Source organism: Sphaeramia orbicularis, chromosome 21 (assembly GCF_902148855.1).
Source record: "Sphaeramia orbicularis chromosome 21, fSphaOr1.1, whole genome shotgun sequence".
NCBI classification, from domain to species: domain Eukaryota; kingdom Metazoa; phylum Chordata; class Actinopteri; order Kurtiformes; family Apogonidae; genus Sphaeramia; species Sphaeramia orbicularis.
The window spans coordinates 42,122,823-42,194,911 of NC_043977.1; the positions used below are offsets into that span (position 1 = coordinate 42,122,823).

Consider the following 72,089-nt stretch of genomic DNA (forward strand, 5'->3'; position numbering starts at 1 on the left):
GGAATATTCCAACCACTGGTCCAAGTGTCCAAACATAATGACGGTGATCCAGTTCACCACTGGCTTCGGTATCCAAAACACAGTGATCCATGGGTTCAGTGTCCGTGTTTGCGCTCCTCTTCCACCCACTCTATGGCCCGATCTGCCCAAGGGCAACAGGCCGCTCTGGTCCCAGACTGGAAGGAAAACAGGCAGATAGAGAAGAAATGGTGGACATACCCTGAGTGGATCTGTCTGGACATTCTTACAGGATATGTCATCACAACCCATCCACGACTTGTGCTCTGGACACCTGGTGTTTTACACAGAATAGTCTAATATTATCATTTTTATAACAGCCAGACTGGACCCTTTGGTGGGCTGGATTTGGTCCCCAGGCCACATGTCTGACACCTCTGGTCTAATGTTCAAAAACAGGGGTGTCAAAGTCATTTTAGCTCAGGGGCCACGTTCAGCCTAATATGATCTAAAGTGGGCCGAACCAGTGAAATAATAGAAATACCAGGATAAGGACTGATAGATTACACTGGGTTACAAAAAAATGTTTTTTGCAAGTTGTCTAGGTTTTTTCAAGTGAATTAGGACCATTTTGCACCGCTAAATCCAAAAATGACATCTGTTTTTCTCAATCAGGTCAGAGTTTTTTTTTTGCTAATTTGATTTTGAAAAATTTGATCTTCTCACAAAATTGATTACATTTTTGTAAACTTTATCTTGGTCACCAAGTTTAATACCAAAATAAAATTGGTAAGCACACTTTATGATACTTGTGATTTGATTCCTGTTAGGTACAATGGTGTATTCACTGCAGATGTAGCAGAATACGTCAGGCTTATTTTTGCAAGATCTTCTAGTCGAAGCCATTTCATTCACCTGTAATATTAAAAAAAAACATTAATCATAAATTGGCAAAAGTAAAATCTTCAGAACTCGTTTATTGCAAGAAATATGAAAGAATTTTGTAAAATATGATGTGAAAATGCCCATAAATGTAAGCAAAAATGTTAAAAAGCCAATATGTAGCATAGTTCAGAAAGTTGACCTGAGCAAAATTACTGTGATTTTTGGATTCAGCACACCAAAATTATCCTAAATCAGCTCAAAAAACTTTAACAATAAATTTGTTGTTGACCAGTGTTATGTCAACTCCAAAGTTTTCTCTGTGTTTTTGAGTGAAAAAAGTCAAATTCTGTAACGTAAATGTTTACATCTACAAACTGTACTTGAACATAACATGAACAAATATGAACCTGGAGATTCTTAAGAAAAAAAAGTGCAATTTGAACAATATTACTCCTTAGTTTATCATTTCTACATGTGCATCACAACTCAAAGATCACAGTGGATCTACAAATACACAAAACATTTAATAACAGACAGAATATTGGTACAGTTCCACATTCTTCTATTAAGACATTTGAGGTTATTCATATTTGTTCAGGTTATTCATATTTTTTTTTTGTAAAAAGCTAGTCCGTAAATGTAAACATTTTTGTGTAATTTCCCTTTTTTTTTTTTTTTTTTTTTTTTTTTTGCAGTTTTCATTATTTATAGGTTATTATGGTAGTATTTTACTAGTCTGACCCACTTTAGGTTGAACTGACCTAAAATTATTCAAACATCCTTGACTGTTAATATCTTTAGTGTAATTTTTGCATCTCACAAATTCATCCTGGGGTCCAGACTGGACCCTTTGGGGGGCTGGATTTGGCCCCCGGGCCAGATGTTTGACACTTTGTGTTCTGAAATATATGTTCACTTTCACCTTACATGTGTTTTTCTCGTATTTTTAAAAAAATATTTATGTCATGGATTTTTTATTTATTTTTACTTATGGGTAAGGAACCAAATACGGTAACTTTGTTGACCCTGATTTTCTACATAACAATAAAAACTTTTGAAACATTTCACAACAGTAATAAAGTCTTGTTATGTCCTCATTTCACAGTATGGTTGAAATTTAGAATTTCAGAGTATTTCTATGAGCGCCCTGTAAAGGGTGAAGCTGTAACTGCTTATTTTTTCCTTTGTTTTTTACAGACTGGAGAACAGCGAATGAGTGTCATCGTTCAGTGAAATACCAAGGATTTAACTAGAATGTCAGCATCATCTCCTTTTCCTTTTCCAGCTTTGGTCACTTGTTTCAGTTCCTTTTTCATGTGAAAACCAAGTTTCTCTGAATGTGCGGATTTTACTTGTTTGTTATAAAGTGAAAAATCACATTTCATTATCCCCCCCCCCCCTTAGGCTGAATAAACTCTTTCACTTTCATTTCCTGTCACAAAGCTGAAAACTGGCCTGTTTTTCTGTCAACTTCTCTGAGATTCGTGGTTCTCACAGGACAGCGATACTACAAACATTATGTTCTTATAGAATATGACACACTTTTAAGAACACAACCAAATTTATGCAAAATTATTTGTATATTTTTAAATTACAGCTAAAATGTGCTTAGAGGTCTTATTTATGTCTTTGTGCATAAGAAATCAAATAAGTGAATCCCCAGAAGAACTATGTGTTGGTAAATGCAAATTATGCAAATTTACAGGATTTCAGTTCTGTTCAACATGTTGATGGTCATATGAACTATGTTTTCAGCTCAAAAATGTCCAATTTCATCACAATTAATGCTATATTTTCATGTCACAAATGGCCAAGTTATATTTGAACTGAATTGACCCGAAAAACAAATATTCTATTCTTTTAGATTCCCCAATTTTTCTTCACTACATATCACATGTTTTATTTTTACAGGTTCAATATGGAGTATGGTGCTGATCCATCCTGCTTATGTTACGCCAATACATACATTAAGAATGTCACAAGTCACTTTTTAAATCAACAGTTTTCTAATAATAAGCATTTTTATAAAGAAATAACAATTCTATATTGTTATTTACTCTTTAGTATGATGATGAACTATACAATAAATAATTCTGATACTAGTTTTTGCACAGGGATCATTTGTGGAAACGGTGACATGGCTGCAGAGCATCAGTATGATGGGATCTGTAACAACCATGTCACATCCGTCCACTGCCACATTTTGTGTTTTTGTGTCAGCTGTTATTGTTTTAGATCCACAATACTAACATTTATGAATGAGAGGAGAATTAGCAATAGTAAGTATATAAGTTTATTACTAATAAAGTACTGGTACTGACCAGAGCATCATGGGTAATGTCACGTCCGTCCACCAGTTATTTATGCTCTTTCTAATGCTATTTTAAGAATTCTATTCTAATTTATTTTCTTCTATTCTGTTATTATTTTATATTCTATGCTATATTCTGTTCTATACTGAATTTATTAATTTCAATGCCTCCCCCCCCACCACCACCAGGTGTTAGGGTTATTATACCATATTAAAAATCCAATATTTCTGAAAATATAGCTTCCACTGTCAAATAATATCAGTAGTCTGTGCACAGATGTATTAGCATCATTTCAACACAGTTCTATGCATTTCTTACAACTTTTTTTTTTTTTGACAAAAATGGCCACTCATTTGACTCCTTAAGTAAATTTTAGCCAATTATCATATTAATAATATATTGTCTAGTACATATTGTATAAATTGCTGTTCTAATTGTGTCTTAATAGAGTGTTTTAATATGTATATTTGGCAGTGGTGGGCTGTCAGGGCCTGCAAGGCCTTCTCTACTGGCCTAAAAAAATATCTGAATCACAAAACTGATGTTAATTATATTTTGTCCATGAATACTTATTAAATAATTCCAAATGGTCTGTCCACTTCCTGTCATAGCTTTCCCCTGGTTGTGCTGCTTCCACACATGTATTTTCATATTAAAACATTTAACCAATCACATTTCAGCCATCATTTGTTGCCAGGCAGGGTCAAAGTCAAAGAAATCTGCCTGGAAGCCTTCACAACCAGTTCTGCCGACCCTCTAGCAAAACATAAGTCTAGATGAAACTGTTGACTCATTTTGCTCCTAATATTTACACTTTTACTCAGTTTTAAGGGAAGAACTTTCATCTTTAATGGAGTTCACTGCTGTGTGACAGACGAAGGGGAAATCCAAGTTGCATCAAGAAATTAAGGGGCAAAAAACAGAGAAAACATTTTAAATATTGTTTTTATTTTGTCCAAGATCACACATTGCAAAGACAAAGATGGATAAAGCCTGAGTGTAGGGGCCTGGACCATGGAGTCAGATCAGCTGATCCAGGATCTGTTTCTGTTATCTGGTTTGACAAATCCACACAAGTCCTGTTAAATGTTGTCAGGAGTTCAAATCATTATCAGTATCGTACCATTAAGGCATGAGTGGATGTGACTGTAATTAGTATGAGTTCTTCTGTTAAATGAACGTGTATGTTTGCCTGTGTATGTTCTTATGATCAGCTGCTGCACTGTTTATCTCACTCACATGAATAAGAATATGAATAATAACAGGTCATCACCTTCATAAAATAACGGCCTATAGGTCAGCGATTTTCAACCTTGGGGTCGGGACCCCATGTGGGGTCGCCTGGAATTTCTAGTAATTGATAAAAAATTAAAACTTACTAATAAAAATTTACATTATATAGCCTAAATGTTGCCTAAAATTAATGTTTATTTGCAACATATTATAGCAAACTATTACATGATCAAAAACAAATTAATTTTAGCCAAAAAAAAAAAAAGTCTGTTTTGAATGTCTGGGGTCACCAGAAATTTGTGATGTTAAAATGGGGTCATGAGCCACAAAAGGTTGGGAACCACTGCTATAGGTCATTTTTAAAATTTTATTTGTTTTAACAAAATTGCCCACTTTCTCAGTTGAACAGATTATAGGATTCTACCCTGTAAGATCATTGTTCATGTCAAGAGTGGGACTGGTTAAGTTTTTTAAGGCAATTATTTTAGGACGGTAATAATATTCATATTCATTCACGTTGAACAATTCAGTGAATGAGCCTTTAAATGCAGAGGATGACAGTGAACGCCGGCTCAAACATCAGTTTTCTGAGCCTACTGTGAATTATATTGGCTTTTGGGGATATTTTCTGGAACATTTGGAGATAATGACAACATTCTGTGTTAATAGACAGACAGACAGACAGACGGACAGACGGACAGATATCTGGTCTATTGTACATTTTTCAACAGCGGAAAGTACAGACATTATGGAAATAGACCCTGATACAAAATAAACCACATTTGAGACGCTGAAAATCCAGGGTTGAACCAAATGTGATCTCGCTAACCCCTAAATTCTGCTCCATGATACAGGACCCCGGTCTGTTGTGTGTAAATGACAACATTTGTAAGTCATGTTGACAAGTGTGTTGTTTTACACTGTATTTAAAAGCATGAAAAATGAAAGAACGCAAATGGGAACTGATGAGCAACTGTCAAATCTCAAAAAGATATTCATTTTTGTTGTGGATTTCATTGACCAAGTTCCTGGATATTACATTATCAGAGTGGAACTGATATATATTTTCCAAATATTCTTCTTTTTATAGTTAAAACTGTGTCGTTAAAACCTAAAAACGTCTCTACAGCCAATTCCTGAATGACCCCCTTCTGTAGGTTGAATAAAATATGAAACAATCTGATGAAGGACCTGCACTCACATATTTATTTATTACTTAGAATTTATTTAACTGCATTTTGTACACAGATACGTCTGTGTAGTATTTGTCACTGGAATGTTCTGTTCAGTTTCCACAACATGTTCTCATTTATGTTGTACATCCAGCAGCTTCCAATAGTTTCAAAGAGGTGTTTCCTCTAAATTAGAGGTGTCAAACTCATTTTAGTTCAGGGGTCACACACAGCCTTGTATGATATAAAGTGGGCCGGACCAGTAAAATAATATAAATAATAGGACAATAACTTTTGTGTAGAAAAAGTAAAATTCTGTGATGAAAATATTTACATCTACGAGTTATACTTGAACATAACATGAACAAATATGAACAACCTGAAAATTCTTCAGTAAAATAAGTGCAATGTTAACAATATTACGCCTTAGTTTATCATTTATACATGTGAATCACAACTTAAGAGATCACAGTGGATCTACAAATACACAAAACATTTAATAACAGGCAGAATATTATTAAAATTCCACACACTTCTCTTAAGACATTTTAGATATTCACATTTTCTGTAAAAGGCTAGTCTGTAAATGTAGACATTTTTGTGTAATTGTACCTTTTTTACACTAAAACAAAGAGAAAAATGTGCTGTTTTCATTATTTATAGGTTATTATGATAGTATTTTACTGGTCTGATCCACTTTAAATCGAACTGACCTAAAATGATTTTAACATCCTTGACTGTCAATAACTTCAGTGTCATTTTTGCATTTCACAAATTCATCTCAGGGGCCAGATTGAACCCACTGGTGAGCCAGATTTGGCCCCCAGGCTGCATGTTTGACACCTGTGCTCTAAATGAATGATCTAAAACTGATTTTTCATTCCTAATTCATTTAATACTTGGTCCCCCGTGTGTTTCTGTGTTTTTTTATATGAATTTACACTAAAGGTGCTGATAGGCTTAAGGAAAGTGAGGGAAGTCCTTCAGTTTTAAAGGGGTCGTATTTTTCTAAACCCACTTTTATTAGTCTTTGGTTCATTTATTTGTGTATTTGGGGACCGTAAGAGTTCATAAAGTTTGAATTTGAACCCTCCAGGTGCTGAACAGCTATCTTTATATTAATTTTTACAAAAAATCGAGTGGATTTCTACAACCCGTTTTAATTCCTGCTTAATTTGTTATGTTTTATAACTAGTTACATTACAACATTTGCACATATAAGGTAAAAATTTCCGACGAACATTTCTCCGAGTACGACATAATTGTTTGTCAGCAGCAGCGGTTGTAGTCCAAACTGAAAATATGTCCAAACTTCGAGCCAATTACCTAAAATGTTGAGTTGTTGGTTGAATGGGACAGAGCAGCACAGCCAACAACCTGGAGGGGGTGGGGCATGAAGTGGCTCATTTGCATTTAAAGGGCCAGCGCTCAAAACCACCTTTCTGGTGTCATTACTCAGAAATAGGATTGAAGATGGACCTGTGGAGTTGAATTAATGAAGAATTCAGACCCAAGCAGAGCATTTACAGTTTATGTAGACCACAGGGAAATGTTTGAAAATGCATAATTCCATTTAAAAAAAGCTAAATATCCCTCCTTTAACACTCCTGATCACAGTAGCAGATGAATATGAACTTAAGGCACCAGTTACTCTGTTAACTGTACAACACATACATATAAGCTGTACTTCTCTGCTGTTAATAACTGACAGTGCTACTTCCTATATGTTTACATCTGGGTCTAGAGAGCAGCAGTACTTTCAGAAAAAGCAGACTGTCAAGGAGTTGTATTTTCCAGAGGCTGTGGTTTATGATTTAGTTTGCCTGTTTATACAAAAATGTGCACAAGGCCTCAGATGTGAAGCTTAAACTGAATATGTTTACTTCATGAACTGATGGTTGAAACTTTGAAAACATTATCTTTGGATACAACAAGTAATTTTTCACAGAAGAGACAGCTGATTAATCATCAAAATAACCTGCAAGTTGATCTACAATGAAAATAAAAATCCTTACCTGTAGCCCTACTCTGATTATAAAATATCTATCATAATACATTTAACCCTATAACACCAAACATATCAGATTTGATACATGAGTTTTGCAGCCCTCTACATGATCAGTGTGATATTTTTGTTCTCGAAAAACCTGATGTATACAATTAGATACATGCAATACACAGATAATCCACCACGGGGAGGGATTCGTTCCCCAGAGGCCTTTCCAGTGACACTCCAAAGATTGTCTTTACCGAGGAAGGAGGCAGAACTTTGGCAATTTTGAAAGGGAATTACCAATTTGTTAGGCATGTTTGTGTTATATTATGTTTTTGTTTGTTCAAAAATAACAATATTTGAGCACTGAGACCCAATGTATCAAATATGATACAAAATTGAAACTCATACATGGAAATTGATATTGGAATTTTTTTTTTGGTTGTTCAGACGGACAAATAAAGGCTCCAGTTTCGATGAACTGGAATTTTTCCGTCAGTGATGTAATAGTTCAGGATTTACAGGGTTAAAAATCAGGAGACTGCAAAGCCAACGGTATATAGCAGAGGTGTCAAACTCATTTTCTTCCAGGGGCCACGTTCAGCCCAATTTAACCTGATGTGGGCTGAACCAGTAAAATACTAGCATGATAACCAATAAATAATGACAACTACAAATTATTTTAGCGCAAAAAATACCATTCAATTATGCCAATACTTACAGTTACAAACTATCCAAACAAAAGGGTGTGAATAACCTGAAAAAATGAAATTTGTTAAGAAATGTGATTACAGTTATAACAATATTCTGCCTCGACTTATCATTTATACATATGCATTACAGATCTGATCTACAAAGACACCAAACATTCAGTAACAGACAAAATATTGTTAAAATTGCACTTAATTTACTTCAGACATTTTAGGTTACTCACATTTTATTGTTAAAGGATAGTTTGTTAATGTAAACATCTTCATAATTTAATGTTTTTTGCACTAAATCAAAGAGAAAAATTGGTGTTGTCATTATTTATAGGTTATTTATGGTATTATTTTTGAGTTTGATGCCCTAACTTGCACTTTGCAAATTCATCCCACGGGCCGGATTGGAACCTTTAGTGGGCCGGTTTTGGTCCCCGGGCCGCATGTTTGACACCTGTGGTATATAGTAAGCAAAATAAGTGTAAGCATACTCAAAGTACTTTAGACAAGGCAAAAATGTGTGCATATGTTAAAATACAGATAAAAAAGTAAAGTCAAAATCTGACAGAGGCTCATCATCATCATCATCATCATCATCATCATCATCATCATCATCATCATCATTCATTCATTTCAAGCTAAATGTCTGCTACATGTCATTATCTGTAATGTCTTTGTTTTTTAATGGAAGGCACTGTAAGTTAATATTTATGGTGAATTTCTCCCTGTGCAGTTTTTCTGTACAAACCCTTAAAGACATGTCTTTTGTTTGGATGTTTTCCAGTATTCAACACCTTCGTCTTCTTTAGGTTTACTGTATGTGTGGTTGGACTCGGTCTAAGTGCTCTGTCAGAGTAAGGCCGTCGCACAGTGACAGGATCATCATTCTAATTCCTTCTGTTATCTGTTTGTTATTACTTTGAAAATCCCCCGATCAACACCCGCAGCAATGACACCTTGAAACTGGCTTTTTTTTTTCGCAGACATATCTTTTTTTGTGTCATTTTTATGGATTTATTCCTATTAATACCACAATGTGCTCCTTCAGGTGCACATGTTCCACCAAAACTATTTTGTAAATGCACTGTTACAGTATCCAGCGTTCAGTACCATCCAAAAAATAACCAAACAACCAAGAAAACTATTACCTATTACCTATTATTACGTATTATTACTATTACCTCTACTACAGAATGACAGTGAGATATTACCAGACCATTAGCTAACACAGTCCTACTGCACGACTGTTGTATGTGTATAATAAAAGCATTGTTAGCCTACAGTGGCATAAGAGGAACAGAAAATCTGACACCCATAAAGGCAAAAATGTAGATATTTTAAAAAAGTTTTTCCCCCCTCTGTTGTTTGTTGGTGCTCTTTGAGTTTCACTGGCCTGCTCAGCGGACCAGCAGAGGGATGGGGCTGATCTGCAGGTTCAGACCACTGAGAGAGGAGAAGTGAGGGATGGGTTCGAAGCCCAGCAGCTGACGGGTGCACGACTCCCAGCTCCAGCCCAGCTCCAGTCGACTGTACACACACGGGTACTGCCTGTCAGCCCAGCAAACCCACTTCACTGCACGGTCCACCTTCTCCCAGCGTTCAGGCCTGGGATAAGATAAGGTTAGGTAAGGTAAGGTATGGTAAGGTAAGGTAAGGTAAGGTAAGGTAAGGTAAGGTAAGGTAAGGTAAGGTAAGGTAAGGTAAGGTAAGCTAAGATAAGATAAGATAAGATAAGATAAGATAAGATAAGATAAGATAAGATCAGATAAGATAAGATAAGATAAGATAAGATAAGATAAGATAAGATAAGATGAGATGAGATGAGATGAGATGAGGTGAGGTGAGGTGAGGTGAGGTGAGGTAAGATAAGATAAGATAAGATAAGTTAAGGTAAGATAAGATAAGATAAGATAAGATAAGATAAGTTAAGGTAAGATAAGATAAGATAAGATAAGATAAGTTAAGGTAAGATAAGATAAGTTAAAGCTATACCGTATGATGTGGCATTTTTACACTTTTCTTTTGTCATCTTAAAATGCTCCTAATAAGTGTGTGTCAAACTAAAATGTAAAAGAAATCCACCAGGTATTGAAACTCAAAATATTTAATTCTCATATATTTCTAATAACAGTCTGACCAATCATTTTAGTCGGTCCGAATGAAATAATTGGCCGAACCTGACTGAGCCTCCTGTCAATCATCCATTAGTGCCGTTCAGCATCCGATCCATTATCACCGTCTCACATCCGATATGTGTTCCTCTGAATCTGACGCTTCACTGGCGCTGCTTCTCCTGTCACTGACCACAGTCTACTGTCTAGGATGTGTTTGGATAGAACTGACATGCACATGTGGAAGGGATTAAACGGATTTATGAACAGAAACAACAACTGAGGGGCACAAACGGGAGTCTGATGAATGAAGGATGGAGATTAAAGTCTGGAAGTCACCTGTACTGGACTGAACAGGTCTGCATAAAGCTCAGCTTTTCTGACGGTGGGACTCATACAGGTACATGTACATGGTGTCACACATGTAAGATGATGTAGGATGATAATTGTATGGACTATGAAACTTCAAATGTCCACGGAAAATTCGTGGAGGCCGTGTGTTCACAGTGCGCGCGCCCATCCCCTGGGCACTGCAGTGAAGACACTGACCCAGTACTGCACAGACCAGGTCTACTGATGGAACAGGAGCCGCGGGCCCGCGGCAGGTGGATGATGCATCTGATTACTGAGGGAGGGGTCCGCGGACACGCCAAAACAGACCGGACCTCCACCTCTGCTTCCTCCTCCGTTTCCATCGCGCATCAGATGAGAGTAGGAGGAGCCTCAGAGCTCAGGCAGAGGGAAGGGGGCGGGGCTTTGGAGGGAGGCGGGTTGTTCATGTTCAAACTTTCACTAAGTGCTGTGAGAAATGCCACATCGGTAGGTATAGCTTTAAGGTAAGATAAAATAAGTTAAGGTAAGATAAGATAAGTTAAGGTAAGATAAGATAAGTTAAGGTAAGGTAAGATAAGATAAGATAAGTTAAGGTAAGATAAGATGAGATACGATAAGGTAAGATAATATAAGATAATATAGATAAGATAAGTTAAGGTAAGATAAGATAAGTTAAGGTAAGATAAGATAAGATAAGATAAGATAAGATAAGATAAGGTAAGATAAGATAAGATAAGATAAGATAAGATAAGATAAGATAAGATAAGGTAAGGTAAGATAAGTTAAGGTAAGATAAGGTAAGGTAGGATAAGATATGATAAGGCAAGGTAAGATAAGATAAGGTAAGATAAGATATGATAAGTTAAGTTAAGTTAAGGTAAAGTAAGATAAGATAAAGTAAGGTAAGGTAAGGTAAGATAAGGTAAGATAAGATACGATAAGGCAAGGTAAGATAAGATAAGATATGACAAGTTAAGGTAAGGTAAAGTAAGATAAGATAAAGTAAGATGAGAAAAGGTAAGATAAGATACGATAAGTTAAGATAAGTTAAGTTAAGGTAAAGTAAGATAAGATAAAGTAAGGTAAGGTAAGATGAGATACAAATACGATAAGTTAAGTTAAGGTAAAGTAAAATAAGATAAAGTAAGGTAAGGAAAGTTAAGTTAAGGTAAAGTAAGACAAGGTAAGGAAAGGTAAGTTAAGGTAAAGTAAAATAAGATAAAGTAAGGTAAGGAAAGTTAAGTTAAGGTAAAGTAAGACAAGGTAAGGAAAGGTAAGTTAAGGTAAAGTAAGATAAGATAAGGTAAGGAAAGGTAAGTTAAGTTAAGGCAAGGTAAGTTAAGATAAGGTAAGGAAAGTTAAGGTAAGGTAAAGTAAGATAAGATAAGATTAGTTAAGTTAAGGTAAGATAAGATAGATTGGCGGACCAAAGGGTCGGTGGTTCGAATCCTGGCTCCGACTGTCCACATGTCGAAGTGTCCTTGGGCAAGACACTGAACCCTGAATTGCTCCCAGTAGGCCCGCTGGTGTATGAGTGTGTGTGTGAATGGGTGAATGTGAGGAATTGTGAAGCGCTTTGGGCACCATGAAGGTATAAGTTCAGTCTATTTACCATTAGATAAGGAGAGGTAAGATAAGATAAGATAAGATAAGATAAGATAAGATAAGATAAGATAAGATAAGATAAGATAAGGAGAGGTAAGATAAGACTATTGCTCCCACCATGGGGAAATTGCAGCAAATGCAAAAATAAAGTGCAGGGAGGACAGAAAACAGAAAATATACAGTTGTAAAACATGCAATATAAAAAGAAGACAGAAAAATCTTCGGTTTCTGTGAGTATTTATATACATTTCAATTTCAATTTAAATATTATATACATTTTACATTGTGAATATATCAATAGTTATTTAAGGTTTTGGTAGGCTGTATTTTATTGGCGTTACTGTGCAAAATATCCATAATACTCTTTAAACATACTGTAATGAATAAGCTCTGACTCATCTGAATCTGATCTTCCACGGTGAACTGTTTGGATTATCAGCTAATGCCAGAAAAACAGAAAAAAATACTTTCTTATTGGCCTTAAAATTGCTTTTACTAAGTACCTTAAGTTGTTTGTGGGAAAACTCCTGTTTTAAAAATTTTTTCTAAAAATGACAAATATGTGACGGCACTTTGATGGGAAGTGCTTTGTAAATAAACTGTTGTTCTGTTGTGTGGTTGTGGACAGACCTGGGGCTGGACTCTTCCAGACAGAAGAGGCTGTGGAGGAGTTTTCCTTCTTCCAGCTTCTTCAGCCTCATCAGCTGCAAAACCAGAAGAGTGCCCAGCAGCTTCAGGATGTCTGCGTGGGCCTTCACACCTACAACACACACACACACACACACACACACACACACACACACACACACACACACACTTCAGAGCTAAATAAAACTAAGTTATGGTTTAACAAAAATAAGTTGTCAATAAATCTGTGTCAAACGAAATTCTTGATTTTTGGTGAATGTAAAATAAGCAATGAGGTAAAGGTACAAATAGAGGGTGTAGATATAGAAAGGGTGAATCAAAACAAGTTGCTTGGAGTGATAATTGATGATAAAATTTGCCGGAAACCTCACATAAAACATGTACAAAACAAACTATCCAGAAGCATCACAGTCCTGGCCAGAGCAAAGGGGATTTTAGACTGAAAATCACTTCAGATTTTGTATAATTCATTGATCTTACCCTATTTAAGTTACAGTTTGGAGGTATGGGGAAATACATATACAAGTTCATTACAAAGACTTTTTATACAGCAAAAAAGAGCAATAAGAATCGTTCACAATGTTGGTTTTCGGGAACACACAAATCCACTATTTTTACAACCTCAAACTTTAAAACTCATTGACCTTGTGGAATTCAAAACTATTCAAATAATGTATAAAGCAAAAAATAACTTATTGCCGGGCAATATCCAAGAAATGTTTTGTGAAAGAGAGGGAGGCTATGATTTAAGGGGAAAGTTAAATTTAAAGATTCACAAAGTACGCACTATGTTAAAAAGTTTCTGTATCACCATCTGTGGAGGAAAACTATGGAACAAATTGTGTGTGGAGATAAAACAAATATCAAACATAATTCAGTTTAAAAAAAGATATAAAGAAATGATTCTTGAGAGGTCCAGTATTTAATAATGACAATGAGGCCTGTTTGTTTATGGATGTTGTACTGATAAATCTGCTGTAATTATTGAAGAAAATGGTTGAATTGTTGAGTCTTTATGACTGTACTGCCATGATCATATTGCTGTGTGTAATTCAGTTACCGCATTACGTATTTGTTGTGGTTCGATGCTAAAATTAGGAAAATTGTATTGTTTGATTCTTGTATCAAGTTAGTGATAAAGGTGTAAAAGCACTGAGGGGTTGTATTACATAAGTTTATACTTCTTCCTACTCCTTTTCAACCATGCACTATTCAGACTTGTATGTGCTTGAAGATAGATTCTTTTCATTTAAATGTTTTATTTTGTTTTATTTTGTTTTGTTTTATTTTGTTTCTTTGCATGTTAAAAGTAAATAAATAAATCAAATCACATGCACGCACGCACGCATGCACACACACACACACACACACACACACACACACACACACACACACTTCTCATTGTCAAATACTCTGACAGGTGATGTCTGAGATAATCACATGCTCCCTTATTTGAAGAATGTTGTGTATTTTCCCTCCTGGGGCATACGTTTGTTTTTCCACGTCTACTATGTTAATCCAACGTCCAACTGTAAGAATCTCAGCCTCAGCTCTCTAATACAGTTGCAGCAGTGTTTGCCCTGATGTCAGCATGAAGTATCCCAAAATTTGTCCATTCTCAACTCAAAAACTATATAACTGAGAGCGTGTTGATAATATCACAAAAGCTTTGTTCAATGTTTTTGACAGATCTAACGCCAGTGAAATCATGTACCTACTTCTGGACAATATTCATTCATTCATTCATTTTCTGAACCCGCTTTATCCTCACTAGGGTCACGGGGACTTCTGGACAATATGTTCAATATAAATCAGTATAATTATTATCAAAGCAATGTAGGCCATTGCATATTGTATGCATGCACGTCCCATTTAAAATACAATAATTAAACCTATTGACTTTATGTGTGTCCTTGTGCAAACTTTGAACATGGAGACACTTAAAAAATTGTGCTTTAACCCTTAGGGGTCCACAGTCATAGCCCTGTGACTGAATCACATGACATTTTCAACCCGTCGTAGCGTCGGAAGACGGTCATGTAGACCACCGGGGACAAATGCATTCAAAAGTGTGGACGTGATTTGATGTTGATAGAGCAAATACAACTGGAGATATGATGTTTTGAAACTAGAGCAAACAAACATGAGTAAAAGTATGAAAATGAGGTGAGGGCGGGCGTTATATTCCTTAACATATCTTTGTCATTTTTTGTCCTTTTTCAAAATGGAAAAAACTGTCCGAATCTGCGGCTTCTGACCCACAGACTGCATTAGCATTACAGGTAAGGGTGAGAATGACCCCACCTGAACCAGACGCGGGGGGGGGGACGCTATGTAAAGATATGCTTTAATGTTTTAATGTTTTAATTTATTACAATTTTGATTTTATATACCTAATATTTGGAACCAATATTCATTTATAAAGTTTTTGTAATGGTTCGTTAAGCATCTTTGTGTTATTTATGCAATAAATTATATAAATTGTTCAAATCGGATTTTATATTTTTTGTGTGTTTCTTGGGCTTTTGTGTTGATATAGTAGGTTAAAGTGACAAAATAATACAGATGAGATAGATGAAGTTGTGCCGAAAAAAAAAAGATACCAAACATGGGTATAGTAAACATTTCTTTATATAGTATATAACGGCAAAATCAAAAGTACTCAAAAATGGACCCCTCAGGGTTAATAATTTCTGTCACATTTTACTTTACTTTGTTTTATCACTAAATTACTGCCTGTTTTTTAATTTCTTGCTGTCATTGATCTTTTAACCTGTTTTTCATTGTGGTGTGTGCTGCAGACCTCTTAGCCAATTCGCTTTTATAAAAGACATCTCGATTTCAATGCGACTTTATCTGGTTAAATAAAGGCTAAAAGAAAAAAAACACAAAACAAAAACTTTCACAGATTTCTACATCTAAGCTGCTAAACACAGATCTATTATTGATTGAGGATTTTTCAGATATATCTACACCCACTTAGATAAGCGATAAGAGATACCTATCCCTGACCCCCATGATCACCTGTCACTATTTTCTTTCTCAACTAGTGCAGATGATTCCCATAAAAAAAGCAACAAAGACTTATTTTTCTGAAGTGACTGCTTGAAACAGTAAAAACATGAGAACATGTAATGCTATGGAACCGTAAAAGATTATGGTATTTTACTTGTTTTACAGGAGTGATATTTTGCTTTTTTAAATGGAAATATGCATTTTAAATCATTTCCCTTTGGTCTACATAAACTTTAAATGCTGTGCTTGGGTCTGAATTCTTCATTAACCTCCTAAGACCCAGCTATGGGTTTTCTGTCCACATTTGTGGACAAGAGTTTCACAACTTTATACAAAAAAAAAGAAAAGAAAAGAAAACTGTCCACCACAAAGGACATTCCATAAAAAATTTAAAAACTGCATCTGAAAAAACTGTTGTATCATGATGTTTCCAATATAGGCACTTATTTAATTTAAAAAAAAAAAAAAAAAGCTTGTACTTTGCTGACATTTCCTGGGTGTCAGGAGGTTAATTAAACTCCACAGGTCCATCTTCAACCCTATTTCTGAGTAATGACACCAGAAAGGTCGTTTTGAGCGCTGGCCCTTTAAATGCACATGAGCCAATTCAGGCCCCACCCCCTCCAGGTTTTTGACTGTGCTGCTCTGTCCTGTTCAACTAACTGAATATTTTAGGTAATCGGCTCCAAGTTTGGACATATTTTCAGTATGGACTACAACCGCTGCTGCTCATAAACAATTATGGCGTACTCGGAGAAATGTTCGTCAGAAGTCTTGACCTCATATGTGCAAATGTCATGACGTAACCAGTTATATACTAGGGTTTCTGCAGGTATCAGCAAATCTAATTTAATGCTTTTTAATGCCACTTTAAACAAATGTAATGCCCATGTCCAACTGCAGATACAGTTTTATATATAATTTTATATGACGGTTTACTGTCGACAAGCTTTAACCAGGTTCTGAATAGTTCCTCCTCCAATCACTTTGACTAAAACTTGCATCTTCCAATTTTTCCAACATTTGCTAATATTCCCTCCTCTCTTTCGCCACAGCATGAGCATGCTCACAGCACGTTGCATTCCAAGCATCCGGTGTTGTGACTTTGTGTATTGGCCATAAACAATAGATAATTAAAGGGTTCTGCCTGTCAATCATCACACTATACTTCCAATCAAAATTATTAAATGTTTACATAATCAAAATAAATTGTGAATAACAATGATTTTTTTTCCCATTAAGTGTATTTAGTTTTTTAATGCCTCTGGACATCAAATTTAATACTTTTTAATGCCATTTAAGGCCTAAAATTTCACAAATTCTATTTAAAGTCTTTTAATGCTTCTTAATGACCCACAGAAACCCTGTGTTCCTAACAAATTAAGCAGGAATTAAAACAGGTTGTAGAAATCCACTTAATTTTTTGCCAAAATGAATATAAAGATAGCTTTGCAGCACCTGGAGGATTCAAATTCAAACTTTTGGAACTATCAGGGTCCAAATACACAAATAAATGTACCAAAGACTAATAAAAGTGGGTTTAGCAAAATATGACCCCTTTAACTTTTGTAATCCTCATCCTTCTCGACCCAGACATATCTCAGAACTAGTCATCTTCATCCTCTACCAAATCTGTGGGCTTAAAATAGTTTTAAGAGCACTTACCTAGGGAATGGATGCCTTTGCTTTTCAGGAACACATTGACAAAGAGCGACACATCCAAATTCAAGAGTCCACCCAGTTCTGGGGTTAACTCCCAGTATCCCTCCTGCAACACAATAACATCCAATAGAAAGTTTTACTTAATTATAACATAATAATAAACACACCGATAAATGCAGTTATTTTAACCTGAGTTGAATAAAAGCATCTGCTAAATAGATCAGTGATAGACTGAAGATTATGAGTCATGTTGAGATAAATCCCATCTGCTGAATACACAGACACACAACACAGACAGAAGAGTGCTGAATTAATGGTTGTCAAATGCAGCCATTTTGTGTCTCATTTGTCACTACGATTCAATTTTGGTACTTATCCTACTGAGACCCAGCAATGCATTTCTGTCCTCTGTAGTGGACAAGAGTTTCACAGCTGTATTAAAAAACAAACAAAAAAAAAACTGCAAAGGAAAATTTTATTAAATAAAAATTTTTAAAATGTATCTTAAAAACTGTGGCATCACATGGTTTCCAATCAAGGCAATTATTTATGTAAAAAAAACCAAACAAAACTTTTACTTACTGGGTCTCAGGAGGTTAAACAACATCAAATGAGCATTAGCATATGTCAGTCATCTGTTGCTGGGCTCTTGGGGATGGTCGTTGAAAAACCTGGCTGATGACTAAACTCAATATAATGTGATATACAGTGTAATACTGTGCAATATGTTTTCCAGTATATGAAATTCAGCATATTCAGTATATGAAACAGCTATCAAAAAAAAAAAAAGCTTTAAGGTGTGGCATTTTCCAAAATTAAAAAATAAAAAATACTTGTAACCCAAAGTGTCTAGACTTGCAAACACAGTCACCCTAAATGAGCTCCCTTTCCATTCTCCCCTTTCTCCTAAGAAATCTTAACAGTATTTTCAACTGATGTAAACAGCCTTCTCTGACATTTATGGAGTTACAAATATCAGAAAGATAAGTGCACTTGACAAATAGTCAATATTTCAACTCCGTTTCACCAGGGTATAGAAATGCTATCACTGAGTAAAACACACTTGCTTGAATTATTCTTGGTCTAAACTGTGCTGAAAACAAAAATCGCCAATAAGTTTATGGGCAGAGCCAATGAAATGTCCATATTTCTTACTGAATGCTGCTTCTCAAAGATGTCGGCCCATTTAGGCTCAAGATCTGTTGTTGATCTCCTGAAACAAGATGATCAAGCACAACAATTCAATGACAAGAACAGGCCAATTGTAGGTTGAATACATAGATAAACGCGCATTAATGCGTGTCTGATGTTGTTCCAGTCACTTCCAATATATTACTGATTCAGTTTTGTCGAACAATCCTTAGATAACACTAGACAACACTTCTTTGCAACATTTTTTTTCTCAATTAGAGCAATTTTGAGAAAGATAAATAACTGTTCTGAGACTCACCGAGAGTGTAGAGACCGAAAAGAACCACAAACAGGTCGAGGCCGGGGCTTGGTTCTCTCCCTTTCTTCTATGTCCTGGGTTAAATCGACAAACTGTGGAGCTTCCAACTTTCTTCTAATGGCCCTGGGTTTCTGAGATAATGCTTTGTGTTTGGGAGACTGAATAACACCACCAAATGACATAGGTACATTATGAGCTCTGAATCTTTCAAGTTCTGTGGTTACTTGTTTTGCAGCGCCACGGATGGGAGGAGGAGCTGAGCTACCAAACGAGAAGCCACACGGCGGTTCAACCACAGCAGAAGCAGCTTTAACCAGAGCAGTACTGAGGCCTGAAGAGAATACAGACTTGCTTGGAAGAGCTTGTTGTTGTTGTTGCTGTTTGCCAAGCATGAGTTTATGTCTTACAGCGCTGAGGCTGTTTGCTGGTTGTTCAGATGGAGCACCTGCACGAGCTAAAGGAGCAGGTTGAGAAAAACCACAACCTTGAACACCTAAAGTGTTTTCAACCAGCTCCCCAAAAGGCACATCCCCAAAAGATAAAGCCCCTAAATGATGACGCAAAGGAGGAGGTGGCGGAGGGCAAGATGAGTTTCTACAGTAGTAGTAAGAATCATCAGTTGGTGGAGCTGAACACAGTCGAGCTAGAGCTGAAGATGTTGGAGATAGAGATGGAGGTGGTGGAGCTAGAGATGGAGGTGGTGGAGCTAGAGATGGAGGTGGTGGAGCTAGAGCTGAAGTTGGTGCAGCTAGAACTGAAGGTAGCAGAGCTGCAGCTGAACGTGGTGGAGCTACAGCTGAATGTGGTGGAGCTGGAGCTGAACATGGTGGAGCTACAGCTGAACGTGGTGGAGCTGGAGCTAAACGTAGTGGAGCTGGAGCTGAACGTGGTGGAGCTACAGCTGAACGTGGTGGAGCTGGAGCTGGGTCTGAACCAAATAAGTACCCATCACAGATTGCAGATAATGGAACTAAATCCATCTCCAAGTTTCTTCCATAATCCTGTGCAGAAACAAACAAAAAATACAAATCATTAACAAAGAAATATTCTTTCTATCCGTGACAAAAAAAAATAGAGTCACTGTGCGGTAAATTTCATATGTGTTTCTTGAACCATTTACGGGTCACGGTTAAAGACTAATTGACATATGTGATCATTTTTACACCAACTGGCCGATTCCAGATTCATTTTTTTTTTCCTCCAGTGTTTAGATTCTGGATGATTACAATTTCCTTTCTTTCCTAAACTATAAATGACTATAAATGACTACATAAGCAAATATTTTTTAACTTTTATTCAATAGAAAATTCAAATTTTTGGTACATGCGGTGGTAATGGGACTCACTGAAAACATGGAAAACAATCAAACATGATGAGAACTGGTAGGATTATTGTAAACCAATGCTCATTGAATTCAGGGAACAATTACTCCAAATATATACTTTAACATGAATTAAAACAATGTCTCCAGTAACAGATTTTGGACCTCTATACCACGCGTAATGTGAACTATCAAGTGACATGTATAAAATTGACTGTTTCAAGATGCAATGGTGTAGTTACATGTCAAACTTAATCTATTACTGGGCGAGGTCAAGGGCGTCACGGATGGACAGCCCACTACTTTTTGATTCATAACTTTTGAACCAGACAAGTTTAAGTCAAATATTACACATATTTGGAAAGGTCAAAATTCCATCTTAAACATACTCCAAGGGCAAACTTGAGTTTCAAATATTTTTAAATGAAAAATATCAGCAACTACTGCATCACGGACGGACAAAAAATTAACGTCTGTTTTTTGCGAGAATTACAAAGTTCTCAAAAGTTAAGTTCCTATGACATTTTCATCTAAAATGTATTCAGTGTATACCTTAAATCATCTATTTTACAACCTAATAATTGGTTAGAGGAAAAAAATATTTGATCATACCTAAATAGCAAGAGTTTTGAAAAATGGCAGCGTCACGCATGGACAACAAAAGCAAATATCAAATTAAACATTTTTAATTTCAATTATCAATATCATATACATTTTTTTTTTTTACAATATTTACAACACACGAATAATATTAACATTATAGTCAAATGTATTTTGCATAGATCTAAGCATTTATTAATTTTAAACACTGTGGGCCGGATCTACTAAGATCTCAATTTGCATGCACTAATTTGCATGCACTAATTTGCATGTGCAATCTAGAATTTTGCATGTGGGGTGTAACCGCGGTTTGCGGGTGATTTACTAAGATTGCTTGTGCAAATTACAACAGGTGCAAAGTCTTGCAGACCTCCCTATTTAAATGAGGATTTTGCGTGTGCTAAACTACTCTGGGATACACCAGCACTAATGGGAACAGTGACTAAATGATCCAGATGCAAGGAAATGTAATGTTGGAGGAGTTTTGTCATAGAAGGTATTGTATGACTCATTCTCTCATTTATTTTTCATTTTAGAGGTGGGGGGGGCAAGGGGGCTGTTGCATAGAATTGACTGTCAGGCGCACATAATTTTGTCACACTGTAGCTTACTGTCGGTGTGTATTTTTAATCACAATCATCAGGAGTGGAAAAGAGTCCCGTAAATTGTGTGTGTGTGTGTGTGTGTGTGTGTGTGTGTGTGTGGGTGTGTCTGGGGGGGTGGCATATGTCTCAATTATTTTTTCTTCCGTCACTCCAAAAATGTTCATATGAGGGTGAAAAATGCGTTCTCTGCATCTCGTTTCATCATTTCGATGTCTCCTAACCACTTCCATGTGTGCACAATTACGCATCCAACCCGTTTGCACCTCCTTTTGAGACGTGTTAAATATAGACACAGTTTCTATGAGCAACATTGCTTTCGGGTTTGATAAATCACTTTCTAAATTGCTGAATTGGTGCTAAATTAGTATAGTTACATTTTCTCCTCCCAGCACACGCACAACTACGTGTAAACGCCCCATATTACATATTCATTGTGGCAAATGTACTAACTGGATGCAGATGCGCCATTTTGCACCTTTGAAAGACGCAACCCTTAGTGCACACTGTTAGTAAATCAGTTTGAACATTTTTTTTACGTGTGCAATGAGTTTGAACACATTTTAATCCACGCAAACCTTTAGTAGATCTGGCCCTGTGTTTAAAATATGACATAATTAATATAATAGTCAAATATCAATGTACAGTATATGGAATAACTTTTGTTTATTTATGGGAGTTTATAAAATCAACCCAGAATGACGGCAGAAAACTTTGTAAATTTCCAAACATTCACACTCATAAATCTCCTCAAAATTCTTTTTCACAATTTTTTTCTCATTTCAAAATACATTTTCCTGAAAATATAATTACCTACCCAAAAATAAAAGTTTGGTGTAGATTATTGCAATTTTATTTTTTTGATCATATGTTAACCTTCCCTTGACTTCACCCTACTGTACTTTCAATTTACTGTAGCAGAACTTCACTGCATCACTAACTTATGATCCCTCAGTCTGTTATCTTTTTACACGCTTCTTCATTGGACTAAGATACTTAAGATACTTACTTGTAGTTCATGTGTGAAGGAACGAACCTCATATTTTTCTGCAAAACTTGAGGCTCGATAGGGTCGGCTAATCGCCTCGCTCATACAGATGGCGTCCGCTAAGATGGAGCCCTACAAAAGACAAACAAATACAGGCCATAAAAATGTAAATTAAAAAATCCCTTAAAAAGTAAAAGCATCCTTAGCTTGCGATTGTTACCACGTCCTCCGTCTCATCAGCGCACATAGTTTCATAATAGTCCTCTTCATATTGTATTTCACCGTCCTGTGATGAAATCCAGCAAGACAAACAAATACAGGCCATGAAAATGCAAATTAAAAAATCCCTTAAAAAGTAAAAGCACCCTTAACTTTTTCCAAATTACACTTAACTTACACTTGTTTCCATGAAATCTGCACACTCAGTCGCATAATATCCCTCTTCTTCATCTTGTATGTCACTGTCCTGTGATGAAATCCAGCTCATGTAGGGTAAGAAGTCCACGTCTTCCTCTGCAATCACCTTGGGAATATCTGTGAAACCCTTCTCTGGTTGTTCTGAGTCCTAAAATAAGTCACAATATATTGTGATGAGGTTTTCGAATCTAACAGATAACATGACTAAGGTTGCAGATTTGCATCTGTAACTTTGTGTAGCTTAAAGCTTTTTCCACAATTGCAAAGAAATCTTAGGGCTTTTTTCTCAGGGTTCCTACAGGTTTCGACAAGTTAAATTTAAGACTTTTTAAGACACTTTTAAAGGTGCCCTGCCACACAAAACCATTTTTACTTGTATTTTTTTTTTTTTTTGTTAGGTGCATAGGTGTTTGTGATATGTAGTGAATTTGAAAATGAACCACTAACTCCACTAACAGGTTAGAAGCTGTGAAAATGGGCTCCAAGACTAAATTTTATACAATGTGGACCCCTTTTCTTTCATATGCTAGAGCTCTAAAATTCCCCGCTATCCTTGATTGATCAGCTGTTCTCCCACTGGACTGGATTGAGCTGAACCTAATTTACTCCTGAACATACAGGAGCCTGAGATTATGTGCATAATGAGGCACCTTAAATGCTGAGATGGACCATGTTTACACAGATTGACTTACATAGGAGCGTATAATTGTATTCTTTAATGTCAAGGTACTGTTTGTTTTTTGTCTGTTTTGTTTGACCATATTGTAAGTGAAGTGGCCTAAGAGCACACAGGAGTTCTACGCTTCCTGTTGATGCAGGATTCAGTCTATGAATGGGTGTTTCAATTACCAGTCACTGTTAGCGCTCCAGATGCATCTCTGTTGATTTACTCAGAACCAGAAGCAGCTTTGAAGCCTTGTTCTAGATCAGTGAATTTTTAAGGATATGTGGAAACTCTTACAGGTTTGACAACACTGTGTCCTTTTAGTGTTTTACATCTTTTAACTTGTAGAGGGAAGTAATATTGTAGCTGAATTAAACAAAATAATGAATACTGCCGCTAAAGCTCAGTTGTATTATTAGTGACATTGTTTATGCAATATAGTGTAATGTAAACTCAGAGAATGTAAACATAGCTTGTGATGCCAATTTCCAAGAGAAGAAACCATGAATATCTGCATCTCTGACTGTTATCCCGTTTCTCACTTGGTCATGCGCCACTTTTACTGCTTGATGCATTCTAAATGATATTGACATTTCTCAACTATTAGGTAGGTTTGCAAATGAAGCGAAGGAAATCTGAATGACAAACCCTTTCTTCAATGGCCACAAAGCTGGTGAACTGAGACAGAATGGAGAACTCTTTGCTCAAATCGATGATGAAGGATTTCAGCTGTGCTTTCTTCCCCTAGAAAAGTACACCAGTCAACATGTTCAATCAGTGCTGGAAATCTAACCTGAAGCAGACTGTTCTAGTGTTCGTCTACGAAGCACACCCACTTACACACCTCATGTTCAGCTTCATTGGCATCCAGGATTCCGTCTTCGTAATCCCTGATGATGGCTCTCGCTGTGAGCTTGTGAAGAAACTGAAATCCACAAACACAATGTCATCATTGTTTTCATGCAATGATTTAAGACTTGGTTTAAGAGCAATAAAGATAAAAATAAAGATCTATATAATCTGAGACTAGTTCTAATCAGAGGAAGTTTAAAATGAATACATGTAAATTGAGGCTAAATCCATAATGATGCATACTCATTTCAAAATGCAGAATGAAAACTAAAACAGTGTCCATTCATGGGTATTTCTATGAAACTGGTCCCTAAAAACAGGACATGGGGCTAAAAAGTCAAACCTGATGTAGACTAATGTTATGAAGCAAGTTGGGAAGTGCTTTGGGTGTATTTTAAAAATAAATACTTACTGAGATAAAGGGAAACTATTTTTCAGATAAAACACATTTTTATATTATTTTACAAAATATTCCATACAAAAATCTGCATGTAACACACAAAGAACATGAAAATTACGTGCTACTATTTCTTTGAATATCTTTTTATTCTCTCACAGGTACATTTTAGAAATTGAAATAATTATGCAAGGCAGAGTGTTTCACAAAAATGACAGCTATTGTAAAATCATTTGCGATTTATATGCGTTTAACTGGGCAGGTTCTGCATGTAACGCAAGTGGACACAATGGGTTACATACAAAACATGGAATAAGACTGAGATTCATGAAAAACCCACATGTCTGGATTAGAAAAACCACAAGGATTGACAAGTTTAACACAGTATCTTTATTTATAGCGCTATATAAGACCATTTCAAGGGATGTTTTCAAAATAAAATGCACTGACACCTAGGTAGTCCCAATTGTGGTCATATTTTTGGCCCCAATATTTTATTAATTTTGGGATGGCTCAGGGTAAGAGTATAATTTTTTTTGCATTTATCTGAGGTCATCATTAGGTACATCCTGGGGGGAAATATGTCTACGTTTCTTTTTTTATTATTGGGTCTAAAAAGCTGGCAAAGTGCCAGGTACCAAAATGTACCCAGTTTCATAGAAGCACCCTAATACTAGTGTTCTAGCAAACTGTCAGAAATAATCTTTGTACATTGTAACATGCCTGCACATCACATCAGGACATGTCAGAGATCTCAAATGACTTCAACAACAGTCTGCCTGCTGTGACTGTCAGTAGTATGATAATAAAAAATGGAAGTCAGTGATGACATCCTGTGAGAGTATGTGCACATACACTGTCCACAGTTATTTCACAAGTGAGTATTTTGACCATATTATCCTTTTTTGTGCATATTTTCCATCTGCAAACTATATAAATTAAAATTCTTATTGGAATTTTCAGGTGACATGTATCATAAGAAAGGGTGGGCCTAAAATGATTGAACACCCAGAATTTGGTGTAGAATAATAAGGCAGCTTCTCCACTTCAGGTAACATGGGTCAAACAAGTGAAAAAGTAGGCAGAGCTTATTAATACCCCCACCTAGTCACACAACACCTTGCCCCTCCTGCTCACTGATACCCTGCCTACTCAGGAATTCATTTTGAGTCATAACGTTCTTTTCAAAATCTTTTCAAAAATTTGTGAAAAAAAAAAAAAACGCAAAAATTGAGAAAAATGCATATGTAAATAACGTGTGTCAGATTTGAAAAGAATCAGGTGAATAGTGTCCAAGAAATCAGTTGGACAATTGGTTGGAGTGTCCAAAAGTACCAGGTGTTCAGTGCTCAGAGATATGGTCAAGGTGAGAAATACGACCACCACTGAACAAGATGCACAAGCTGAAACATTGGGACTGGGCCAAGACATGTCTGGGGACATACAGTTCAAAGGTTTAATGGACGGATGAGGGCAGAGTAAGTCTGGGCAGATGAGCCCATGGCTGCATCAGTAACAGGTACAGAGGCCCACTTTGACTCAGATGTGGAGGTGGGGTACTGGGATGGGCTGGTATTATTAAAGATAAACTAGTTGGCAATTATTAGGTCCAACTAGCTCAAGATATACTCAAAATAAATTCCCAAACCTACTGCCAGTTTATGTAAGAGGGTTGCCGATACCAATAGACTCAATAAGCTGATCCACAAGACCAGTAATGTTATGAGTTGGAGCTGGACTCTCTGTCAGAGAGGAGAATATTGTCCAAGATCAGGACAATACTGGACACTCATCCACTCCATGAGAGTGGGAGATTGTTTCTACACTTATTTATGTATATTTCATTTACTTATCATATTGATAATATTTGTCAAGTACATATTGTACAAATTGTTGTTGTAATTGTGTTCCAATAGAGTGATTTTAATATGTATATTTGGTATATATATATATTTGGAGATTTACATATTTATATATGGCAGCCTTCCTCACTTGACCTAAACCCTTTGGAGAATTTGTGGTCCCTTCTTACATGGAGATTTATGGTGAGAGAAAACAGTCCTCCTCTTTGAACAGTGTCTAGGAGGCTGTGGTTGATGCACAAAAAGCTGATCGTCAACACATCAAGAAACTGACAGAGTCCATGAATAGAAGGCTTATGACTCCTATTAAAAAGACAAGCAGGTATATTGGTCTGGTCGTTATTGTGCACACATACATATTGTCCTAAAAAAGCCAAAAACCTCACTTTTACTTTCCTAAATATTCAGGTTGGAGGTTTATTCATATTTTGAACTGACCGAGAGCTTTGTATTGTGGTTGTTTAATTATACAATTCATCATTAAAAACACTACTTGTCTAATAATTGTACACATAGGGCCGGATCTACTAAGATCCCAATTTGCGTGCACTAATTTGTTTCAACAATCTAGAATTTTGCGTGTGGGGTGGAACCGCGGTTTGCCGGTGATTTACAAAGATTGCTTGTGCAAATTACAACACATGCAAAGTCTTGCAGACTGCCCTGTTTAAATGAAGGTTTTGTGTGCGCTACTGGTGACAATACGCTGTAAAAACTGCTCTGAGATATGCCAGCACTAATGGTAACAGTGACAGAATGATCCAGACGCAAGGAAATGTGACGTTGGAGGAGTTTTGTCATAGAAGGCATTACATGACTCATTCATTCATTTATTTTTCATTTTAGAGGTGTGTGTGCGTGTGTGTGTGGGGGTAGTTGGATTGAATGACTGTCAGGCGCACATGATTTTGTCACCCTGTAGCCTAATGTCAGTGCGTATGTTTAATCGCAATCATCAGGAGTGGAAAAGAGTCCTGTAAAGTGTGTGTGTGTTTGTTTGTGTGTGTGTTTGTTTGTGTGTGTGGGTGTGCGTGTGTGTGTGTGTGTGTGTGTGTGTGTGTGTGTGTGTGTGTGTGTGTGGGGGGGGCATATACGCTCCAATTATTTTTTCTTCCGTCATTCCAAAAATGCTAACACGAGGGTGGAAAAAATGCGTTCTCTGTATCGCATTTCATCATTTCGATGTCTCCTAACCGCAGTCAAGTGTGTGCAATTACGCAACCAAACCGTTTGCACCTCCTTTTGAGACATGGTAAATATAGACGCAATTTCTATGAGCAAAATTGCTTTCGGGTTTGATAAGTCACTTTCCGTGTGCTAAATTAGTATAGTTACATGTTCTCCTTCCACCACACGCACAATTGCATGTAAACGCCCCATATTGCATTCGTTGTGTCAAACGTACTAACTGGATGCAGATGCGCTGTTTTGCACCTTTGAAAGACGCAACCCTTAGTGTGCACTGTTAGTAAGTCAGTTTATACATTCTTTTGTGCGTGCAATGAGTTTGCACACATTTTAATACACACAAACCTTTAGTAGATCCAGCCCACAGTGTAGTCTGTTCATGGTGACTGATACGACCAAATCAGGCAGTGAATGTACTTTGAGTCATTGTTTCTGTTTTCATGAGGTTAACACATACGAGTTAGTGTAAACCCGGCATAAGTGATGTATTTTAAAACAAAAATATATTAGTGTGGTCAGGGCCTTAAATTAAGCACAATTCTGTTACAATGAACAGTTTAAAAGTTACTTAATTTTAGATCATATTGGCAAGTTTACTGGAAAAAAAACAATGAAATATAAAATGCAGGGGACTGGGGAAAAAGGACCTTTTCATCAAGAGTGTGTTCTTGAGAAATGAACTTGTCAAGAAAAAGTCAAATCAAAAATGAACAAGATGTATGAGGGAGTCTATGGTAAACAAATGCCCCGTTTCCACTATGTGGTACTGGCTCGACTCGACTCGATTCGACTCGGCCTTTTTGCGTTTCCATTACGAGAAAGGACCTGGAATCTGGTACCCGGTACTAGTTTTTTGGTATCACCTCCGCCGAGGTTCCAAGACGGGGGACCAGATACTAAAACGTGACGTGTAAGCACTGCAGACCACTGATTGGTCAGAGAGTCGTCTCTGTGACCCGCCATTTTACAAAAAACAGATGCTGAAGTTTACAGTACATATACTGGTAGGTTAAGCCACATGATGATAACCCGCAAAACTACACCACAGTTGGTCGAGATTCAGTCTTTGGTGGCCGACGTAAAAATTCAGCATGAGCTTGACAAGACAACACGCAACGAGTGAATTTATCAGCAACTCTCTGAGCAGATGACACAGAAGTAACGCGCTGCATCGCTATGATGTCCAGGTACTGTAAAGTGGGTAGTATCCTGTAATGGAAACAGTCTCCAGGAATAGGACCTGGTACCTGAGTCGAGTCGAGTCAAGCCAAGTCGAGTCGAGTTGAGCCGGCTCCACGTAGTGGAAACGCGGCATAAGAGGGAAGAAGTCAGAGAGGAGGCAGATGATCCATGTTAAGTATGAAAGAGAAAACCTCTCATGATAAATTAAATACATCTGTTTGCTGAGGTGTGGTACTAGAGGTCTATCCAGGGTGGATGTGTGTTCTTACCGTGCCCTTGGTCTTCTGTAGCTCACTGGTTGATACCATGGTTTTGAGCTCCTGACCACTTAGGTCACCAAGGAGGGTTGCCTGTATGAAAAAGCAACCATTCAAAAATGTAAAATATTTACTGCTTTCTAGCTTTTCAAATATGAAGAGCTGAGTGGAGTTTGCATGTTCTCCCTGTGTCTGTGTGGGTTTTCTCCCACAGTTCAAAGACCTCCACCATTATAGGTTAAAGGGGTCCTATTTTGCTAAACCCACTTTTATTAGTCTATACAGCATTTATTTGTGTATTTGGACCCTAATAGTTCATAACATTTGAATTTGAACCCTCCAGGTGCTGAACAGCTATCTTTATGTTCATTCTGGCAAAAATCAAATGGATTTCTACAACCTGTTTAAATTCCTGCTTAATTTGTTGCATCTATAACTAGTTACATCAGTTACATTTGCACATTTAAGGTCAAGACTTCTGATGAACATTTCTCAGAGTACGACATGATTGTTTGTCAGAAGCAGCGGTTGTAGTCCATACTGAAAATATGTCCAAACTTCGAGGCAATTACCTAAAATGTTCAAATGTTGTATTAACGAACACAAGTGGCTCATTTGCATTTAAAGGACCAGCGCTCAAAATGATCTTTCTGATGTTATTACTCAGAAATATGGTTAGAGATGGACCTGTGGAGTTGAATTAATGAAGAATTCAGACCCAAGCATAGCATTTACAGTTTATGTAGACCACAGGGAAATGTTTTAAAATGCATAATTCCATTTAGAAAAGCAAACTATCACTCCTTTGAAGGATCACTATAACTTGCCCACAGATGTGAATGTGAGAGTGAATATTTATTCGTTTCTATACGTCAGCCCTGTGATGAACTGGCAACCTGCTCAGGGTGCAGTCCACCTTTACCTGATGTCAGCTGGGATAGGGTCCAACCCCAGTAACCCTCCAGAAGATTAAGGGGTTTGGAAAATTGTTGCCACTAAACAGATTTTTTAAAGCCACAACTTTGAGATCTCTGGAAACGTTACAAAATGTACTTATTTCTGTTTTGGAAGTAATAAAAATTGCCTTTGATGCCCTAAGTAAGATGCCAAATAACACAGAAAAACATTGCGATATTTGTGAACAATGGAAATATCATAGTGGTTTGGCTTGTAATCATGCATATAAATAGCTTACCTGGGTACAGTGTGGCACAAAGCCATAGACCAGGGTGTGGCAGTCATTAAAGAGAGCCTGGAGCTGCTTCGGGGCTTGAACAGGTGGGGGCGCTGTTGGGTTGAACTGCTGCCACTTCACTGACACTGAACTGCAGCCAGGGGATGACATACGCTTCACCTGACATGCCACCTGCACAAACAAACAAACAAATGGTAAACACATGAGCTAACACTGGTCATTTCACCCTTTATAAAAGTCTAGTAGTACTGAAGAACGCAAGGGCACACTGATCAATGTAAGTTCACATAAAGAACATGAGTCAAAGAAATGCAGTTGCGGAAAAAATTATTCGACCACCCTTGTTTTCTTCAATTTCTTGTTCATTTTAAGGCCTGGTACAACTAAAGGTACATTTGTCTGGACAAATATATTGATAATAACAAAATGGTTTTCTTGATAATAACCAAAATGACTTAAGTTCTTACATCAATAGCTATGGCGTTGTACTGCCAAAAACAGTGCTTTTAGGCATTCCATGTTTTCTTTTCTGTCTGTTTTAGTCACATGATACACACAGGAGTTAGTACTTCATTACATAACCATTGTTTTTGATGACTTTTGATGGTCTAATAAATTTTTCTGCGACTGTAAGTATTAGTAAATTCTAACAGGCTGATGGTATCATGTTTTCTCTGCTACTCTTAGTAAAGTGAACACATTACTGTAACATACTAGCTGATATATATCTTGTGTTAGGTTGACAGTAGTGCAAAAAACACTAAGATCCAATCTGACTGGTCCAGACTGACATGCATCTGTAGACGTCTGATGGAATGGTTTAAAGTCCAGTCTTTCTGAAATAAATCTGGATCAATGTGGAAGATGAATTTGGGCCTCTGAAAAGTGTAGGCATGTCCAGACAGAAAACATGTTTGGTTGTTGGTATAGTGACTGAGTATGATGCCATTCATCACCACCAGGTCTCTGAGTTTCACCTGTTCTGCCCAGTTGTGTTTAGTTTTTGCGTCGAAGAATTCATAGGCTCCACCTCCTGCACAGGCCATGGCTCGCAGCATGTGCCGATTGGCTGTTGGGCTAAAATGACAATGAAAGGAAATGCATATCTTTACACAATGACTGTAAAAAAAAAAGGGAAACAGCACAGATTGAAAAAATAGAACATCATATAAATGGATGAAAGTTGTCACACTTAATACAAATGAAAGTGAAGCTGTCTGACTTTAGTTTGCAGTGATTACTAATTAAAGGTGGGGTACGAGATCTTAGAAAAAAAGGTTTGCACAAGCTACATTTTGAAAATACTCAATTCAAAAGTCCAAACCCCTTTCTTCAGACATCTCCCCGAAGCCACGCCTCCAGAGTACTGGCATGCACAATGCTTGTTCTCGAGGGTTCATGAGCGCTGCACAGCAACAATTCGCCTGGCTCCGATGACCCTGGCTCCGGCGGCTCCGGCCCCGGCCCCGATCCATGCATACCTCATTCAGTCTCCTCCAACACCCCCACTCTTACAGAACAGCCCCAGTTCATACCTATCTACAAACGTTACATTTCCAAGTGATTTATGTTAGTGACAAAACAGTTTGTCGGTGAACTTTCCATCTTAATATAACTAATACAGCCAGGCTCTGGCTCTGACTTCATTTCCTAAACAAGAGCTCCAAACCTCTGAGAACGCACAATTCATGTACCAAATGGGGTATGCTCAGAGGGGGGAGGGACAAATGGCAGTTGAGTTTGACAGACATATCACCGTTCAATTATTTCGATTGGGCGCTCAAAATGATTGGATGATGTTTTTTCAGTCCTGTCCGTTCCACAGGTGACAAATTTTTAAAAATTTTTGTGTTAGAACATTTAATTAATTGGTTGTAATCGGGGAAGGGAATTTTAAGCAATATAGTAAAAAATGCTCCACGAAAAGATCTTGCACCCCACCTTTAAATTGTAAACATTGGAGTGCAACCTGTAGTAAAAATACCAGGGTCCTAGAAAAAGTGTAAAGACTGTATCTGTGAAAAACTCACTGACTGAGCGATAATAAAATCCTGAAATCGTGAAACGGTTGATGCTGAAACATCATTCTAAGCAACATAGACTTAAACTCCAGGATTACCATGTATAATTTAGCATTTTTTTAAAATTCACACTGAAAATTGATCATGAATTGGTCAAAATGTGATAAAGAGTGAAACTAGTGAAGAGAGTGGATAAAGGTATTGGAATCAGTAAAATCTTTTTCCATGACTTGTCCCCTCAGACCTGAGGCCGCAGGTGAACAGACGACTGTGCTGAGTGTTGTCTCTGAGCAGCTGCAAGGTGAGCTCTGTATTTTGGATGTGACCGTCCGACAGCAGCAGTAGGTTCCTGATGCCTCTGGATGGAGGGAGCAGACTGAGAGCTCGCAGTGGCCGCCACAGCTCAGTGCTGCCCCCAGCTGGACAAGAGCCCTAATATGAAAGAAGGGGAAAAAAATGTCTTTTTTTTTTCCTACAGTAAAGCAACAATTTTGCATAAGATTTTACACTGCCACTTTATATCTGAAGCTATAGGTGCAGATACTCAGATCTACAGCCCTATAATTCTGATATAATCCTACCTTTATGAAGCCTTCAGCTGCTTGACGGGCTTTGACAAGTGGCTGCGATGTCAGAAAAGCCTCTGAGTGATCTGACAGAAAACATCAGATAGTACAAGTCAAGTCTGGAAAATCCATGTAGACATTTAGCAAAACCCTTAACAAGAATGTACAAACAACGGTAGAGTGAAGAAGGAAAGAAAATAAACTCAAATATAGACACAATGCACTTCTGCTGTTAACCATATTTATCTTTATAGTGATTACATAATGAAGCTATGAACTCAACTATTCCTTTAATATGTCACTTAAGCATCTAACACCTGACTTATACAATAGCAGCTGCTTTTGGTAAGAATCCTACTCATATTTGACTCAAAAATGGCACAGCTTAGAAAATTTGAAGAATGGTTAAATAAATAAATGATATACATACATAGTGCCCATGAATGTATCCTTAAATTACAAAAAGATAAGTTTACAAACACTTTAAATGGGCCAAATATGTCACACCTATAGGACTGATCTTGATAAATATTGAATCAGGGAAAGGTGGCTGAGAAGTAGGAGGAAAGAGAGAGACAAACAGAAGGAAAGAAGAGAGAAACTAGAAAACAGAAGGCAAACACAACTTCATACTTGAGGCTTTAAAATATTTTAAACTAATAAAGTGAATCTATCTATCTATCTATCTATCTATCTATCTATCTATCTATCTATCTATCTATCTATCTATCTATCTATCTATCTATCTATCTATCTATCTATCTATCTATCTATCTATCTCGTTTGCGATGTATGCTTTTTTGTTTCTTCTCATAACAAATTCCAACTTAATATGTAAAAATATCAAAAATAATTCTTAAATCTTCTAATTCCTTTTACTGTAGCATACTGGATCTATACTCCACCTTAAATTGTAGCTTTCTCCTTAATCAGCATAACTTTTATTCCTTTTATTTATTTATTTTTGATCATGATGTGAATAGAAGCATAAAGAATAAAGCCTCAGTCAAACTGACCTGTGCCAAAGAAGATGACGTTAACTCTGAGGTTGTGATCAAGGATTTTCAGGACCTGCAGGGCGATTCTTCGAGCTGTGGACAAAGACTCTCCTCTCATAGATTCAGATGCATCCAGCAACAGCACAACTTCATCAGATGACGAACCTGAGGGGACTTCAAAGTCTGGATAGAAAACCAACATGCAGGCCTGCAGGAGGAAGGAGGATGTGGATCAATATATAACTGAGGGACTTTTGAAGTCCATGGGATATAGCTTGCATAATCTTTATTAAAAGTAAAAACAACAAATAATTTTATGTTCATTATGATCATGTCTTTAAAAATTCCATAATTATTGAATTATGGAAACATTCATTCATTCATTTTCTGAGCCCGCTTTATCCTCACTAGGGTCACAGGGGTCGCTGGAGCCTATCCCAGCTACTTATGGGCGAAGGCGGGGTACACCCTGGACATGTCACCAGTTCATTACAAGGCTGACATATGGAGACAAACAATCACTCTCACATCCACACCTATGGGCAATTTAGATTAACTGATTAACCTATCAGTGCATTTCTTTGGATGGTGGGAGGAAGCCAGAGTACCTGGAAACAATCACTTATTAATAAAATTATTAATAAATAATTAATAAATGACTAGATTTTTGCAAATATATCAAATTTTATATGGAAAATAACAAACTGTATCTGTGAGACATCACTTTCATCTAAGTAACCCATTACAAAAACACCTCTCAAGGAAGTGCGTTAATTCCAAATCACATGACCATGATGTCATTTCCTCCTGAAGAAAACACTGGGAAGACTCCAAGGTATGTTCTTTCTCCTGTTTCTTAGTTATTTAATATAAAGTAGTGCGTGAGTTAAGAGTGGATTTATCACACTCTTATGTCAACAGTGTTACTACAATATCTTTATAAATAACTTTCCATTTCATTTCACTCAATTGTATATATGATATTTAGAAGAATCTTTCCGTAAAAATGCTATGTGGTGTTATGGTTATGTTGATTTTAGGCCTGAAAACAGCAAAAATGTCAACTATACTTATCAACTATGTTACCCTGTAAAGGGAACTCAAAAAGTCCCTCAATTATATATTGACCCATGTAACTAATGAACATATTAGAGTTAAACAAAGACAGACAGGTAGACAGACAGACAGACAGACCTGGCTGTCCTTGTCAGGGTGTTTCTCCACCCACATCCTGGGCAGATGGACCTTTGACAGAGTGATTGACAGCTGAAATCCCTCTGGTCCCATGACCTCTCCTGGTAGCACACTCACCACTGCTTTACAATCTGTTCTCTATGGAAATGTATAGAAACAAAACACAAAACAAGGTTAAAGAAAATAAATAAGAAGGGTGATGATCATTCGCTTTTAGGATTTTACCAGTATAAGGTTTAACAGTATGTGTGCTATAAAATCTGACTGTTAACATATCACATACATTTGCTTTTCTAAGATAAAAATAAAACCTGATGGAGAATCTCACCCATTTTCTTTCTCATTTATACTATTGAAAAAACAATACAGTTTGATTTATTTATTTTTAAAGTTATTGCTTTATGAAAAGGCCTGCTTTCCTCCAAGTTTATTTCTTTGTTCAGATGTTCAGCCTTCTTATAAATTCTATTTTCAAAAGCCAAAGAAAATGTTGTCATTCCTTTAAGGGTCAGTGTAAAAGATAATAATTGAGAAATACAGCATGATAACAGGAAACTGGTATTTTCTCATTAGTGAAAATCTCAAACCATCACAAGGGAAAAGGTTTTCTCAATGTTTTCTGGTCTTATAATTTAATTAATTAATAATTACTATGTATGTATAGTAGTATGAAGTAGTATTTTTTGTTGTTTTTAAATAACAGTTGACTTGTCTGCACTTCTGCTTTTTTTTTTTTTTTTTTTAATTTCGAAGAGTTTTACAAGAGAGTTATACATATTTATATCAAACAATACCAAAATAATTCATACAATAACTAATTTTATAATCAACAGTAACCCTTAACATACCTTCATTTTGACTTTGTGAGTAATGCATTGCAGACTGGTGATGTTGTTGGGCATATCAATGGACATGTCCAGGGTAAATTCTCTGAGGGAAAAGAATGACAGATGATACATAAACATATGTAAAGTTTTTTTTTTTTTATGTATTATTTTCTGTTGTCAGGTCATAGATATAGTTACCGTATGAATACTACGGCACAGCATCAAATATGAACGTCCATAAAATGTAATACAACTCACCTTGTATTTGTTTCATCATCAGTCACACGCACCTTCTCCACAGTGACCTGTTGTGAGATGAAAAAGATCACTAACACAGATCACAGTATTATCAGTCATAATTTTAATACAGACAGCTTTTCTTCTTTTTTTATTATCTGCCTATTGCAGCAAAAATAACCAAAAAAATAAAAAATCAGCATTGGACCTCAGGTAATAAAACAATACAAGCAGAGACTCACTGAGGATCAGAGGCATGTTCAGTTATGGCTTACTGATTATTAATAGTTATTATTACTATTATTGCAACTACATCATAGATATGTAAATATACCTAAATAAACCTAAATGTATATAAATATTTACATAAATAGCAGATTTCTCTCTTTATATTTTATGTTTCATTCTTATATGTTTCTGCCTGTCTTTTCTGCACTTTGTTTTTGTATTTTTGCTGCTGTTAATGCTGAAATTTCCCAATGGTGGCATCAATAAAAACATCTTATCTTATCTTATCTTATCTTATCTTATGTACCTATAATCTCATACATTTAATCAAATGAAAAAAATAAATAAAAAGAGGTTTTTCCCACAATTGCTTATCCATGATTCTGTGATTCCTCCAGTTCTTTTTTACTGTTTTTACTGAACTGCACTGCACATTTTTTGGTTCTTATCAAGATTTTTTAAAAAAAATTAGATTTAGAGGTGTTAGTTAATTTATATTGTTTTCAGATATATTTATTATTTCAAGTGTTCAGATTTACACTATAATCTTAAATAAAGCACAACCTTATCTTTTTTGTCTCAAATAGGCAGGAAATCTGGTGGTAAAATGAGCTAAATAACTCTTAAAATAAGATATACTACATCTCTCCCCTAAAGTCTCATCAAAATAAATCTTGTTTTAAGATTCAGTAACAAAGTCAAGTTGCTAGAGTCAAGTCACACAAAAAGCATCTGAAAGAAACAGTTTATTTTGCTCTGACTTTAAGCATGCACTGCAAAAAATGAATCTGAAGAAACGACCGCGACTAACGTTTTTTAACCATTTATTGTTATTTACAGGCTTAATTCAAGATTTTTTTGCTTAACTCAAGATCTGCCAATGGGACAAGTGAAAATTATCTTGGTAAGAGTTCTTGAAATGAGATGGCTCTATTGTCTAAAAATAAGTTCTTATATCTCACTGAAAAGTTACTCTTTTGGTGATTATGTCTTATTTTAAGTGTGATAAGATATTTGAAATGAGAAAAATACACTTGGTAAGATTTAGATTTTTTTTCCAGTGCACTGTTATCCATATCCAGCATTAGTTTTATTCTACTTCTCTTACCTGTGTGGTTTGGTTGAGTGCTTCCCTCTCCTGCCACGGAGCTACACTCCCAGGCAGGGAGAATAAAATACTCCCGTCCTTTACGATCAGCTCAGACACAAAGGTGACTTTAATGAGGACAGTAGCGCCGGGTGGCAGATTGCCCACGCTGATGGTGAACACATCCTACAAGAAGCACAAAAACATTGTCACAAACAGTGCAGAAATACACTTCCCCATCTATGTCATGAACAAAAATAGGATGAGGTATGAGAACAGAAGCTCCACATACAGGGGCATCTTGGTCCATGAGGTAGGCTCCGTGGCCCTTCTCAATAGCTTGTTTGTACTCTTTCCGTGCCTTCTCCTTCTCCTTCACCTGAGATGCAGATTGGAGACAGGCACACAACGATTTTTCTTACAATTTTTCAGTAGAAGAAAAGTAAAAAAGGACTCAGAAAGACTGAAACTTTGAAACAGAACAGAACAGAACAGAATAGAATAGAATAGAATAGCCTTTACTGTCATTGTGTGTACAAGAAAATTAGGAGTGCTCCTTCAGTCAGTGGAACAGCATAAATAAACATCAGTACACACAGATTTAACAATGGACCAAATATAAAATTACAAAAACTAAAAATAAGATAAAAAAAATAGAATATGAAATTTTACACGAGCAAGATAAGAAAAGGGTTGAACAAAAATAAAAACAGACAAGATATGAATAGACATAAATTTACAGTATTAACAGTATGTAACAATATGTACTATATCTATGAACAGCATTGACAGTATTAACAGTATATTTTACCTATGAGAAAAGTATGTAGGTGCTTCTATAAAAGTAGGTTTATTTTGGTACCTGACACTTTGCCAGCCTTTTTAGACCCAATAATAAACGAGAAATGTAAACATATTTCCCCCCAGGATGTATCAGATAAATGCAAAAAAAATTATACTCTTACTCTGAGCCATCCCAAAATTAATGAATTTTTAATAAAATATTGGGGCCAAAATTAGGACCAAAATTGGGACATGAAAAACTACCTAGGTGTCAGTGCGTTTTAATTTGAAAACATCGCTGTAAATGGTCTAATATACCACTTTAAATAAAGACACTTGTGTTAAATTTGCTGATCCTAGTGGTTTTTCTAATCCAGACACGCAGGTTTTTCATGAATCTCAGTCTCATTCTAGGTTTTGTATGTAACCCGTTGTGTCCACTGGCGTTACATACAGAACCTGCCCATTTAAACACATATAAATTGCAAATGATTTTGCAACAGTGGTCATTCTTGTCAAACACTCTGCCTTGCATAATTAGTTCAATTCCCAAAATGTACCTGTGAGAGAATAAAGAGATATTAAAAAAAATAGAAGCACATAATTTTCATGTCCTTTTGACCATGTTACATGCAGATTTTTGTATTAAATATCATGTAAAATATTATAAAAATGTGTTTTATCTGAAATACAGTTTCTCTTTTATCTCTGTAAGTATTTATTTTTAAAATAGACCCAAACTTGCTTTGTAATATTAGTCTACATCTGGTTTGAATTTTTAGCCCCCATGTCCATTTTTTAGGTACCAGTTTAATAGAGGCATCTATGTGTATCATCATAACTATTACTTGTTATCTGTTAAAATATGATCCATTACTCTTTACCTGCTGTTTTGGTGGATTAGGTAGTTATTTCTTCATCACTTACATCCATAATAGCCAGTATAATTGGAAAACTTGTTTCTGCTTCAGAAAAGTTATTAAAAAAACAGTTTGGTAAAAGGCTGTGCTTAATTACCTGTCCTACAACATGTTTCCCATTGATGAAAGCTTCAAACCCACACACTGCTGCAGAATCGTCCAATGGGAAGACATACTTTGCCTCGATGGGCACAGAGCTCTGATTGGTATATTTTTGGAAGATGACAACCTAGTAACAACAAAAAAGAGGGCAGACTTTCAGGACAAATACCAGGCCACTAGTACATAGGGTTTAGGGCTTTAACTGGTCATTCAGGAACATGTATTTCACCTGACAGAGCAAATCCATGAGTTTGCACTTCACATGGACAGCCTGCAGAGGGAGCTGCTGACCAGCATTGTCCTGAAGTCCAGGCTTCACGTCAGCCAGTGGGTTTTTAATATTTTCAATGCCTTCGCTATCTGAACCCATCTCTACACACACAAAACAACATTTGCTGATATTAAAAACAATGCAGGACACGCGTGAAATGAAATACAATGACTTAGTGATAAAGACAAAAAATATTCCTAAAATTAAAAAATGGTAGGGACTCACACTAAATGATCTCAGATCTTTAATTTCTGCATTTAAAGAAGGTGTGAGAAGAAGTGATTTGCGAAATTACAATTTTAGATATACTTGTACTGATACTGCTTATTGATCCAGTTTTTATCAGTTAATTTGTTAGGCTGGGGTTAGGGCTACAGTCCAAATTATGAGCTGAATTATTTGCTTTATTTTCTTTATTTGTAGTTTAGGCTTATGTAATTAATATCCTGAAAGTGCAAATGCATTGTTTTTTTTTTGTTTTTTTTTTACTACTCACTATATAAGTATCATAGATTCTTATTTTAAAATGATAGAAACTACCATATAATTATTTACTGCAGAAGAAAATAGCCTTACTTCCAATCATTATGTATAACAGGGTTCCTCCAGGTTTCTACAAGTTAAATTTAAAACTTTTAAAATTCTTTTTAAGACTACTTAGAACAGAATTTAATGCCCATTTCACAACCATACTGGGAAAAATTTGTGACTCCTAGAATTTAGGCAAATGCATTTATTTTCATCAGCAGAGATTGAATATTATATACATACTGTACACAGAAGTGAATGTTCTGTGATCATTTCTGCAAAGTTAGTGATAATCAATTCCTAATTACCTCATCTGTCTGTTTGTTTGTTTGTCTGTTAGCAAAAAGTTATGGACAGATTTGGATGAAATTTTCAGGAAATGTTGATAATGGCACAAGGAACAAATGATAAAATTTTGGTAGTGATGGGGGGGGGAGGTGTTGTTTATTTGCCTGTCTGTTAGCAAGATAACTCAAAAAGTGAATTGTCCGGTTGGAACAGGTGGAACCGAGTCGACTAACGTTACTTTCTTTGCAGCTTGTTCATTTAACTGACACATTTAAACACAATACAGTGAAGAAGTTTATGGCAAAATAACTTAAGACCTACCATATCAAATTTAATACCTTTTAAAGACTTTCTTAAGGTATTAAATGCAGATTTGTAAATTCAAGACTTATAAGACTCCGCGGGAACCCTAGTGTAAGTGTAAAACTGAATGCAGACTGTCAGTATTTTCACTGTGGTGGTTTTCCTACAGCCTCCTGATTTCTAATTTCACACTAAATTAAATTCACATAGCAAACCAAACAATAGGCTACTGGTCACTTCTAATCATTAACTCCTGATCCTATTTGTGCTCTTATAAGGCTGCTCGCTTACAGGTACATAACATAAACAGGACAGATTAACTAGGAGCTAAACATCCAACTGTTCATGTCTCCTTTAATACCGGGGTTTGGTTCCCATCCCTATGCATCAGAGTCTCTGCTCACCTTTGTCAGAAGGGGGCAGACATGGTTCATCTGAGGTGGTGATATTGGGACTGAAGTTCTTCTGCTGGTCTCCTTGGACACTGAACTGGACCACGTATTTGAGCTTCACCTGATCAGGACTGTACACCACATACTCATCGTCCTGGAACACAAATATTATTCCACAGGAGCTCACAAACATACACATAAATATGTTAGAGATATTGATCAAAAATATACAATCTTAGCAAGTTTTAACGACTACTGGCAGAATAACACACTTCCGCCGACCCCCATTTACAGACCACATTGACTGTTGTTAGCATTTATGAGCAATAAGGATAAAAAAAGATGGTTTTTATCTTCTGAGAGTAAACATAAAGCTCCTTCTAAGGTTGACATCCTCATTTGGGCTCATCTATAGGGCAGCGGCTATTAAGGAATTTTACCTGACAACTAACTGCTCTAAAGGTGAATGGAGATTATTATAATGAATATGAAAAATGACCATGAATTAAAGCACAGATAACACTACACAGACATAAAGATGACAGACTATGTCGGCAAACAGCTAAGAATTTACTGCATTTGGAGCGTAAATGTATTCACAACTGGACTCATACCTGAAAATCAGAGTGAGTGTTAGGAGTGCATCGAACTCCATGCACACTGTTATGTCCCTTGGGGGCCTGTGTGAGTGTGGGGTCTCTCTTGTGAACGTCCTTGCACTGTCCCAGAGCCACATCACACACCAGCAGCAACCGAGAGCCATCTGTCTCACTGGGGCTGGAGTATTTTAAACTGGCGCTATGACCGAGGGATACATCATTAATAATCACCGTTGTACACATTTCATCACAGGAGTAGATGGTGTCATATGTAGAAACAAAGTGACATTTTTTTCGAAAGAAACTGTTTTAATTTGGTGTTTTCTGCTAACCTTATGGCATCAGCAAAGTAGATTCCACTGCCCAGATTACCAATGTCTGTTCTCTCTATCCCATGATCCTCCACTCCAACCCGAGGCAGAAGCAGGCCGCTGAAAAGAGAGTGAAAATACAGTATATCCATATGTATAAAAGTTTATGGAATTGTCTCTAAGTTTTCAGAGGACTTAGGTTCTGAGTTCAAGCATTTTGTCCAAACCTTGATGAAAACTTTAGAGCATGGGGGGGGGGGGGGGTGCATTCTTATTATTTTTTAATATTTCATAATGTTTTCATCCCTACATAGCAGATAAAGCATAGCAAATAAAAAAAACCTGCAAAAAATACAATAAAAAGATTAAAAAGAGCGGGCACTTAAGTTTTTTAGTCTCCACCTTGATTAATAATTTGGTTTATGTGGTGCCAAAAATGGCTCGGATGCTTCACCTTTGAATAATATAAAACCCCAGTATGGGCACAGTATATCTGGAAAGTATTCACAGCATTGTACTATTTTATTTTATTATTTTCTTCTTTTTTGATTTATTTTTTTAAACATTTTTTTGTGTTACAGACTTATTCCCAGATTAAATTCATTTTTTACCTAATAATTGTGCATGCAATACTTCATAATCACACAGTGAAAAAAGTTAGATTGAAACTTTTGCAAATTCCTTAAAAACAAGTGGTGCCAGGCACAACAAACCTTATCCCTCGCACGTATCGTAGCTTATTTTGGCATTGATCCAGCTGATGTCATCATGTCAATGTGTATGCTGATGTCAGCATATCAATTGCCTCTATATATGTGCCAAGTTTGAAGTAAGTAGAAACAAAAGTCATGTTTTTATAGACATTAGAAATTTCGCCCATTATAAGTAAATGGGAAAAAAAAGATTTGAAAAATTCATTAAAAATTTGAACTTTGACCTACTTTTCCCAAAATGTAATCAGATCTATTCTGGGTCACTGGCAATCTATAAACCTAATTTGGCATGAATTCAACTAATAGTTTTGCTGCTAGAGTGTTAACAATCAAACAAACAAACAAAGAAACAAACCCAAACCAAAAACAATACCTCTTACCTCCCCTTCGGGAGGCAGGGTAATAAAACTCTAACATGTACATGAGTATTCACAGCGTTTGCTCAGTATTTTGTTGACGGACCTTTGGCAACGATTACAGCCTAAGTCTGTTTGAGTATGATGCTACAACCACAGTTATATCTGGGCAGCTTCTCCCATTCTTCTTTGCCAGATGTACTCCATATATTATAACTCATCCTTAGGATTACAGTAATAAAAAATAAAACACTCAAATACAGTACAAATAACATGGCTTTAGACTTACATTGTTATTTATAAAGTTACTTTAAAATATCAAAGACTGGACTACATGGATGTTGTCATCATAAGAGTGTAAAAGCATTTGGAGTGGACATGGTCTCACCGAGACAGGATTCCCACAAAGTTGCTGGACCTGGATGAATGGAGCAGGGGCCTAATGTTTCCAAGCTCACTCTTAAATGTTTGAAGTTCCACCCCTCTGCAAACACGTAAAACCTGGTGGATCTGGATTTTCCTGCAAATGACAATGTCACACACATAGAAAAAACATTTGTAAGTGCATACATTAAAAAGGGCAATTAAAACATTAACAGAACTATTAAAACTGTGTTGTCTTTGAATGCTTTTGGATTTTCAATTACAAAGTTGGAGGCAACAATAAACCGCAGTGTGGTTACATGGACGATCATTCTCAGGGGAAATGACAGTTTAACTGTATCCAACTCCATACACTGTTCTCTGATGACACCACCATTGTTGGCTCCATGTCTGAAGGGAATGAACAGGTATACAGGGGGGGTCATCACAGACTTTGTGGACTGGTGTGAGTGGAACCACCTGCTCCTGAACACCAGAAAAACCAAGGAGATAGTGACTGACTTCTGCAGGTCACGCCCCACAACACACATGGGTGAACATCCGGGGCCTGGACATTGAGACAGTGGACTCAATCAAGTACCTGGGGGTTCACCTTAATATTAAACTGGACTGGACAAATAATACAGACACCCTTTTCAAGAAGGGCCAGAGTTTCCTCCACCTGCTAAGGAGACTGAGGTCCTTTGGAGTGGGCGGGGCTCTTCTCAAGACGTTTTATGACACTGTGATGACCTCTGCAGTAGTAGTTGTCATCATGTACTGGGGAGTGGCCAGTACAGACAAGGACAGAAGGCATAAACTGGTTAAGAAAGTTGGATCTGTCCTAGGCTGCCTGCTGGACTCCATCGAGGAAGTGGCGGACAGATGGATGTAGGCCAAGCTGCCATCCGTCATGGATAACCCCTCCCACCCCCTGCACCACACTGTAGAGGCCCTGAGTAGCTTCTTCAGCACTAGACTTTTATACCCCCAGAGCAAGAGGGAGTGATAATGCAGGTCATTTGTCCCTATTTATATAAAATCCAAATTTCTTCTTTTTCTGTATATATTTCATTTTTTCACTGGTTTATAGTTTTTCTTCCTGTCTTTTTCTTTGCACTTACTTGTTGTAAGTTGCTGCTGTTAATGGTGAAATTTCACCATGGTGGGATAAATAAAGTAATATCCTAGCTTATCTTACTCAGTTCAAATAAAGTGTGTTTAGATGCTCAAAGCTTTTAACCAGAAAGTACTTTTTTTGACATGTGGAAAATAATCTTGCCTATTCTGCCATAAAAATAACAGAAGAATGTTTATTTCAAGAATGCATGCTTCATTCAACAATCTATAAAAAACATAAATCTTTTCAGTTTCCAACAAAAAAGTCAAGCAGGCACAGAAAGAGAGATTAAGTGTTTATATCCTATCTTCCATTGGACCAAAGACTCTTTACATAGTAGAAAAGCAGTGGACAAACAGAAAGGGGAAGAGGAGAAAAGAGTCAGTTCAGGGTGCAGCGATAGGGGACGTCATAGACTGCGCTGAACAGATGGTGTTTGAGGAGTTTTTTAAACATGACCAGGGATTGATCAGATTGTTAAAGGTTTCTTTACGTTGCGAAAAGACATTACCTGTCCTGCAGCAGGGCCGTCACATTCTGAAACTCTGAGCTACTGGTGGGAACGGCTTCAATACTGCATCTCAGAGCACGATATTTTCCCAACGAGGAAGGTCTGGGGGTTCTCAGGGTCATCTCACGGACGTTTAGAACATCTCTAATTAACTGAAGAAAAAAGGGACAAAAATAACAAAGATTGTGTTAGAATAGAATAGAATAGAATAGAATAGAATAGAATAGAATAGAATAGAATAGAATAGAATAGATCTTTATTTTCATTGTCACAGGAACAATGAAAATCCATTCAGCAGCCCACACTTGAAGTGTAAAAGACTATAAAAATATCACACAAAATACTGAAAAACACTGGGAATATCAATATACAAAAACTACAAAGATAAAATATTAAATAAACAAATATTACTAAAATTGTACTAAAATATACAAAAGCTAATTGCAGAAAAGAAGTGTGTACAACATATAAGGATATATACAGGTAATAAATGACATATACAAGGTAAAATTAAAAACAAGGTGCATGGGTTGTGATTATTGCACTGAGGTAGAGTGAGTATTGCATCGTCCATTGGAGTAGGGAGGGGGTACATTTAACTGCTTGTGGGTAAAAGCTGCACTTGAGTCTGTTTGTTATTGTTTTTAGTGTCCTGAATGTCCTTCCAGAGGGGAGGGAAGAGCAAAGGTAAGCTGGTATAAAATAATGAGCTATATTTCAAGGTTAAAGGAGTGATATTTAGCTTATCTAAATGGAATTATGCATTTTTAAAACATTTCCCTGTAATCCACATAAACTGTAAATGCTATGCTTGGGTCTGAATTCTTCATTATTTCAACTCCACAGGTCCATCTTCAACCCTATTTCTGAGTAATGACACCAGAAAGGTCATTTTGAGCGCTGGCCCTTTAAATGCACATGGCCCCACCCCCTCCAGGTTGATGGCTGTGCTGTTCTGTCCATTCAGTCACTTGTGTTGGTTAATACAACTAAAAACTGAACAGTTTAGGTAATCGGCTCGAAGTTTGGACATATTTTCAGTATGGACTACAACCGCTGCTGCTGACAAATAATTACAGCGTACTCTGAGGAATGTTCGTCGGAAGTCTTGACCATATATGTACAAATGTTGTGACGTAACTGGTTAAAAAAAGTAACAAATTAAGAAGGAATTAAAATGGGTTGTAGAAATCCACTTGATTTTTGCCAAAATGAACATAAAGATAGCTTTGCAGCACCTGGAGGGTTCAAATTTAAACTTTTTGAAATATTAGGGTCAAAATACACAAATAAATGTATCAAAGACTAATAAAAATGGGTTTAGAACCATAATGTAAGCCACTTATCCAAGCCTCTCAGGCCATAGAGTAGTGCAGTGGAGGTGTGTCTGAAGAATTCTGAACCATTCATTCATGTATTTAACTTCCCCTAACCCATCTGAAAACCTCCTTGAGTAACTTAGGTCTGCATCACAGGGTTGATTTTCTACAGCTTGACGTGGACAGAAGTGGGTAGAATTCTCAGACCACTTGAATTTCAATATACTGTACGTCAAGGAATTTTTGCCAACTGACACCAAACAACTGAAGAACTGCAACATACTGATATAAGAAAACTCTCTTAAAGCATCGGCAGGTACATCTTTGCACAAATTTGTGTAATGGAATACCTTGGTTGCAGCTTTAAATGTAATTTGATTGTGGTAACAAGCGCTTCAGGAAAGTCACTGCTCACAATGTCAATGAAATGGAACACAATTAATAATCCAGGAGCACATTTTTTTGTATTTCCCTGCTCTAACATCAGTACAGAGCAACAATTTCTCTGAGCAGGATAACACTGAATAGCATTTTAGTAGTGTGCCGGTAGATTCACCTGTCTAGTTCTGTCATTTAGTCACAAACAATACTGTGCTAATGTCTTAGGACACCTTTTGCTATATTGTTTTTTCAGGATTGTACTGAACCTCTTGATTCACATACAACAAAAAATACAGGGAGGGATTGAAAACAAAAAAAACCCTGAACTAAATGGCTTCTACAGGCAACAGTCAGTATCAAAACAATGGACTATAGTAGCCTAAACTATAAGAAACATTTGAGATGAGTTGAATGAAAACTGGTGTAAAAAAAAAAAAAAAAGAATCAAATCCTATTTTAGTATTTTAACAAAAGTTATTTCACGACAGTCTACATTTAGAGCTGGTCTAGACCAGACATAATTAATCAATACAGATGATTAAACAGCAGAGAATTAGTGCAGTAAATCTGGTAACACCTGTCCAGAGGAGTTCAACACATGTTAACTACAAAAAAAGGACAAGAAATATTGGATAATTACCTCCGCCAGGAGGTATTGTGATCACTTTGCTTTGTGTGTTTGCGTGCGTGCGTGTTTGTTTGTTTGTTAGCAAGGTAACTCAAAAAGTTATGGAGGGATTTTCATGAAATTTTCAGGAAATGTTGACACTAGCACAAGAAAGAAATGATTAAATTTTGGTGGTGATCAGGGGTAGGGGGGAGCCAACTGATCTGCCTTTGCGGAGGTCTAGGCTTGCTCCCGATCACCACCAAAATGTAATCATTTCTTCCTTGTGGCAGTATCAACATTTCCTGAAAATTTCATGAAAATCCCTCCATAACTTTTTGAGTTACCTTGCTAACAAACAAACAAACAAACACGCATGGGAGGCGGATCTGTCTTGGTGGAGGTCTGCGCTCTCCGAGTGCTTTTCTTGTTTGGTCTTTTTTTTCTTTTCTTTTTCTGTGAAATTCTTGTTCTTAACCCATAGAAACCCAGTGTTACTTTTGTGGCAGTTCGCAAAAGATTTTTTCTCTATTTTTAACTTTTCTTGACTGAATTATCAACATTTATTCTAATATTATGCTCAGTGTTTTGCATTCTTAAGTGAAAATCAGGCCTTTCCTCTCCTACATTTAGCTCACTGATCCTGATTGATTTCCATAAAAGCTCAAATTAAAGTCGAGGGTTATTGTATCATAATCAGAGAAAATGGAGGAAAAAGTGACTTTTTCAGTAAAATATAAAATTAGCTGAACACAAAAACATGTGTCTCCATCCACTGTCATTCATCAAACTCCATGGGTTTTACTGGTGAATCAATGTTGTAGAAGATGACAGTGTTTCCACGTTCACTACGGAGCCTCTGAACATCTAAATGGGTCGTATCTAATGACCATGAAAAGATGACACACTGCATTTACACCAATTATTTACCTGCATCGATAGGTTTAGTGGATCAACATTTATTTAACTTTTTAAATAAATTTGGTCACCAGTGGATGTTTGGGTCTTTAATTTAATCTGCTCTCAAATTTTAATTAAAGTTCAGTTGTGTCTTGTTCAAGCATGTTTTTCAACCTTGGGGTTGTGACCCCATGTGGGGTCACCTTGAATTCAAATGGGGTTGCCTGAAATTTCTAGTAATTGATAAAAAAAAAAAAATAAATAAATAAATATATTTTTTAATGATTCAATATGTATTTCATTATAATTAAAACACCACACACTTTTCCTAATAAAAATCAAGTTCAAATAAAATGCAGGATATAATATCTGAGAGGGCATATCTTGATTTACCCAATCATGTGACCACGTGCGCTACTACGCTTCAACCTGCCCGGACACAGTCGCAGTCTGAAAACTGGACTGAACAGAGAATGGAAAAATGTCTTTGCCCGCCTGGCCCCGCTAAGACATCTCCAAGAGAAACTGAGAAGCAGACACCAAAAAGGTGCATTATATACATTATATAGCCTAAATGTTATCTAAAGTTTATGTTTATTTGCAACACAGTATAGCAAACTATTACATGATCAAAAACAATTTAATTTTAGCAAAAAAATGTCTCAGTTTTGAATGTCCAGGGTTGGCAGAATTTTGTGATGTTAAAATGGGGTCAGAGCCAAAAAAGGTTGGGAACCACTGGGTTAGAGATTGGATACACATTATAATATATAAAACATGCCATTATAATCTTACTAAAATAACAAAACTACTGGTAATTCCCATCGATCAGTTGAAATTGTCTTATTTATTGTGACTGCAACATCCTGGAGGGACTATGTGCAACTAATTTCTAAAGAGTGTTGTCCCGTTTCTTAGACTGAGACTCCAAACTCATATTGCATCATTTGGAAGAGCCACGCCCAAGTGAACAGTACTCCAAAATAGGGATGGGGCAAAGGGGTGGGGGGATTGGGATGGGTGATAATGCCTTATGCTGGTGTGTATGCACATTTCCATGCATTGCAGCATGCTTTACCTGGCAGAGGTCCAGTTCCTGAGAGATGAACTTGGCAGTGGGAAATATGTTCTTGATTGCGTGTGGAATCAGAGTTTGAACCTCCATTAGAAGAGACATCACCTCCATGTGATTCCCATCCTTCAGCTTCCTAGCAGCCTGAAGCAACAGTCCCTCTGCCCTGCTCACCTACACAGATACACAGCATGGATGACACATGTAGGGATAATTAATTTAATGCAGGGAGTCTTTCCCGGAAGGGAAAACAAAACAATGGGCTAAAGTCTGTCATCAGTACTATGTTCACAATAAACTGACAATGTCAAAAGTCATCCTCAGAGAAGGCCTTACATCATTGAGACTCAAGTTGTTGATGGATTCTCGCAGGATGCTACCAAGACCTCCCAGGGCATCAGTCCACAACAGCTCCACAAATACACCAACCTCATTGGACAAGCTCCCTGTGTTAAGCTCCTCCTCCAGCAGCAGCTGCAGGTTACACAGGATACTTGTAATTTACTTATAGTTAGCTATTAAAAAAAGCAGCAACAACTCCCTGAAAGTGTATTAGAAACCTGTGAACTCTGTTTAAAACATGGTTTGTTTTGATGTCATTTATTGCATGAACAGCCTCCAATTCTTGTGTCTGTATTCAACAAACATCAGCCATCAACACCTTTGTCTTTTATGAGTCGGTTTTGATATTTTAAAGTTGTTGATCTACTACATGATGTCAGTAACAGTACTTAGTCACATTCAGTGGTGGAAAAAGTGTCCAGACCTGAACTGTGCTTGTATTCTTGCACTGTGAATGATAAAGAGCAGCAGCAGCAGTGTGAAAGAGTGGTGCAGAGTTTACCAAGATCCATGAAAGCTGTGGTCAGGGTATTGATTAGTAGCGTTGTTTAAAAATAAAAAGAAACTAGCTTCGTTGTGTAATTTGAGGTGTGAAAAGACTGCCTTATGTGTTACTTTGACCAGCTATGGTGAATAAATGCTCAAACACATGACAAAAGTAAAACATCCACACAGTTTTGTAGTTATTATGTGCACTGTTATCTGCTATAAGCCCAAGGCACCCTTTTCATAATTATTACTTGCAGTTTTGTCAGCAGACTGAGTATTGTGTCTAATGCATTTTCTGGACCTGCTGAAGGGGGGCAGATCCGAGACCCTTGGACTTTAGGGAGCTGCTGCTCCTCAGTTGTAGACCAGTGGTCTTCATAGAGTCTCTCAAGGCCTGGTACGTTTCCAAAGCCTCCTCTGAAGTGGACAGAAACACCAGCATATCCCTCACAGCTGCTTTCTGTTGGCACAAACACAGACTTATGTTTTTTCTGCTTGTAGAAAACACACTGAGTCATTCTGTTGACTGTTTTGATAACTAAGAAGTTGACCCAGACTAAAAATGTATCACTATTCCATCTGGTTTGGATGAGTCAGGAATATATGAAAAACAAAATAGAAACCATGGATAGTAAGTCTAATAATATCAGAATTGAATGTTACCTCATTTTATTACTGCAAATACTTTTTAATATTATTTTTGTTTTACAGCACAATGTTTGTAACTAGAAATGTGGGAGAATACAAACTGCACATAACAAACACAAGAGCTCAAAAAAGGCAAACAACTAATGCCAAATTGTAGTTATATTAGTTAAACACAAATAACCATAATTGCAAATGAAAAAGAAACTGATGAATGATGACAATTAATTTAACAACAACTATTAAAACATAAGTAAAACTAGTGTATTCGTAAGGAGATTCAGATTCAGTTTTATTTTTCATGACTAGATTTAGGATATGCGTCCAAAAAATGTTGCCACGATCATTATTTCTTTCCATTTCAAATGTAAACATATTTTTAAAATCCTGATAACAATTAACATAATTATATTTTACACATTTAATATAATGATGACAATAGAGAAATACATCATAACAATGATAATTATTGTTTTTTTCCACAAAGCTGTACTCAGTAGAGCCTGACCAATATGGGATTTTTGGGACCGATGCTGATACCAATACTGGGGGCTAAAAAAGCTGATATCCAATATATTGGCCAATATACTGTATAAAACAAGAACATTAATAAACACAGGATATAATAGTTATATTAGATAATGGTGGACATACAAATTAACAGTTCCATCTTGGTTTATCTCCCAAAGATAACTTACACAACTTTAAAATGCTGTAGTCTTATATTAGACTAGAATGTGACCTGTGGGGAACCACAGGTTGTAGATGTGGTCGTTTTTATGCTGGGGAGAGCAGACTTTTGGGAAAAGATATGAATCTATATTTTATAAGTAGTAACATAAAAATTGTTTCAGGCCGATTAATCGGTCGAGCTCTAGTATTCAGTTCCTAGCTCAGAAGTCAGACTTCTTACCTTGGCTCCTATGTCATCTTTCCAATATCTAACCACACGATACTGCTGCCCTTTCTGTCCTTTGACACTCTGTAGCTCCAACACACACCAAGAATTGCTGTTGATCTAAAGAGAAAAATATGTGACTGAAAGTAGTAAATACATTAACTATAAACAGAACAACAACAAAGACAGCACATTCACTGCAGTTACCTTTTCAAAGACTGAATACTTGGCCACGTGAAAATGATCTGGATACGATGGAAGGTCAGGATCAGTTTCTGTATAAATTCTGTGAATGAGAAAGATTGACAAATAAAAAGCAAAGATTAGAAACTTTTTTAAACAATATTCTTTAGGATTACCATTTTGTGAGAAAATTTGTTTACCATGAATAATTAATGTCTGATAAATAAATTCCTAAATATTGACATTCAGAAGGCTGCACGCTGTGATGGTGAATGTGTTGTACAGGTGGGTATGTCAACCACTGTCTTTCATATTATGATTCTTAAAGCCTATAAGGAGAAAATAATACAGAGGGAGGAAACAAAAAATGTGTAGTTTCCTCATACATCATATAGCCTTAACCTTAATAAACCCATAACACTAACTAGAAGCACTCGGAGAGCGCAGACCTCCGCCAAGGCTGATCAGTGGCCCCCCCCCGTGGGCCCTCCCCATCCCCGATCACCACCAAAATTTAATCATTTCTTCCTTGTCTGTCTGTCTGTTTGTTTGTCTGTACGTTAGTGTGCAACGGACACTGATGAAATGATTAAATTTTGGTGGTGATTGGGGGTGGGGGGGCCCACGGGGGGGGCCACTGATCAGCCTTGGCGGAGGTCTGCGAAGCACTCGGAGAGCGCAGACCTCCGCCAAGGCTGATCAGAGGGCCCCCCCACCCCCGATCACCACCAAAATTTAATCATTTCTTCCTTATCCCATTTCCAACAAACCCTGAAAATTTCATCAAAATCTGTCCATAACTTTTTGAGTTATGTTGCACACTAACGGACAGACAAACAAACAAACAGACAGACAAACCCTGGCAAAAACATAACCTCCTTGGCGGAGGTAATTACAGCATGTGTTCACTGTGTCATTGTTTGCAGTTGAAACATGTTAATCATTGCAGTAATCATCCTATGAATGGATCTGAACTATGTACTTAGATAAGGCAGGGATTTTTCTTTGGTCAGGCATTGTAACTCAAAATGTATTTCATAACAGGTCTTAAATAATTTGACAGCTAATGCCATCAAGGCTGAGTTTTTAACCCTTGGGAGTCCCTGGTGTGTGTGTCCTGATCACATGACCGATTTAAGACGACGTAGCAGCAAGATGGAGCTTCGCTGAGTCTTCGTTTCAACTTGTGTGGAAAGTACAGAAGTCAAAGTAATACTGTGAAGTCAATAATGTTTAACGGACAAGTAAAACCACACTTAAAGGGGTCATATTTTGCTAAACTCACTTTTATTAGTCTTGACTTTGTTTGAATTTGAACCCTCAAGGTGCTGTAAAGCTATTTTTATATTAATTTTGGCAAAAATCAAGTCGATTTCTACAATGCGTTTTAATTCTTTCTTAATTTGTTGCGTCTATAAATTGTTACGTCACAACATTTGCACATATAAGGTCAAGACTTCTGACGAACATTTCTCCAAATACGACATAACTGTTTGTCAGCAGCAGCGGTTGTAGTCCATACTGAAAATATGTCCAAACTTCAAGTCAATTACCTACAATGTTCAGTTGTTGGTTGTATTAACAAACACAAGTGGCTGAATGGACAGAGCAGCACTGTCAACAACCTGGGGGTGGGGCGTGAAGTGGCTCATGTGCATTTAAAGGGCTAGTGCTCAAAACAACCTTTCTGGTGTCATTACTCAGAAATAGGGTTGAAGATGGACCTGTGGAGTTGAATTAATGAAGAATTCAGACCCAAGCATAGCATTTATAGTTTATGAAGAGCACAGGGAAATGTTTTAAAATGCATAAATCCATTTAAAAAAGCAAAATATCACTCCTTTAAGATACATAATAAGAACATAATTTTCAGCCATAGTGTTATGACGTTTGGTGTGCATTCAGTGCACGAAAGGACGGTAAAAACACAGCATGGACAGGTCGGAATTCCATCCAGTATTACTGGATTATTACCCAGGATCTGATCGCTGGTACAAGACTGTTGCTGTACTTTCTGGACATTACCACCACAAATACCTTCATCTTACACCATGAGATCAGCAGTGCCAGGCAGATGCAGCCCTCTGAATTGTTGTGGAAAGAAACTGTTTTAGAGAGTGGCATAAGTGATCTGTGTGGCATTTTATGACACCTGATTGTTTGTATATAGTTGTAATAGTTGTAAAAATGGTTCATTGAACATGTTTGTCCATCATATTGTGACACCAGATCTTTTTATAATAAATAGTTGCACGTAGTTTTCCTAAAAAAATGCCTTAAGTATTGCCTGCATTTTCATTTAAATAGTAGTATATAACTTTGTAATTTGCTAAATTTGTGGTTAATGTTTGAAAGTTTTCTATATATATATATATATATATATATATATATATATATATATATATATATATATATATGTATTCTACATTATAAAAGTGGTTCATTCAATATATTTTTGGTGAGAAACACGCTTCAGCCTGCCCCAGGACAGCTGTGGCTACAAACATTGTTTACCACCACCAGAATGAGAATGTGAGAGCAAATGAATAATGGATCAATAATGTAAAGCGCTTTGAGTGCCTTGAAAAGCGCTATAGAAATCTAATCCATTATTATTATTATTAGAATTTTGTAGAACAAATTTTTTCCTACTTGGATTTCATGTTTTTTTAATTTTAGGTTCAGTGTTATGTCAAATAAAAAAAAAAAAATAACTGTACAGTCACACAGGTGACATTGTGCTGAAAAATAAGACCAAATAAGGCAAGGTAAACAGCTTTTTGATGAAATATATGAAGGCAAAATCGAAAGTATTCAAAAATGGCCACAATACACTCAAACTCCAGAGGGTTAAACACACCCTGCCTGTCAAGTCCAACAAGAGAATGACCCATTATATGATTGCTGTTCAAACCTGAATTTTTCCAGGACACTTCCTGCTCCATACTCAGGCTCCGCCCTCTGAGTCAGAGGTCCACAGATTACAGAGTCCACAGGTTTGGCTTTGGATGGTTTAGCAGCTGCTCTACTCTGCGACACTTGAAATACTATATTGCATAAGACAGAGCACATGCACATTAGCAAGAAACAGTTGGATGCATTTCAAACCATATGAACCATTAAAATATTTTCAAGGACCAATCAGTTCATAAATCCCTCCTGAACATGTGATTTAGTTCCACAGAAACCTGTACACACACCCCTCATCTGTCCTTAAGTAGTCAAACCTGCTGACTTAAAACCTATTCAAACTAACTCTTGACCCAGTATCTGTAAGGTAAGACACAATGACTTCTGTGGTAAACGCAAACACAAGCATCATATATCATTCTATTGAAACTGGGTGGAGGTGATTTACACTGAGTGTCTTTGTTTTTGCTGACTGGGTTACAGGTAAAGTTGGCAATCTTTATCAATAACATTTCTGTGTGTATATAATATAATATAATATAATATAATATAATATATGTACATATGTATAGCATGTAACTAAAGTCAAACATTCCACATAAAAGAAGCAAAAGGACAGATATTTTCTATCAATTTACATCCAGATAAGTGACAAACTGAAGAAAAGGAAATTACTGTCTGCTGTCCTCCATTCTTTGGTAACAATCACACCATACACTGGGCATGAAGCTTCAGTTTGACAAATATGAATCACCAGATCTCAACCCAACTGAATACCTATGGCAGATTCTGGACTGACATGAAACTTAAATGATGTTCATAAATGAAAGTTTCTGTTCCACTGGAACATAAACGCAAACTTACAGAGCTACCATTCTATTATTATGGACTGAAAGCAGTTCTCAAACAGCACTACAGTTTCATCTGCTTCTTCTAATCTCTGCATCTGGTGTCTTTCCTAAGGTCAAACAAGTTATATTCTGTCGTAGCAATTTCACTGTGGAGCAGCAAATCTCTGCCATTTTGAATAAAGCTACAGTTAAAAAAAAAGCGCCAAATGACAACACTCGCTTAATCCATCATTAAAACAATAAATGGGGGTATATGTTTAGTTAGAATGGAGCTACAGAGTTCACACACAAGTAGAATCAATACCAAGGAGTACTGAAGCTGATATGAAGAAACATGATGTATCAACACGACACTTGAGGCTGGTTTCCCTCTAAATAATGTGTAATAACATCTGTACCTTTAAACTCAGGAAAAGAATAAGGTGAGGAGGATGAAGTTTCCAACTTAAAATCATCCACAGGCAGAAGAACACCTGCTTCCACGCAGCTGTCCACGTAATCCACTCCGACCACAGGCGTTTTGTGCTTGTTGATGCTACGCAGCCTGTTGGAGCTTAGACTGGACACATCGCTGGTCACTATCAGAGAGCACTGTGGGACCAAAGTGAACATCAATGTCAAAAATTAAAGTTTCACCTATCATCTCTCAAACAGGCTCATTTTTTGCTTAACAACTCTAGTTTACAAAATTTCAGTATCGCTTGTAGAAAAAAAGATATAATTGATTATGTAAAGTTATACTTCGGATATATATGTAAATGCACTATTAAGTTTAATAGTGACATTTTTTCTTGCTTGTATAAGTGATATTTTAAGTCTGTGAATCTGTAGGAACTAATTATTCAACAGTACAAGAATATAGAAAGGTTATGTACAATCAAGTTATTAATCAAATATACTCTGTTATTAGCTGTATATATCACTTCAGTTGTAATATGTATATTAAATAAAAGTTTATTAGCATATTTGTAGTGTTTTAATTCCAGAAAAGTCTTTCACTCTGACTACAGAACAAAGTGACAAACTCCTGTCCTCTTGTCACAACATAAAAACTTGTCATTTAAACATTTTTATCCAATATTGATCACAACTGTAGTTTAATGTCATAGCTAAAGCCCTATGTTTCATTTAGTATCAATTTCTTATGAGAACAGCATGTTTTGTACATTTGCGTAAAGTAAAAAAAAAAAAAAGATGTTCATTTTGAGTCCACGTGTCATGCAGCAGTAATTTATCTTATTTTTGTAAATTGTAATGTGTCATGTGAAAGTACTTACTGAGACCTACTCATACATGTATTAAACATGGACATAAGTTATTTAGTTTTCAACACAGAGTGTATTGAACATGAAATGTGTCCCTGTGCCACTGCTTGATCTGGCCATGTGGAAAAATATGGCAGAATTAAAAAACAATCACCCTGATTCAAAGAAACACAGAAATGTTCACTATTTAAAAATAAATGTCTTTAAGGCCTCACACAATCACAACATCCCTGAATAAGAACAAATTCAATCATACATTTTTAACAACCTGTTATATAAGATGAGGTAAACAAGGGCCATAGCTGAAATGTCCAACTTTCCTGGTGATATTACTCATTAAGGGTCATACTGGCCAAACAGATGTGTATTGGTGTGTCTCTAAAAATTACTGTTTTCCTTTCTTTATGTGTGATTTATGATTTGTTGTTATGCATGTGTGGTATTTAAGGCTGAGCAATAAAACCATCATGATAATAATTGAAATGTAATTGTATATCTTAACCATTTTCATAAAATGTTGGGATCATTTCCCCGAGAGATCAGCCACTGTGGCAGATTGTTAAAAGCCTCATGCCAAAACTGAACTAAGTGGAAAAAATCACCACAAATCTCTACAAGACCTATGCATTTTTAGCAGAAAGCCATCAAAAATATAACTCAACAAGCAAGTGGGAGAATTTTCCAATGAATATGTAATGTTAACATGCAAATTTAATCACTGAGATTTACATTTTGGGGAAGGAAATTATTCAGCTTTTTTCTAAAAGCTCAAAGCTGAGAGCAGAGTGACAGAAACACCCACAGTGACAGTGGTCACAGCATCTGACCTGTTTATTGACCACAAACGAAATGTTTCCTCCATTCTCTGTTACTGCCAGCTTCAGCTTCCTCTTCTCCTTGAAAGGTAGGTTTTTCAGCTCCAAAAGCACAGAGCAGTCTTTAAACAGAGCCATGCCTGTAAGCACAAACACATTATGTCATCGTGTCTCTTTTTAATGTTTCAATATTTAATTTGACCATTTTTTGGTTATTCATTTATATTGACATACATGATGTTGTCTTATTCCATTCCTTCATTTTTATATTGATTTGACAACATCATGGTATGTCTCTGTAATCTTTGCCCTCTCTACTTCAGTATTTTTACATTTATTCGGAGTGTCATGTTTTTCTAGTTGTCTGTTCTTTGACTGTTGTGTTGTTTTTCTGTTTTAGTGTCTTTGCTTGCGTCTTGTTTATTTCAATTCTTCCGCTTTGTCTGTCAAAGCACTTTGTAAACTCAGTTTTTAAAGGTGCTATTTAAATAAAGTTATTCTTATTATTATTATTCTGTAATTTCCCATCTTGAGATAAATAAAGTCTATCTATCTATCTATCTATCTATCTATCTATCTATCTATCTATCTATCTATCTATCTAAGTTCTTCTGCTTCCAACCAACTGTTTAGTACATGTATGTGGAAGTTTTGCATCAGTGATATGCGGAAGTAAACCAACCTACAGCACATCTCAGGACAGAACACGAAATCTGTAGTGTATAAAACTATAAGAACAGCGAATTTACAAATAACACCGATGTGATTTCTGCTGAGTTCATTACGTGAACTAAAAAAAATAACACTTAAAAATATATAGCTGGTTATAGGTTATGTCTAATTGTTGCTGCTTTATCAGGCATGTTGTTTTAATTATATCTTAGCTCTGTGTTTTGCAAATATAAGTAATTAACAGCTAATGTAGAAAAAGCGTTAGCTAGCTGTTAAAAATAGTCTTACTTTAACATTAACCTAAAAGCTAGCGTTCTGACTAATAAACTATAGATGTCATATATATAAAACAGTAGGTTCGTGTAAGTTTTTATCACAAAAGTTAAGTATTGTGTTACTTACCTGCAGCCGCTGCTTCCTGTTTGCTGTCAAACCACAGGAGGCTAAGCTAGCAGTAACGGAACACCGCTACATCCGGTCTGTTTACAAAATAAAAGCCCTGTAGCCATGAAAAACGGAAAAATGAAGAATAAAAATCCCATTTTCACTCTAAAAAGAAACGATTTATTTGATCAGACAGTTAAGCATTTTTCTTGTAAACACAAAATTTGATTTACAAACTAATGCGTTTTTTTTTTTTTGTTTGTTTTTTTTACAGTAAACATAGGCCATGTTTTCCAAGTACAGACTACAAATCTGAGGTAGTATGTCCTACAAAATATATGTAAAGTATTTTTTTTTTCCTCATAAATGTCCAGAGTAATTGACCCCCCTCAACAGCAGGAGGAGCTATGAGTCAATGTAAAAATACAAGTGCAATTATTGAGGCGATTTCACAGCAGCTTTCTTCTTTTTCTTTTTCTTCTTCTTCGTTTTTCAAATCAACATAACTTACATATGAAATACAAACAGCAAAAACATGATGGGAAAAGTGAGAACTCATGGTTTTATTTTATTTTATTTTATTTTATTCTTTGCATTTTTATAGAGATGCTGTGTATGTTTCTGAAGCCTGATTCAGTATGTGGTCTATTTATTTGATCACTATGTCTAGTATTTGTTAGTGAAACATGTATTGTTTGCTATTTTGGGGGGCAGGAAATCATCTCTACACAGGTTGGTTTATTCATAAAGCAGACTAGAAACAACAAATAACTAAGATACTTTATTGAGATATGCAATGCAGTATCAGGTAAGATGCACATAAAAGAGGAAATCTGTTCATAAGACATTATCTGGATAAAATCCTAACACAAACCACATCACACAAGGGACAAATAAAGCCAGAATGCAGTCAGGCATTTCCTTATGATAACAATTAAATCAATGAAAAGGGAGAAGGTATATTGTAACATTGTATGTTGTAACATTTCAATGCAATTTAAAACAATATCTAACATTATTATATGGGAATGGTATACTTTTAGTTTTTAAACGGAACTAAATCGATATTATTTTACATATTGTTCATTAGGAGTTAGAAATGGCTCAACTGTCTAATTAAACAGTGGCCCTAATCATTCTGTGTCACAGTGAGTAATTCTCTGAAAGGCCAATTATTATGTTTCTTTCAGTATCACATGCTTTATTTGACCAGGTGAAAGTCTCAATGATCTGAAAAGATATATTTCAGGAGTGATCTGGCCAAGAGAGCAGCATAACCAATATGTCAACAATACAATAGACAAAAAAAACAAACAAACAAACAAAAAAACCCTGAATGAACACAGGCCTTGCTGACAGTTTTAATTAATTTTGTTTTGTATTATTTCAGGAGAAATGTGTGAGTATTTGCTCCATTAAGATATAGGAGTCATTAAAATAAATATCTAGGTACATAATGGATAAACATTCATATGCTAAAACCAGGCAGAAAACTGCAGAGCAATAAAAAAGGCCAGTGAACATCAAACATATTTTGTCTATTTAAGGAGATTTTAAAAAAAAAAAAGGCCCAAAAGAAAAATACATCTTGGTGTTGATGATGATTAATGAGAATAGGGAAATATTGGTTGCTGAATCTTTGAAACTACTAACAGTAGGCTAAGGGATAGAACTGTTTAATCTGACCAGTATTACTTTCCACGTGTCTGGAAACAAACACAAGACTGAAGAGCATTAATTAAATCAATGACTATACTTCTGTCAGTGTTAAAAAAAAAAAAAGGGGGGAGACATGAATTTTAATAAACACAGTAGACATTTATTTCATTACACATCCTTTTGTTTTATTATGAAATCCAAAATGAGTCAAACCGTTCTTCCTGGTTCAAAGCAAACATAATTTCCAGTAATCCATGTCCATTTACAGAACATGCTGCCCTCATCTGGATGAAGAGACGTACTATTGACTAAAAACTGAATTACCAGCTTTGTCTGGTAACAAGTCCTTTAGGTTTGACTGAGTTACGGACCATAACAAAGTCTACTGTGTTTTAGATACAGATATAGATAGATATAGACAGACACAGAGATGCAGATAGATAGATAGATAGATAGATAGATAGATAGATAGATAGATAGATAGATAGATAGATAGATAGATAGATAGATAGATAGATAGATAGATAGATAGATAGATAGATAGATAGATAGATTTCACCCACCCTGTAGATATAGATTTAGATTTGGTCAGTGGTCAGTTAACCGATAAAGAGCCAGTGCTACTTCTGTGGCAATTACAACAATGAATATTTCTCTGAATTTAACCTTTCTTAAGTGTTTTATCACCATATATTATAATATTATCCTTTGGATTTTGCATTTTTTTAAAAGTGAAAATCTGTTATTTTCCTATATCTAAATCACTGATCATGTAAATGCTCACAAAAGCTCAGATTAAAGTTGAAGGTAATTACATCAGAAATAGAGAAAACTGAAGAAAAAGTGATTTTATCTGCAAATCTATCAATAACTGAACATAAACCAAGCGTCTCCATCCACTGCCATTGATCCAACTCCATGGGTTTTACTGGTGAATCAATGTTGTAGAAAGATGACAGTGTTTCCATGGTAACTACGGAGCTTCTGAATGTCCAAATGGGTCATATCTGATGACCATGAAAAGATGAATAACTGTATTTTACACTGATTATTTACATGTATTGATATGATTAGTGGATTTGAAGTTATTAAATATTTTAGATCGGTAGATGATTTTGGTCACCAGTGGCTGTTTGGGTCTTTATGGGTTAATACATTTTTATTTTTACTCCACTTTAGTATTGCTAAAAACACAACAAACACAGATAAGTGTGATGTTTTTGAATGTGAAGAATATACTTAACTGGAGCAGAAATTTTCCTAACACAGGGGTTTCAAACTCAATCATGACTCAATTATCTTTGACAACATATTTATTGTTGGAACCACTAGGGGACACTATAAACTTGGGCTACAACTAGTAGAATTACTCCATGGACTTGGCTACTGCCTTTTTAGAACATAAAATCTATTATGTCAAGGTATGGTCTCCACAAACATGAATTAGTTTAATCATCACATGTGTTTTATTCTTCTGGTTTTTTATGTCTTTAAGAATAGGTTGATCCAAAATGACACTTAAAATATTTGCATATCAAAATCTAAATCTCCTTCTCTTTTTTTTTTTTTTACTATTGACTTAACATTGACTTGTTCACACAAATATGAATATAAAACCATACCAAATAACAACAAGTAAAGCATAATTCAACCTACAAATATTTATCATGAATATTCTTCATAATTCATGTTCACCAATTATTTTACATGAATGTTGTGATGTAAAATGACTTTATTCACAAGCTAAAAAAAAAAAAAAAAGTAGCAATCAGTGTCTGTTTCATCGGCGATGGGGGAGTCAGGCAGTCAAAAGAGCACCTGCAGCATCAGGGGACAGATGGCAACTGTCAAGTCTTCTGCTTCCATCTCAAATAGAGACATTGGCTTTAGTCACTTTAGGCTTTTCAAGTGAAACCTTCCTGATTAAAAAAGCAATATTTGATCATGTTCTCATGTAACACTGTCTGAACTACATATGTGTGGTTTTTCCTCTGTTTTGATGTTAGTTTACACTTGTGTTCCATTACATTTTGGAGGAAAATATTGCACATCAAGCTGCATTAAAGTAGTGATATTTTGCTTTTATTAAATGGAATTATGCATTTTCAAACATTTCCCTGTGGTCTACATAAACTCTAAATGCAATACTTGGGTCTGAATTATTCATTAATTCAACTCCATAGGTCCATCTTCAACCATATTTCTGAGTAATGACACCAGAAAGGTGGTTTTGAGCGCTGGCCCTTTAAATGCAAATGAGCCACTTCACGCCCCGCCCCCTCCAGGTTATTGGCTGTGCTGCTCTGTCCCGTTGAACCAACAACTGAACATTTTAGGTCATCAGCTCGAAGTCTTGACATATTTTCAGTATGTACTACAACCGCTGCTGCTGACAAACAATTATGTCGTACACGGAGAAATGTTCATCAGAAGTCTTGACATTATACAGGGTGGGGAAGCAAAATTTACAATGAACATTTAGTTGTTTTTTCTCAGCAGGCACTACGTCAATTGTTTTGAAACCAAACATATATTGATGTCATAATCATACCTAACACTATTATCCATACCTTTTCAGAAACTTTTGCCCATATGAGTAATCAGGAAAGCAAACGTCAAAGAGTGTGTGATTTACTGAATGCACTCGTCACACCAAAGGAGATTTCAAAAATAGTTGGAGTGTCCATAAAGACTGTTTATAATGGAAAGAAGAGAATGACTATGAGCAAAACTATTACGAGAAAGTCTGGAAGATACTATTAAAGAAGAATGGGAGAAGTTGTCACCCGAATATTTGAGGAACACTTGTGCAAGTTTCAGGAAGCGTGTGAAGGCAGTTATTGAGAAAGAAGGAGGACACATAGAATAAAAACATTTTCTATTATGTAAATTTTCTTGTGGCAAATAAATTCTCATGACTTTCAATAAACTAATTGGTCACACACTGTCTTTCAATCCCTGCCTCAAAATATTGTAAATTTTGCTTCCCCACCCTGTACATATGTGTGGTTTTTCCTCTGTTTTGATGTTAGGTTACACTTGCGTTCCACTATATTTTGGAGGAAAATATTGCACATCAAGCTGCACTAAAGTAGTGATATTTTGCTTTTATTAAATGGAATTATGCATTTTCAAACATTTCCCTGTGGTCTACATAAACTGTAAATGCTATGCTTGGGTCTGAATTCTTCATTAATTCAACTCCACAGGTCCATCTTCAACCCTATTTCTGAGTAATGACACCAGAAAGGTAATTTTGAGCACTGGCCCTTTAAATGCAAATGAGCCACTTCACGCCCCGCCCCCTCCAGGTTATTGGCTGTGCTGTTCTGTCCCATTGAACCAACAACTGAACATTTTAGGTAATCAGCTCGAAGTCTGGACATATTTTCAGTATGGACTACAACTGCTGCTGCTGACAAACAATTATGTCGTACTCGGAGAAATGTTCATCAGAAGTCTTGACCTTATATGTGCAAATATCGTGATGTAACTAGTTATAGACGTAACAAATTAAGTAGGAACTGAAACAGGTTGTATAAATCCACTCGTTTTTTTGCCAAAATTAATATAAAGATAGCTTTGCAGCACCTGGAGGGTTCCAATTCAAACTTTTTGAACCATTACAGCCCCCAAATACACAAATAAATGAACCAAAGACTAATAAAAGTGGGTTTAGCAAAATATGACCCATTTAACCCTTTCATGTGCAGTGGTCACTACAGTAGACAGTTATTCTACAGCTGTTCTCTTGTATATTCATGGATTTTGTTGTTTTACGTGCATATCAACCAACACAGTGGATACTTATGCACCATCCCATAATACACTACAATTCATACCATTACTGTAACATTCCTGTTTTTGATAAACCTGATCTGCAGCAACATATTTGAGTGTAAATCAATTGCTAATTGTTATTAGACTGTAATTAACAGTTTTTGGGTTCTTTTTTAAGTTGTTGTGTTTTGTTGTTTTGCATATTATTTGAGTGAGTAATAACTACTATTATAGTATGTTAAAATGTGAGAAAATGTCAGATTAGCAACATTAAAAAAAACATTTATTTCATAGTTTTCACACAGTATGACAGTAAATGTTTCTTTGCTTCAAAAATTAAACTCATAGTGTTCAGCTGAGTGGACATTTTTGGAACTCCATGAAAAATAGGTTAAAAAAAAAAAAAAAAAAATTCAATCACATTGTTTTTTTCATGCCTAAAGAGGGCTAAAAACACTAAAAATCTTGACTAAAGTTCTCATAATTCATGCATGAAAGGGTTAAAATAAAATCACCACTAAGATTTAACTACGCAAGGTCCTTCCATTGGATAATTACTGCACTAATAAATAATATGTTTAAGCTGCAACAAGTTCTTTAACCTTTTAACTGATGCGGTGAGTAGCTTCTCATTTCTTAAACCACCATCAGTTTGATAGAGAGCATAAAGATTGCACTGTTTCAACAGAAAAAGGTCATATGGTCTGATGAGTCCAGATCGATCCTGTTCCAGAGTGATGAAGTGATTACCCATCATGCCTAGTGTCTACAGTACAAGTGTTATGATCTGGGGTTGGTTCATTTGGTCAGGTTTAGGTTCAGCAATGTTGTGTGTCCAAAAAAATGACGGAAATAAATGTGATATTGTATAATCTTACTGAAACAATGATGCCATGAACATGCACTGCATTTAAAGTTAAGGGTTTATTGAGGCTAAGGCTAAATATTTGCATCTGGTATACATAAAAGACATGATAAACTGTGAAGCTGAAACTGAAGCACTGTGGTACTGTTTATCTTTCAAATGTTCATTGTGGTCAGTTTCAGATGCTGCAGCTCTTTCATAATTCATTGTTTGAGTTCTTGTTTGTTCTGTATTAATTGTCAGCCTTGTAAATCCAAGCTGGACTGACTGTACATATCCTGACCAAGGAAAATAAAAGTCTCACTTTGTGCAGTAATCTACACCTGGCTTTTCTGCCTCCGTCCATAAAAATAAACGTTATACAGCTTAAATGTCATCTAAAATTAATGTTTATTTAAAACATAGTATAAAAATCTATTACTTGATCAAAAACATTAATTTTAGCAACAAAAAAAAGTCTCTATTTTGAATGTCTGGGGTCACAAGTTGCAAGAAATTTGTGATGCTAAAATGGGGTCACAAGCCAAAAAAGTTTGGGAACCACTGATGTATACAATGTATGAGGAAACTAGTGATGCCCAACCCACATTTTTTGTATCCTCCCTCTGTTTTCTTTTTCCTTAAAGGCTTAAAGAATCATAATATGAAAGGCAGTGGTTGACACACACACACACACACACACACACACACACACACACACCTGTACAACACATTTATTTTATTTATATTTAGGAATTTAAATATCAGACCTTAATCATTCATGATAAACACAATTTTTCACAGAATGGTAATCCTAAAGAATTTTTTTTCAATTTTTTCTAATCGTCAGCTGACTACCTGAATATACTGAATGACCTCTGAAGTCTGATCATCAGTGTATTCTGTCTTTGCTGATGTCACAGATATTGAGCCCGAGCACATGCACACTAATACTCTGATCATTGTCCGATTTCTGGAGTTATCAGATTATTCAAGTGATCATGTAAAAAGCATGATATGTTATGATTTATCCGATAATGTCAGTCATCTGTTTGTGAGAAATCAGATTAACATACCTGGATATTTCCCAATACTCTGATGTCTTGGTGCATGTAAACCTGTTAATGGGTTTTATTTTGTTCTTTTACATCTGTGCATGTATAAACACAATAAAGTCACAGGAGAGGAACATGATGTAGTCAAACGTGAGCGGACAATAATAGGAAGTTTGATTCTACCATCACTATAGAAGTACTCCAAAAGAAATCCAATAATGGACTGAAACGTGTATCAGGATTTTTCAATTATCGCATTTTTCTGAAGTGCACGTAAACACATCAAATCTGATTACTACAATGATCTGATTACTCCCTGTTATTGGATTTTTATGGTCATTTAAACAGGCTCAGTGTTACAATTCATCAGAATCAGATTGGGAGACAGTGGTTCAGGGAAGATGAGTCATTATTTTCCAGACCTGAAGCCCACTGGGAATCTTTGGAATGTGATGGAAAAGACTTTATATTGGGGTCTGACTCTCCCATCAATGATACAAGACAGCAACCAGAAAATAATGCAACTAGTGATGGAAATAAATGTTGCGACATGACATAAGCATTTCATGGCGTAAATCAGTGATTCTCAACCGGTGGGTCACACACTGAAAGTGGGTCGCAAACCCGTTTTCAGTGGGTGGCAGGTCTTTGTGTGGGCAAAAAGTAATGTTAATAATCCAATCCTGTGCTTTATTTTTTTATGGAGCTGTGCACTGCCCATTCACACTCCCCCAACAGTAGATGGCGGTAATGTACTATAATGCTCATTAACACTATAACCAAACATATCATATTTGATACATGAGTTTTGAAGTCCTCTGCATGATCAGTGTGATGTATACAATTAGATACATGCAATACACAGATAATCCACCAGGGGGAAGGAATTCATTCACCAGAGGCCTTTCCAGTGACACTACAAGACTGTCATTAATGAGGAAGGAGGCAGAACTTCGGCAATTTTAAAAAGGAATTACCAATTTATCAGACAGGTTTGTGTTATATTATGTTTTTGTTTGTTTAAAAATAATAATATTTGAGCATTGAGACCCGATGTATTAAATATAATACAAAATTGAAACTCATACATGGAAATTGATATTTAAAAAAAAAATGCTTTTCATGGTTCAGAAGGACCAATAAAGGCTCCAGTTTTAAAAAACTGGGATTTTCTGTCAATAATATAATGGTTCAGACTTTAAAGGGTTAACGTCAAAAAATCTCACAGCATGAAAGACCCAAAAGTTTCTATTCATATCATGGAGAAACTTAGGTATGACAATGACTACATCAGATATGGTTTTACCTACAGTGAGGACAAAAACCTCAGTGTGTTTAATCAGGCTACATTAAGACTGCAGGCAAACGTGGCCCAAATCTGATTTTTTTGCCCATATGTGACCTGTATCTGACCTGTTAAAGACAGTTTGAACAGCACAAATCTGATTTTTTCAAATCCGACCCAGGCCACTTTCATATGTGATTCAAAGGATTCAAAGGAGTTTATTTGTCATTCCATCACAAAGAAAGAATGAAACTGGTTACTGAGGACCTGTATTAGCTGTATCAATAGAATAAATAACTCATAAATAAATGAATACATTAAAATCGACAAAAACTAAGTCTAATTTTAAAAAAGTAAGTGAAATATACGTCTAAAATGTGGTCCTGAATCTGATATTTCGCAATGCAACTTCAGTCTGAATGGCCAGGTCGCATTTATCTGACCTTTACGTCATTGTAATTCTGCATTTCACTGTGGTCCTGTGTGATCACGTATTACATCAGGACCTTTTGTGCACATGCGGGTCACTTTAGGGTCGCATTCAGTTAATACTCAAAACCGATACAAGTCACATTTAATGTTTAATATGAACGAGCACACAAAAAAATTGGATTTCACCAAAAAATCTGAATTGTGCTTTAAGACCTGCTGTCTGAACGTTGCCTAATTTTTAACTGAGTGCACATTTTTGGTTTTGGTTAAAATGTTTGCAATTTAGTGTTAAAGGGAATATTTTCCTCTTTATCATCACCACCTACTGGTCAGTTTGGTTTATCATTAAACTTGTCTTTTGTGTTTTCATACTGTGATATTATGTATTATCTCAGGTTCAAAATACACCATCTTTTTAATAAGTAAATCTGAGAAGTTTAACTGTCATCACTGTGGCTTGTTATTGAGTGGGTCCTGAAGCCAGACCAGTTGAGAACCACTGGCATAAACGATGCCGCAGTAAAGGTGTGTAATCAAAACTAGAGATGGTTCAACAAACTATTATGTGTGTGATTTTGGATTTGGTTGGGCTGTGTATTAGAGCAGTCGTGATCGAGTGGGCTGAAGGAAAGAGATGGAGTAGTGTTGGTGAGAAACTAAGGAATAAAACATTACTTTTCGATTGTTTTCCAGCAGAAATGTTGTAGAGCACAAATAAATATGACCACTCCTTTACACAACAGAAGCACACACTTCCTCCTGTCTGCTATAGCTGAGAGATTAGTGTCGGCCTATGTCGATTTACTGCAGGTGTGTCTGTGTGTGAGTCACTGCACTGGGATTGATTACACAGACAAGAGCAGGAAGAGGAGGGAGCAATGTAACCAGAGTCACATATGATTTACATCCCAGTGTTTCACAAACAACATACAATTGCAAAAATCCAATAAAGAAGTAGAAGATGCAAAGTTATACCTGTTTCCATCCATAGTCTTATGGAACTATTGAGAGCAGCTTCTTTATGATCATGGTTTAAAAGTTTGTCCGTTACATGTAAAATTTCCTTTAAAAAAAAAAAAATAATAAATAAATTTAAAAAAAGATACAGTACAGGCCAAAAGTTTGGACACACCTTCTCATTCTTTGCATTTTCTTTATTTTCATGACTATTTACATTGTAGATTCTCACTGAAGGCATCAAAACTATGAATGAACACATGTGGAATTATGTACTTAACAAAAAAGTGTGAAATAACTGAAAACATCTCTTATATTCTAGTTTCTTCAAAGTAGCCACCCTTAGCTCTGATGACTGCTTTGCACACTCTTGGCATTCTCTTGATGAGCATCAAGAGGTAGTCACCTGAAATGGTTTCCTAACAGTCTTGAAGAAGTTCCCAGAGATGCTTAGCACTTGTTGGTCCTTTTGCCTTCACTCTGCGGTCCAGCTCACCCCAAACCATCTCGATTGGGTTCAGGTCCGGTGACTGTGGAGGCCAGGTCATCTGGCGCAGCACTCCATCACTCTCCTTCTTGGTCAAATATCCCTCACACAGCCTGGAGGTGTGTTTGGGGTCATTGTCCTGTTGAAACATAAATGATGGTCCAACTAAACGCAAACCGGATGGAATGGCATGTCACTGCAGGATGCTGTGGTAGCCATGCTGATTCAGGTTGCCTTCAATCTTGAATAAATCCCCAACAGCGTCACCAGCAAAGCACCCCCACACCATCACACCTCCCCCTCCATGCTTCACAGTGGGAACCAGGCATGTAGCATCCATCCGTTCACCTTTTCTGCGTCGCACAAAGACATGGCGGTTGGATCCAAAGATCTCAAATTTGGACTCATCAGACCAAAGCACAGATTTCCACTGGTCTAATGTCCATTCCTTGGGTTTCTTGGCCCAAATAAATCTCTTCTGTTTGTTGCCTCTCCTTAGCAGTGGTTTCCTAGCAGCTATTTGACCATGAAGGCCTGATTCACGCAGTCTCCTCTTAACAGTTGTTGTAGAGATGTGTCTGCTGCTAGAGCTCTGTGTGGTATTCATCTGGTCTCTAATCTGAGCTGCTGTTAATTTGCGATTTCTGAGGCTGGTGACTCAGATGAATTTATCTTCAGCATCAGAGGTGACTCTTGGTCTTCCTTTCCTGGGGCGGTCCTCATGTGAGCCAGTTTCGTTGGAGCGCTTGATGGTTTTTGCGACTGCACTTGGGGACACATTCAAAGTTTTTGAAATTTTCTAGACTGACTGACCTTCATTTCTTAAAGTAATGATGGCCACTCGTTTGTCTTTACTTAGCTGATTGGTTCTCGCCATAATATGCATTCTAACAGTTGTCCAATAGGGCTGTCAGCTGTGCATCAACCTGACTTCTGCACAACACAACTGATGGTCCCAACCCCATCAATAAGGCAAGAAATTCCACTAAGTAACCCTGACAAGGCACAGCTATGAAGTGAAAACCATTTCAGGTGACTACCTCTTGATGCTCATCAAGAGAATGCCAAGGGTGTGCAAGGCAGTCATCAGAGCTAAGGGTGGCTACTTTGAAGAAACTAGAATATAAGAGATGTTTTCAGTTATTTCACACTTTTTTGTTAAGTACATAATTCCACATGTGTTCATTCATAGTTTTGATGCCTTCAGTGAGAATCTACAATGTAAATAGTCATGAAAATAAAGAAAATGCGAAGAATGAGAAGGTGTGTCCAAACTTTTGGCCTGTACTGTATATACACCATGATCTGTTTATTGGAGAGCATTTTGACCCAAACCTGACTTCGGCTCTGAACAGCTCCTGGAACCTGTATCACAAAGGAGGTTCAACAGGCTGAGGAAGTCTTCATGAGATACAAATGTGATGTGATGAGAACCACTGAGAAACAACTTTTAGAGTCAAATGCCACGTTTCCACTACGTGGAACCGGCTCGGCTCGACTCGGCTCAGCTCAGCTCGGCTCGACTCGGGTACCAAGTCCTATTCCTAGAGATTACGTTACAGGATACTACCCACTTTACAGTACCTGGACGTCATAGCGATACAGCGTGTTACTTTCGTGTCATCTGCTCAGGGAGTCACTCATAAACTCGCTCGTTGCGTGTTGTCTCGTCAAGCTCACACTGAATTTTTACATCTGAACCTCCTCGACAAACCATGGTGTAGTTTTGTGGGCTATTATCATGTGGATTAACCTACCGCTATATTTACTGTCAACTTCAGCATCTGTTTTTTTGTAAAACGGCGGGTCACAGAGACGACTCTCTGACCAGTCAGTGGTCTGCAGTGTTTACACATCACCTTTTAGTATATGGTCCCCAGTCCTGGAACCTCAGTGGAGATGATACCAAAAAACTAGTACAGGGTACCAGATTCCAGGCCCTTTTTTGTAATGGAAACGCAAAAAGGCCGAGTCGAGTTGAGTGGAGTCGAGCCGAGCCGATACCACGTAGTGGAAACGTGGCAAAAGAAAGTGATAAAAAGTAATAAAAGCTAGAAGCACGTTTGTTGTTTTCACCACTGGACACAGCTTTCATTGAAAACTATGGAGTTTGATGCTAAAATGTCAGTGTTTCTTCTAAATGAGTTGGATTATGAGGCTTATGAAAGTATAAAGTTATTACATGATGTTATTATCTTTGCAGAGTTGGCTATTTGTTGGTCCATGGTTCAGACTAAACTGTAGGGATGCACCGATGCCACTTTTTTCCAGACCAAGTACAAGTACTTACATTAGATTACCTGCCAATAACGAGCACCAACATGAGTACTCAATAATACCATTGCAGTTCTTAGTTACTTTTGAAAATGTGCTTTATTGTCGTTGTCATCAGTCTGACTGGAACAAAGTGCTGCTACTGACATGTAATGCGTTAGAATGATGTTTCTCAATCAATCCACCAGAGGGCGCCACTCTTAATTAACCATACTTGTCAAACATCCCAAAGAAGAGTAAAGTTTTTTGAGAAGAAGAAGAA

The 72,089-nt window shown here is 36.5% G+C and overlaps 1 protein-coding gene across 1 annotated transcript; it reads right to left on the reverse strand.

Annotated features, from left to right (window-relative positions):
• Window positions 1-8,937: 8,937 nt before the first annotated feature.
• Window positions 8,938-59,111, reverse strand: parp4 (poly (ADP-ribose) polymerase family, member 4). Its single transcript, XM_030125568.1, has 37 exons — window positions 59,073-59,111; window positions 58,011-58,138; window positions 56,317-56,509; window positions 55,072-55,204; window positions 52,182-52,260; window positions 51,990-52,094; window positions 50,733-50,891; window positions 49,937-50,074; window positions 49,607-49,774; window positions 45,322-45,473; window positions 43,716-43,847; window positions 42,280-42,378; window positions 41,963-42,146; window positions 41,361-41,502; window positions 39,796-39,938; window positions 39,562-39,693; window positions 38,054-38,140; window positions 37,783-37,947; window positions 36,468-36,514; window positions 36,231-36,312; window positions 35,383-35,520; window positions 34,207-34,396; window positions 33,206-33,276; window positions 32,869-33,056; window positions 31,581-31,680; window positions 30,604-30,774; window positions 29,421-29,501; window positions 24,515-24,595; window positions 24,319-24,414; window positions 22,987-23,154; window positions 22,810-22,875; window positions 22,611-22,721; window positions 19,079-20,079; window positions 18,784-18,841; window positions 17,632-17,734; window positions 12,934-13,063; window positions 8,938-9,859 (listed from the first exon to the last, which is right to left on the reverse strand). The coding sequence occupies exons 2-37, from the start codon at window positions 58,134-58,136 to the stop codon at window positions 9,652-9,654; spliced, it is 5,427 nt and encodes a 1,808-aa protein (XP_029981428.1). The 5' UTR covers window positions 58,137-58,138; window positions 59,073-59,111; the 3' UTR covers window positions 8,938-9,651.
• Between the last annotated feature and the right edge of the window lie 12,978 nt (window positions 59,112-72,089).

What these genes read in the sequence shown, in the direction of transcription:
- parp4 (XM_030125568.1), bottom strand. Translation starts at nt 58,136, where the DNA reads ATGGCTCTGTTTAAAGACTGCTCTGTGCTTTTGGAGCTGAAAAACCTA. An exon ending in TTGTGGCCATTGAAGAAAGG is followed by an intron (nt 23,155 to 24,318) that starts GTTTGTCATTCA and finishes GACTTATTTTAG; the next exon opens with GACTCAGAACAACCAGAGAA. An exon ending in CAAAGGCATCCATTCCCTAG is followed by an intron (nt 13,064 to 17,631) that starts GTAAGTGCTCTT and finishes TGTGTGTTGTAG; the next exon opens with GTGTGAAGGCCCACGCAGAC.